At 36.7% G+C, this 72,089-nt stretch overlaps 2 protein-coding genes across 2 annotated transcripts in view; one reads left to right on the top strand and one right to left on the bottom strand.

Annotated features, from left to right (window-relative positions):
* Positions 1-7,378, bottom strand: part of LOC103030492 (oxysterol-binding protein-related protein 2) — an 86,327-nt gene extending 78,949 nt beyond the window's left edge. The window contains exons 1-8 of the mRNA XM_049482783.1: positions 7,220-7,378; positions 5,455-5,529; positions 5,257-5,368; positions 5,080-5,165; positions 3,679-3,823; positions 2,011-2,078; positions 1,274-1,318; positions 348-421 (exon numbers count right to left, since the gene is read on the bottom strand). Coding sequence (XP_049338740.1) covers positions 348-421; positions 1,274-1,318; positions 2,011-2,078; positions 3,679-3,823; positions 5,080-5,165; positions 5,257-5,368; positions 5,455-5,529; positions 7,220-7,366 — 752 coding nt within the window. The 5' untranslated portion in view covers positions 7,367-7,378. The remainder of the gene's footprint in view (positions 1-347; positions 422-1,273; positions 1,319-2,010; positions 2,079-3,678; positions 3,824-5,079; positions 5,166-5,256; positions 5,369-5,454; positions 5,530-7,219) is intronic.
* A 20,481-nt stretch (positions 7,379-27,859) lies between these two features.
* On the top strand, positions 27,860-67,023 carry LOC103025815 (histamine H3 receptor). Its single transcript, XM_007254607.4, has 3 exons — positions 27,860-28,240; positions 38,747-38,913; positions 65,730-67,023. The coding sequence occupies exons 1-3, from the start codon at positions 27,994-27,996 to the stop codon at positions 66,513-66,515; spliced, it is 1,200 nt and encodes a 399-aa protein (XP_007254669.3). The 5' UTR covers positions 27,860-27,993; the 3' UTR covers positions 66,516-67,023.
* Positions 67,024-72,089: the final 5,066 nt, after the last annotated feature.

Here is a 72,089-nt window from a genome sequence, read left to right as displayed (position 1 = left end):
GTAACGGACCCTGAGTTGCTGTTTAAAGCCCTGGTCAAATCACGCATAAATGTGGAGTTCTCATATTATAAACTGATCAACGATGTGCTAAAGTTTCAGACTGTATGGTGTGTTAGGGATGTGGTGTGTACAGTGGTTGATGGTGAATTGATTATTAGTGTATGAACTGTAATATTTTTGTGTTTTTATTTTCTAGAATTGGGTTGGGTTTTTATGATATAATACTTTTCTGATGTATTAAAGTTCATGTAAAAGTAAAAAAAGTCATATGGAAAAACGTAGTAAACAGTAACAACAAGAAAGGAAGCTGAGATGTGTTTAAACAGCACTGGAGTCTGAGGACTTACTGTTTTGAGTACCAGCTTAAGTTCCCGTCCTCCAGAACCACCCAAACCGAAGCCCAGGCCAAGAAATTGGACTTCTGAAAATGATTAAAGAAACAGACAACTTGTTCAGAAAAGACTCTTTAAAATTGCTTGGTTCTTTTTTTTTTTTTTTTTTATAGTTTCTATAGCATTGCTCAATGTATTATTAGAAGCACCTTTGGCAAAAATGTATTACAATTTTAGTAAAACAAAAACTCTCTGGTGAACCCAACTCAAGGCTTATTGTTTATGTGAAATTTAAAAAATGTTTTAAAAAAAAAAAAACACTTGGACACCATCTGGTGGTTGCAACTGGGAGGTTCCTGGAAAGCCAGCAATGTTCAGTGTGTTGAGATTGCATCAGTTAAACAGAATTTATCATTGCTTTCTAATAAAAAAAATAAAAATAAAAAAGGTAAACTGTGGAAATAAATTAGGATGAATTGACCTAAATTTACTTACAATAAAAAAAAAATATTTAAAAAAGTACATTTTTGGAGATACATGTTTTTCAGTGGGTGGTGATGTTCTGTGTAATTTATGTCTGTTTATTTTAAACAGCAGGTATCTAATATTATGTTTATTTGTGTAAGCATAACATTGTGTCAGTATACTGTATATTAAAAATACATTTTATATTGACATAGACATTTACATACAGTGCCAGACATTTTTTTTTCTTTTTTCTTTCTTTTTTTTTACATTGCAAATTTAATATCGAAGACTATATTAAAGCTCTACGGGAACACATGCTGAATTAATCTGTAAATAAAAAGTATGAAAAAAAAACATAATTTGTTTTATACTTTAGATTCTTCAAAGTATCACATTTATCTTTAAGGATATAAACTTTTTACTGATACTGTATATCAGAAATGGAGGGATTGTAAAACATGATCTGCCCTTACCTTCCACAACACTCCTTCATATCTTCTGGCTGTGCTGGCTGCTCTCTTATGAGGAGAAAAAGAGATCAAGTATATAAGCCTGGTATTTTAATTTTAATAAGTTATCTGTGTATTATACTGTGTATAAATCATATTATACACTGCCTGGCCAAAATAAAAAAGTCTTCACCTGGATGTAATGTAATGTAAGTAAATGATGTGGGGTTGGTTGATGCTGCAGTTGGTCTGCAGGTTTAGGTTCAGCAACAGTATGTGCTGAAAGAATGAGGTCAGCTGACTACCTGAATATACTGAAAATAGACCAGGTTATTCCATCAATGGATTTTTTCTTCCCTGATGAACACGAGCATGTTCCAAGATGACAATGTCAGGATTGATGGGTCTGGAATTGTGAAAGAGTTCAGAGTTCAGGGAGCATGAGATCATCATTTTCACACATGGATTGAGAGAGAGTTCACCACAGAGTCCAGACCTTAACCCCATTGAGAATCTTTGGGATGTGCTGGATGGAGAAGAGCTGCTTTGTGCAGTGGTCAGACTCTACCATCATCAATGCTGCTGCAAGATCTTGGTGAAAAATTAATCCAGCAACACTGGATTGAAATAAATCTTGTGACATTGCAGAAGCTTATTGAAACGATGTCACAGTGAATGTGTGCTGCAATCAAAGCTAAAGGTGCCCAGGCAGTGTATAAAAAGCAGAAAATATGACATTTGGGCTAAACACCACATTCTACCTTTTCTTGACTTCTTTCCAGAAGATTCCTAATTTCATCATCTTCAGTAAGGTCTAGTGCAGACTGGCCTGTAATGAAGCATATAAGATTATTACTGAAGTTACCATGAGGGTGTCTGCAGACGTCCTTATATAAATTAAAATACCCTCAAATACTTTTTTTAAAACACTTTAAACACTTTAAACGCCACCAGATATGCAGTGATGATGTAGCACTTTAAAAAAACATCTTATCTGCCAGAGTCTTTCTTGAGGGATTTTATATGAATCCTTAGAAGGTTTGTGTGCTTTTTAATGCTTTTAACAACCCCTGTCTATGCCTTTCTATAATTGTTTTTCTTTTTTTTTTTAAATAACAATAATTTGTACTTGTTGTATGTGATTTTACTTATTTTGTTCTAGAATATACTGTAACACACTGTGTCTCCACACGCATGGCACTGAAAGCGCTCCTGTCTCTCCCACACTCAGCTCTACCTGCAATCTCCAGTCCATCTCTGGACTACGATACCCAGAATGCAACATACTCACATCACTCCCTCACATGATCACATGTCTCTGCACGCACCTCAAGGAAATCAATCACCTAAATGTTGTCTTTTTACACCCATATATATATATACATCTTCCTTCCACACACACTTCGCTGAGTACTGTCGGTTTACCTCATACAAAGCTTTTTCTTCATTGCCTGTGTTTTCCTCTCATGTATGATCTTGTTTTGTTTTTCCGACCTTGTTTTTGCCTACTCTCCGATATACCCTGCTCGTGTATGACCTTTGGACTGAATCTCATTTACGGTATTTTTACTCTTCTTTACAGTATACTTGTACTGACCCTGAACGTTTTGACTATCCCCTGTATTGCTACTTTTATTAATAAAATACTAAAAAAAATACTTTTATTAAAAATCGTATTTGTCCTGTCCTGTCCAGCATGACAATCTAGTATAAATTCCATAATATTGTTCCAAATTTGTGACAAATTCAGGCCCATAAATGAATAATTCCTATTTACGTTTTGTTTTCCAATACCTCTACATTGCTCCTGTAGGTTTGTGCTAAACGGAGCTGTTCATTCAGTTATTTTACTTTCTGAGCCTAAATTTGCCACATCTGTCTATTGTCCACTTATATGTTTAAATGTTTAGAATCAATTCTTTTTGCAACTTTACATTGCGGCATAAACAGATTTTAAGGGCAAAGAAATTGATAATATACGGTAAATAATTTAGTCAGTGGCTGATTCACAGCAGCTGTGTAATATCCAGGACACAAAATGTATTTAATACAAATGTACTGTATACTGCAAATTATTTCAGATTTGATTTTACATGTAATGAAAAGACCTTGCATGTACATATCTGCACAGATTACACAGATATAAAATATGTTTCAGACCAAATTTCTTTATTAATATAATGTGTCAGACACATGTGTGGTATTCCCTTCAACAATTAACTTCCCCAGGTAAAAATATTTATAGGTAGATCATTTACAAGAAGACTGTAAGTACTGTAAACTTTCACCATGCAATAAGCAAGACGAAAAGCCTCGGGCTTACAGTGAACTAAACAAACCAACCAGTTGTATTTCATTCCATAAAACCAGTTGTGTATGATTACTGCTCAGGTATGATGAAGTCACTCCAGAGGTGTGTTATACTGTACCACGCTTGTTCTTGGCAGCAGGACTGGCTCCATTCCTCAGCAGCTCATCCACACAGCGACTGTGCCCCCTGCAGGACGCTATGTGCAGTGCCGTGTTTCCGTCTGGGTCCTTGCAGTGGATATCTGGAGGCCTCAACTTACAGAACTGAAAGGAGGATTGAGAAAAAAACAAGCATAATCTGATCATAAATTTTCTAACTATGGTATAAAGTATATAGATATCTTCTAATTCATAATTTAGTGAATGCTACTTTAAGGTGTACCCATAGAAAAAAAACACTCTAATCATTGCTCTAATAATCTAAACTCAAAATCTGACTTTCCTAATGTTTTCATGGCTAACTGCAATCAAATTCTCACACAAATGTAAATGCAATTTTGTGTAAAGTAGGGATGAACTGAATATCAGTCAAGAATTGCACTGCTGGTTAGAAATACACTCCATGATTAGATTGGAAAACTGCTAATGTTAATCATTCATGATGAAAATTACACTTTTTCTAGGTAAATTTGATATGCACTGCTGAGGTAAATGTATGCCTAAAATGGTACTACTGAGGTAAATCCACGATTGGAATTGTAATGCTGTGGTAATTGTATGACTAAAAATTGTGCTACTGAGGTAAATCCATGATTACCATTGCAATGCTGTGGTAAATGCATGCCTAAAATTGTACTACTGAGGTAAATCCATGATTAGAATTGCAATCCTGAGGTAAATCTATAGATAAAATTGTACTACAGAGGTAAATCCATGAATAGAATTGCACTGCTGTGGTAAATGTATGCCTAAAACTGCCTTCCTGAGATAAATCCATGATTAGAATTGCACTGCTGTGGTAATTGTGTGACTAAAAATTGTACTACTGAGGTAAATCCATGATTAAAACTGCACTGCTGTGGTAATTGTATGACTAACAATTGTACTACTGAGGTAAATCCATGATTAGAATTGCATTGCTGTGGTAAACATATGCCTAAAATGGTACTACAGAGGTAAATCTATGATTAGAATTGCACTGCTGTGGTAAATGTATGCCTAAAACTGCATTCTTGAGGTAAATCTATTTCTAAAATTGGCCTCCTGAAATAAATTCATTATTAGAAGAGTGGAATATTACAACTTGTACTTACAAATTGTAGCTTTGTAATTGCCTTTTGTTTGAAAATCAACACAAATATATATATTTAGGTCAGATGTTTAATTCTGTTTGGTTTTGGCCAAAATATTTAACTTCCTCTCTAGTGGAAAGTCTTCCCAAAAGTGTAAAAGCTATAATTATATAGGTGCAAATTGGCCAATTCTATTATAACCTTGATTTCATAAGAAATGCTGGACAAGCATCTGGACAAGGGTCTGTACATACAGTCTCATCACACTGTCAGAAAACTGAAACTGACCAGCTGAGCCACGGTGGTGGAGTCTCCCTCTTGCGCTGCTCCCAGAAGTTTTTCCTCCATCTTCCTGCTCTCTCTCCTCTCTGAAGCTGGATGAGAGATGAAAAAGAAGGTAAAACCAATGCACAGAATGCAATCTAGGCCACGCATACCCTCTCCCCCCCTCCCCAAAGTGCCCACCTTCCAGCATAGTAATGATTTCATCATCTTCTGTGACAGCCCTAGGGGTCTGAGCAGCTCCGTTGATTACGGTGGCACAGGCTCCATACCGCAAGAGCAGCAGAACAACCTCCTGAAATTCAAAAAAAGAAGAAAAAAGGATTTAAATAGAATAGAGAGATTCAGAGAGAGAGGCTGAAAAGAGATATAAAGCCTTACCTTTCTCCCTGACAGGGCCGCAAGGTGGAGAGGCGTGTCCCCCAGATCATTCTGGATGTTCACCTCAACTTCTTTCTTCAAATCACAAGAGAAACAATACATCACAACAGTCACAATAAATAACTTAAGATACTAAATATACATAATAAAAAAATAAGATACCACTTCAGTTTCTGAATCATTTTCTCCGATTTTACTATTTATAGGTTTATGTTTGGGTAAATTGAACATTGTTGTTTTATTCTACAAACTACGGACATCATTTCTCCCAAATTCCAAATAAAAATATGGTCATTTAGAGCATTTATTTGCAGAAAATGAGTTTTCATGCATCTTGGCATGTTCTCCTCCACCAGTCTTACACACTGCTTTTGGATAACTTTATGCCTTTACTCCTGGTGCAAAAATTTCAAGCAGTTCAGCTTGTTTTGATGGCTTGTGATCATCCATCTTCCCCTTTATTATATTCCAGAGGTTTTCAATTTGGTAAAAACAAAGAAACTCGTAATTTTGAAGTGGTCTCTTATTTTTTTCCAGAGCTGTATGTGTGTATGGTCTCCTGCACTGACTGTGGATGCAATTATTTTTGCTGTAGGTTTTTTGCTCCACATGTGACTCCACACTGCTGCAGATTGATCACTGTTACACGCCCACAGACCACCTACTGCTACCACCCTCTGACACGTTGCCCACCCTATTTCTGCATGGCTATTTTGAAACAACATATATGTGCAATAGATGAATCACAGGACATGCAATATCACACAAACCAGATTCAACCATGCATTTTATTTTTCACTTATTTGTTGTTTTTAATAGAAATCTTGTGAAAATTAAAAGAAATGTTGTGTAAGGTTATAAGGTGAAGGTGTATTTTTTATATGACCTATATTAAATTAATTTTAATTACTGAATAAATTTTTTTTAAATCTCAGTAGATATACATTTGCTTCTGTTAAAAGCCTGTAAAGAACTATTTTATGTGGCAGTGATTTACATATTTGACACTTTTCCTTAACTTAAATACATTAAATTTTCATATGAACATTATGTTTGTACCGTGTTATATAAATATATATAAAATATATACAAATATATATAAAAGCTGCTGTAAGGTTAAAGGGGGCTGCTTAATATTCATTAAAAAGTAAATAATATAAATTAAATGTAAAGGAAATGTAAATGTAAACAATGTAAGAAATAAAAATTGTAATCGTAATAGAGAAACACTCATATGATTAGATAATATATATATATATATATATATATATATATATATATATATATATATATATCCCATCAGTAGTGATGTCACAACACATAGTGCTTTAGACTGCTGGACCACTCAGATCCCTTTTTGTTTGCGCAACAAAATGTCTGCAAATGTTTTCTAGCTGATTCAACTTAACATATTTGTTTTATACATGTTGTTTCTTAGACATTTTCTTAATCAAAGATGAAAATATGTGATAAAAATAGTAATTTAAAGTTGGATTATTTGCAGTGCATTTAGTACACTAAATGCATTATTGCAGTTTTACCAGCAGCTCACCTAATTTCCTTTAATAAAGGACTGATTAGATAAACTTAATTCTGTTTATTTGATTTGATTAAATAAATAAGTAAATAAACAAATAAATAAGAGCATGCTGATCCAGATACAAGTACAACAGTAACAGTAAGCTACTACAGCACTAGATCTACAGCAGTATGTTCACTGGAATGTCCTGTTACTGTTTTGTTGTGATCTCTGTGACTCTCTTACCTTCAGCAGTTCCTCAACAACTTCTTTCTGCCCAAAGTAACTGGCCAGGTGGAGGGCCGTCCAGCCCCCGCTGGGGTGGCTTTTATTACCTATCATGGACAGAGAGCCAAAGACCTGTAAACAGTGCCATACACTCCTCCTGCTCATATCAGCACACTTCCTGCACTGAGGCTCGAGACTACTGTCCCACCTCCTGCGCTGTGATTGGCTATAGTGCCTCATCTCCTGTACTAGGATTGGCTGGTACTGTGTTGTATGTATTGGAGTTGTAATATTGTCATTTTTTTTAGAAGCTACTACTATTGACTACCACCCAATACTGGTTTAAGAGGCGGAGTTTGTCTGAATACAGGTGTGTTTTAAATGTTTTATTTAAGTTTTGTCCCAAAATATCCTCCCACACTTTATCCAGTTTAGGACCTTGACCCTTACCCTTCTTCCCATTGCTTAATATCATGTGAGCAGACCTTCCTCTGGTCCAATAAACGTTTCTCCTCCCATAATTCATTGTGAACTGGCATAAATGTGTTTTTTTTTTTTAAGTATTCAGACTATAGAAAGTGCAGTGGTCAATGAGTTAATCAGATGTTCAGTGTGCAAAGCTTTATAAGAGACACTGGTATGTCCTGAAGAAAGTTTCTAAATATAGAAGGGTATCTGACACCAGCAGTGCAACAGTGCAACAGTGCAATGCAACACTACAGGCAGTAGGCTACACTACAGCTAAAGATACAAGTAAAAGTAAAATAAAATAAAATAATGAATACTAAAATACAAACAAATAATGATTTGACCTTTCACATACATTTACTGCTGAATGAAATGTTTGTTAGATGTTTGTGTGAGATATTTGTTAAATTCCCTCAAGGAAATCATGAAAAAAAAACTTTCATCCCTATAATACACATCACTGTGTATTATAGGGATAAAATACCCTGGATTTTTTGTTGTTAATTTAGATTCCAAAAATTAAAAACAAATTCTTTAAAACATGTGCATCTGCAATGGGTATGTTTTTAATCTAAAGTCCAGATCTTTGCTGGTAAAAAAAAAAAAAAAACTCAACTCAACACCAACTGGTTTTGCTAGTAGCTGGTTTCAGATACATCTAAAAAAAATTGAATATCTTTAAAAAGTTACTTGATTTCAGTAATTCAGTTCAAAATGTGAAACACATATATTTTATAGATGTATCACACACAGAGTGATCTATTTTAAGCATTTTCTTCTTTTATTGTTGATGATTATGGCTTACAGCCAATGAAAATGCAAACGTCAGTCTCTCAGAAAATTACAATATTATATAAGACCAATTGGTACTTTTGGCAGTGTGGGCAGTGTGCCAAATCCTGCTGTAAAATGAAATCTGCATCTTCATAAAAGTTGTCAGCAGAGGGAAGCATGAAGTGCTGTAAGATTTTGGGGGGAAACAAAACTGCACTGACTTTAGACTTGATAATAAAACACAGTGGATCAACACCAGCAGATGACATGTCTCTCCAAACCATCACTGATCATCAGTAAATTTTGCATTCTATTTGGAAATCAGTGGAGCAGAGTCTGGAGGAAGAGTGGAGAGACTCACAGTCCAAACTGCTCGAGGTCTGGTGTGAAGTTTCCACCAATCAGTGATGGTTTAGAGAGTCATGTCATCTGCTGGTGTTGGTCCACTGTGTTACATCAAGTCCAAAGTCAGTACAGTGTTGGCAAGCTGCATGACTAGGATTCAAACCAGCGATTTCCCAATCATAGTAACAGCATTTTAGACCGCTGGACCACACGGCGCCCAATTTTTGCTGTTTTTCGCTGTTTGACATAATGTGAATCTGATGGTTGGTCCTTACAATGTCTTAAAATTTAGGATAAATGGACCAATTAACACAAACTATTAATGTAGTTTCATAGTAGGATAAAAAAAAAACTGACCAGTCCCCCTTTTAACCTGTATTAACCTGGGATGTGTGTGTGAGAAATGCTGATATTCATATAATCTAATCTGCCCTGATTCAGGATAATGATATGTAGATACCCAGATCTGCATAAAGTCAGACGCTTTAATTAATTTAAACCCCCAGAGTCACAAAAGTGTCCTTACACCAGATTCTGTTGAACATATTTAAGAACATTGCATATTCATGGTTCGGCTCATTCCCAGGCAAATGAGATGAGAGAAGTTTCAGGATGTCAAGAGGTGAATGAAGGCTGGCTTGGGACGGCAGATGAAAGACACACTTTGACCCCTGAGGGCCACGTTTAAATCAGACAGACTGAATCCCATTTGGATTGTGTGGATCTGTGTGTTCTCTGGATGTGAGTCACATGATTGGCTGAATCAGGTGTGTGAGAATAAAGAAGCATGAAAGTGTCGTGTAGCTGATTATTTAAGGCAGGAGGTGCTTTGAACATTGAAAGTCCTTTTCAGAAAAGTATGAACCATTCATCCATCAGTGGATTTGAAGAACTCCTCAAAGCATCGACCAGAACAAAGATCAAATCCATAGCTCCAGGCACCTGAAATATTTTTAAAGGTTAAATGTAAATTATTAAACTTACTGGACAAAGGGTTTCCTTTTACTACTATTAATACTATTTTATCATTATTAATATAAGTAGACACTGTGAATAAACAGGTTTGGATACATGATACATGATATGGTGAAATTTGAAAATAATACTGAACAAAAATCAAATAGAATTGGGACAGTGTACAAAATGTAGTACAAGTAAACAATAGTTTGGACACAACTCTTCTCATTTAGTGTGTTTTTTTTCCTTTTTATGATTTTTTTTTACCTTAAATATAATATTGAAGCTATAGAGCTATACAGGAACGCATGCAAAACTAATTTCTGAACAAAAAGGGTTGAAAAAAAGCCCTTAACACTTTTCTCAGTTTTTTTCATGAGGGAGAGTCACCTGGAACAGTTTTCTCAGCATCTTGAAGGAAGGAGTTCCTGGAGGTGCTAGACAATAGTTGCTCCAGCTCATCCCAATTAAATTACCTTAAATCACCATCTCAGTTCATTAGTTTTAGATCAGGGGATTAATGTGGGGAACAGAAACTTTTTACTGGCTACTATGTAATTCCATATGTGTCCCTTAGTTGTTTTCATGTGTTTAATATTAATCTACAATGTAGAAAATAAATCAAATAAAGAAATAAATAAAGAAAAACATTGAATGAGAAGGTGTGTTCAAACTTTTGACTGTGGATGAAGAAAATGCAGGTATGCCCAAAACAAACCCAAGATTAAGATAATTAAGATAATTAGTACATGCCTCTTGTGTGCGTTTTGAGCAGCACAAGGCATACTTTTTGCACCCTCTTGATACCAAAGACACAATGACACACCAATCCAGCTGCGATTGACTTTTGCACTATAGATTACTAAAATACTTGCACTATGCACTAGGTTTCATACATAGTCAAATAAAATGTTGAAAAAAGTTGAGCAGACAAAGCATGAAATATCTTGGGTTTACAATTCTGTCTGCAATTAAATAAAAATCAATGTAATTATAAGGAACACTGCATTTTGTCATTTGCATATTCCATGGTGTTTCATTTTTTTGGATTTGGTTGTATATTGTACATGAAAAACAAATGCTGACATTGTAATATTAAAAGTCTTAATATTACAAATAACGTACTGACCCAACAACCTTTTATTTCACTGTGTTGAAGTTCTGGATATTTCTGATACAGATACAGATCACAAATCTGAGTCTCTTCATTCCTTTAATATGGTTCACATAGAAAACCCTTGTGATGATGGACTGTAGCCTGTATCTCCTCAGCGACAGTTCAGTCCTTCAGGTCCCCTCCCTCACCTCCATATCATCATCGCTGTGAAATCCTGTCTCCTGGATTCGTTCCGCCGCGTGTTTGGTGCTATCCCATCATATCCCTGATGCCCTTCATCTCAATGCTCAAAGCTTGTTTGTTGTGTGGAAACCCTTCTCCCCCGGTCCCTTCATCACTGCTGTCAGGCTGCTCCTCAGCTGAAGATCCAGCGTGGGTGAACGGGATCATTTCCCTCCCCACCTCCCGCTCGCTTCATCAGGGAACCACACTGTGGCTCAGTTTCAGCAGATTTTGATTGGCAGATTGTGCTTTAAATACAATAAAGTGGTCTTTCTTCGCTAATGGCTGCAGCTTTTGTAGTTGAGTGTAGAGTTTTTGAGTCAGATTTAATAGATTTGCTGTCCGATTTGCTGATTGATATATTGTGTATAGGAAATGTATAATAAAGTAAAATAGAGTTTGCAGTGGCAAAGTCATTCAGAGTGGTTTAGTGTGACATTTGGTAATAAACCTACCAAATCTACACTGTAAACCCACAATTCACTTAAACTTGGGAGGGGCACTGGGTGATGTATGGGTTTAGGGTCAAGACAGGAAGGAGGGCTGACTGCATTTCTGGGTACACACTCTCATTATGAACAATCAAGTATAATTTTAAGACAATTCTTAAAGGTATGACATAAACAATTGCCATTTCTGCCAGGATACATGTATTTTCTTTTGCAAGCTACCGTATATGTCAATTGCTTCAGAGGAAGTACTGTTGTAATGTGTGTTAGTCAGAAACAGACAGATGGAATTTGAGGGGTTGACCATAAAAGTAAAATGCATTTCTTAGCTAAAGACACTAAAATAAAAATAAAAAGTTATTAATTGTTAATTATTTTAAAATTGTACACACAATCTGTTTCAAAATTCAAAAGAAAAAGTGCAGAAGTAAAGGCTGCTCTGGCGTTTTCTCAGGATCTTGTTGTATCTCTTTCCAAAAGAATTGCATCTTGTCACATGCCTGTAAAATTAATGTTTTAAACAAATAATATGTATATTTTTTATTTTATTGTTAGTTTTGTTAAATTTTGTTAAATTTGTTATTAAATAGATCATATGTGTATTTGACATTTACAGGATCGTATTTTTCTTTTTTCAAATAATCACATTAGATTCCAATAAGAAGTGTTTATGTATATTTGATGAACCTACACAAAAACAAGTCTTTACAGTGTACACTTTAAATACTAAAGTTTTTTTTATTGAAAAAAAGTGTTATAGGTCATTTTTTGAAATCATGTGGGACCTGATGTTTATATAAAAACTTTCTAATTTCTATTCTGTGTGTTCTTCATTCATTTGTACCAGTTTGGGGGCTTGTCAGTGTGTCTCACTCTAGAATATTCCTCATATTTACATCATTTATAGAATAAAAGCTGAAATGTCATGGCTGATTGTTGGGAGCATAGCTTTGCATAGTCCATAAGGTGGCGGACCCCCCGCTGTAATTTGGGCAGATAACAATCTTATTATCTGTGTCTCTCCTGAAAGGCTGTGGTGATGTCTGACAGGACTAATGAGGGTCATCTCTCTGTCTGCCTCAGGCTTTGAAGACCTGTCCTTAGTGTGGCTGAATGAGAGCGTTGCATGAGAACAAAAGAGTCTATTTAGGGAACGCAACCACAAAGTCATGGGACTCGGTAAGGACGGCCATGTTTTACTGTTCAGGTATTTTCTAACTTTATGTTCTATTATTTTTAGGAACAGAAACTTGCAGGAACAGAAGCCTTCAGAAGCTTACCGCAAAAATCTTACTCAGCAGGACACTGTTTGAGGTATAGTGAATTACCTGCACTTGTAATTTACTCATCATTAAAATAATTTAAATAATGACTATTGAGCATATTCTTTAAATTATTTATTAACTTGCTTATATTATTAAATACAATTGAATATTTAATAACTGCAAGGAAATATTAAGTCACCACTATGACTTATGCAGTAACTACTATTTTTTGTATTTTGTTTTTTAGAATTCTGTATATATTACTAATGCAGTTTTAAACAGGACAATTCTAAACCACATGCTGCATGCATTACTGAGGAATGGATGTAGATGACAGTGCTGACCTGTCCCCAGTAGAGAACATGTGGACAGTTTTAAGCGTTTTAAGTTGAAAGGGCTTTACCATCCCTGAAATGCATAAATCACATCAATCTTTCAATCAATCTATCAATCAATCAATCAATCAATCAATCAATCAATCAATCAATCAATCAATCAATCAATCAATCAACCTTTATTTTCTTTTGGGAAAACATTGAGGGTGATCCTCATTTACAGTATTGCTGAGAATTTACAGCATCAAAAGTGATTGAAAACATTTAATAAGAAGTTAGAAATAATAAGAAATAAAAGAGTATAAAATAAATAAATAAAATAAATACTCATTTTAAATCAACATTTAATATAATGTACAGGCCAAAAGTTTGGACACACCGTCTCTTTTTCAATGCGTTTTCTTTATTATTTTCATGACTATTTAGATTGTAGATTCTCACTGAAGGCATCAAAACTATAAATGAACACATGTGGAGTTTTATGTACTTAACAAAAAAAAGTTGAAATATCAAAAAAATATATACATATATATTGTAGTTTCTTCAAAGTAGCCACCCTTTGCTCTGATTACTGCTTTGCACACTCTTGGCATTCTCTCAATGAGCTTTAAGAGGTGCTCACCTGAAATGTTTTTTTCAACACATAGACTGTGGCCGTTTCTCAATCTGCATTCTTGTCTGTACTTGTGTTCTTGTGGACTCCGGAAACGTCATCAGTCGCAGCCCAAGCACTGTTCCAGTTCAGAAGATCACAGTTAGCCAAGTACACAACAAATACCCGGATGTGTTCTTGCTCCTCCCACTTTATCGAAGATGCATGGAAGGTGACTTGTGTGAACTTCTTACAGCCCGATATCCCAGAATGCACCTCGCAGCAGTATCAGCGTAATGCAGGATGAGAAGGTACATAACTGTAAGCACCTTTACGTTTTCAAAACAGTACTGCTGTGTGCTAAAATTATGTTTAATAAAGTTATTTTTAGGCGAGAATGTAGGGCTTTAGACTTCAGATACGTGGTTTATTTTTAAGAAAGCGGCTAGGTGAAAATGTTCTCCTACGTTTTCGGAACAACGCTTTCCGCTCCTCTAAGAGGGTGACGTCATCAAGTACACAGCTGTTCCAATTACAGAACAACCGTCCCGCTTTCTCCCGTCCTCGGGAGTCCCCACTCACGATCCGAACTTCTCAAGTCCGTACTTGCCAAGTACGGGAGTCCAGACTTGTGTACTTGTGTATTGAGAAACAGCCTGTGTATAGCTGGAGAGAGCATGGTCTCTTAAAAGTGAAGCCACCACAGGTCAGGCGCCCCCTGCTGTTCGCACAAAGCTGTGTAACTCCACCCATCCCTATAGGTTTCAATGGCAAAACAGACAACTTTCAATAACGTTTTTTTCTAATATACTGTAATTCAAACTCCTTTATTTAAATGCAACAGCTAGTGTAACCTCTGCTTATACTGTCAAATGTTTATATCCCCACAGAATTCGCTTTTTTAAAACGTTATTCAGCTCTATTCAAAAAAGGTGTTGTTATTGTAAAAGGGCTGGGTTACGCCTAGCTGGGGCGGGACCAATGACTGTAAGGGCAGAACCATAGACTGTGTATAGCTCTGTTGATGCAGCCCTCAGGGGCGGGGTTATTTAAATGAGTAGGCTGTCTCTCCACAGTCTTTCTTCCTCCTCTGGTCTCTACTGCGCAGACTGGGGTTTCAGGATCACCAACATGGCTAAAGATTTTGGCTTCATTGTCACTGAATGAATGGGAACTGCGACACAGCGTCCATCTTTTTTACAGTCTCTGTTCCAACAGTCTTGAAGGAGTTCCCAGAGGTGTTTAGCACTTGTTGCCCCTTTGCCTTCTTCACTCTGTGGTCCAGCTCACTCCAAACCATCTGGATTGGGTTCAGGTCCGGTGACTGTGGAGGTCAGCTCATTTTTTTGTTAAGTACATAAAACTCCACATGTGTGCATTCATAGTTTTGATGCCTTCAGTGAGAATCTACAATGTAAATAGTCATGAAAGTAAAGAAAACGAATTGAATGAGAAGGTGTGTACAAACTTTTGGCCTGTACTGTACATGAATAAAATATATATGTAAAATAGAAAATTCTAAAAGACCATATAAAACAAGTTGACAAATAAAATGTAAATAATTGATACAATATAAAATAACTAAAAATATATAACATAAATTATATATATATATATATATATATATATATATATATATATATATATATATATATATATACAATAATGAACTAAGAACATAATCAAAATATATAACTTTAAAATAAAAAGAAATAATAAATAGGTTATCAGATAAACCATGATATGTATTGCATTCATACTGTCTGCAATCAAATAAAATACAAATGGTAATTGAGAAAGAGTGTGTTTTATTTTTATTTGCAATTTTTTCATTGGTTTGTGTTTGTAAATATGATATTGAGTGATCGTAATTTCCAGCTAAAAATAGGAAAGAAACACAATGATCTCCAGTGATCTCTTGTGACTCGACAGTATTTTTAAATCTGCACATATCTGATAATTACCCTCCCTCTTCTAATTGGTAAAAGTGGTTAGGCACACTAATGCATATTGAGCTGAGCCTCCTCATTATGTAACACATGGGAGGGACAGGGCTGCTACACTGCTGATAATAAATCTCTGGATGCTGAGAGGACACAACACCAGCACTGTGAGGGTTTTGGTAAAAACGCAGAAACCCAGACTGTTTTCAACTAAATCTAAATTTAATTTCAGATCACAAGATCTCGCCCACAAGATACTGGTAGATTTACGATTAAGCACCTTTGGGTGGCACTAATTGTGTATATTCTTATAAACCAAGGAATGGTTACCTGGACAGAGGTTAAGCCTGATCTTAGACTAGATTTTTCCTTCTATGGAAAATCACAATTCAAAATGCTGAATTGCTGAAGTGTAGTCCAAGACTACACTTAATCCCTGAGTTCTCTGGAATGATGGATAGTTGTGCTCCATCCAGTACTTTTGGGATGAGTTGGGAAGGTGGTCGCCTGATGATCATCCAACATCCAGTAATAATCTTGGCTCTGAATGCAGTCAAATCCTCACAGCAAAGCTAGATCCAAACTCTAGTAGAAATCCTTCCCTGGACGGTAAAGACAGTTGCTTTCACAAAAGCATGATAAACTTCTTTTTATCTTTGTTTAATCTTTAATATTTTAACCTTTTTTTGGAATAAACTGTACAAACAATCAGAAATTAAATATAAAGTGGTGTGAAAAAGTATTTCCCCCCTGACAGATTTATTTTGTTTTTGCATTTTTGTCATACTTATATTTTTCAGATTATCAAACAAACTTTAATATCAGACAGATATAACCTGAGTAAAAATATAAAAAACAATTGTTTAATTATAATTGTATTTATAAAGGGACAAAAATAACCTATCCAAACCTATATAGCCCTTTGTGAAAAAGGGTTTGCCCCCCCATAAATTAAATTTGATTAATCACACTTTTTGTACAGCGGAGTTAAATTTCACTACTAACCACAACCAGGCCTAATTACTGCCAAACATGTAGAATCAATACATTTCTTAAATAGAACCAGATAAAAGCAGGTAAAGCAGATAAAAGATTTTAAAAAGCAACATATTATGCCCTGATTTGAAGAAATTCAAAAACAGATGAAAACAAAGTCATTGATCATCTATCAGTCTGGAAAAGGTTACACAGAACCACAGTGAGAGCTATTATTCACAAATGGAGAAAACATGGAACACTGGTAAACCTTCCCAGGAGTGGCCGGCTGAACTAAATTATCCCAAAAGGGAATGAATAACTCATCCAGGAGGTCACAAAAGAACCCAGAACTGCAGGCCTTACTTGCCTCAGTTAAGCTCAGTGTTAATAATAGCATCAATTCATTTCATTAAACTGTAATTAACAGTACTGTTCATTCATGTACCCTTATTGTAAAGTATTTTCAAATAATTAATTTCCCAACCCTGAAACAAAATTCACAGAATGCTCTCTGCTTGATTTCTATAGTGCTGAAAAAAAACTCTGATTCCAGGTTATGTTCAGTCAGAGACAGAGAGTGCGCTGAATCAGTAACTTCACTTCTTCGTTTCTTTGGTTTTACTGTGAGTGAATGAGCTACTAAGGCCTGAATTTCCCCTTCTGAAGTCTCCAATGCTCCACCAGCTGCTCTCGCCCGAAACCTTTTTTAGAGGCTGTACACGTGATATAAGTATGTAAAGATGTGTGACGTGGCCAGAAGAACTCCAGCAAAAAGTGACCCGACACCCCAGATTTTAGAATGAACATATGAGAATTAGCAGGGATGGTTGTTTCATCACACTGATACCATTAAACACAATATTTTATCCATATTCTTCTCCACTCAGAAATGCTTCTGCTTTTAGTTTAGAAACAAAATAATATGGACTGCCCCTTTAACTTTAACCCTGCAGAGTTCTGCTCTAACCCCAATCTACCATGCCTGTTCCAGTTAATCAGAAGCTGCAGTAGGGCCTAAAATATGAGCTCTGTGTGTGATAACTGTTGGAGGTGAGCTCTGTAGGGAGGTACATCTTAAGAAGCAGGGTAAATTGAGTAGCTCTGCAATAGACTATTCTCTCAGCAACATTCAGCACGCTGGATTCGTCACTTTTAACAATTAAAAACATCATGATTCACTAAATAATAGTGTATTTCCTTTTACAGGCGGCTTGATAAGAGGTCTAAATTACTATATATTCTATAATGGTCTTTACTGCGCATTAGTGATTAAGCCACATTCAGGAAATCAAGCTCATTCAGAGACCAGCGCTCCGGTGCCCTGAGTGTGCTTCATGCTAATTAGGTTAGCAATTATTATAAGCCGTTACAGTTCTTTACAGCCGGACTCTAATGTTTAATCCTTTTCAAATGACAAGATAATGGAGGCGAACATGAATCTCAAAGGATACTTAGAGAAAGAAACCTCAACAGGGATCTTTTACAGAGACAGACAGAGCGCGAGGGGCTAGCGAGGAGCAGACAGCATATTAGCCTTTGTCAAAGTCTCTATAAGAGATTTCAGCCCTTTCACAGCCCACTCAGCGCCCTCTAAAGTTACAGTGAATGGGCAGTAAAAGGGCAGCTTCTGTTATTATTAAAGAAGCTGCACCTGAATACCGCCTCTGTGAAAATAGAGGGCTTGTTCGTGATGTCGCTGAATGGTTCTTCCGCAGATCTTCCGTGTTTACATGGTTTATGGAGCTTCGTAGTGTGAAAAATTCAATGTGTGAGCAAAATATCTAAAAAGGGAGAAGATAAAGAAAGGAGAAAACATGGTCTATAGACTGTAAGCCATGTCAGTACAAAATTAACTAACGGTGATGGTGAAGGATCTCCCTACTGGAGTAAATATTTGATGAAACAGGGGCTTGTTTGTGATATTAATCAATCTTTCTTATTACTACAATCAATATATCTCAATTAGAATGTGCTACAATATTTAAATGTGCATGTAAAATCAATATAACATGCCTTTTGTGTTCAAAATTTAATCTGAATGAACAGATTATTACACATATAGAGGAATTGCATTAAACTTCACTGTAAAAAAAATGTTTTGTACATTTTATACAGTCCAGAGTAAGGCCAATTAAACTGAATGATTGTTATAAGTGGTTCAATAACACATTTTCTCAGGTGGGAGCAGGAAGGAGACAAGGAGAACAGATGCACTTGCGAGTATTTATTGAAAATCGACAAAAACAAACAAACAAGGAATGAAAAACTAAAAAAAACAACAACAAGGAAAAACAAAGTACATAGGGACTAGAGGAACACATAACCTGACTGATGTAGGAAGATACAACCAGGAGGGCTCTTTATATACACACAGGGGATAGGAAATAGGAAACACCTGGGACCGAGTAACGAGGGGGCGGAGCTACAAACGAACAGATGAGCAACAGGGGCGGAGACATGGGATAAACACAGGATATGTGCAAATGAACGGAAATAAACACATGGACAGACCAGAGAGACGCACAACCGGACGAGAACATGACACATTGTAATTTTCTTTTTTCTTTTATGTTTTTCTTTTATGATGTTTTATAATATTTTAGGCATTTTAATAAATAATTTAGATACTTCCGTAAACATATCAAGCTATTTAGAAGGTCTGATAATTCCCTGTCCACCCTGTCATTGTCAGTCCTGACGGTGTCAGTCTGCCTGCTCAGGTCTCTAAAATGTTCTCTAAAGACTCCACTTTCCAGCATGCACCCACACCAGACTTCACAAACTCCACTGATCACATGGCGCTACGGTGTTCCCGCTCTCCGAGTTGTTAATTGCTAATCCACCTGTCCTCCCTAGTGTATATACCCCTCAGTTTGCTCAGGTCTTTGCTAAGTATTGAATCTAGTTTTCCTTGCTCTTCTACAACATGTCGATTGTTTTTGCCTTGTTGTTACTGACCCTTTTTTTGTATCTGTTTATCGTCTTTTACCTTGCCCATTCTATTGATTACTTGTTGTAGACTGTTTTTTTTTTTACTCCTCTTTTGCCTTCTCACTTGTTTTATTGAATTTATTGTGTATATGACCCTGCTTTGCCTGACTACTCTCAGGTATGTTGTTTACATTTGCTGCCATTTGGATACTGACCCTGCCTGTCCCTCACAACTTTTGTAAGCCTTGTCCCTTTTCTAAAAAACTTAACATAAACAAGAGTTTTCCTGGTAGAGGTACTGAATTCGGCTCCATAGTGGTGTCTAAATCTGCATCCCTGCGATTAAAAGCACCACCTCTCAGCGAAGAGAGTTGCTTTAGCTAACTTTACTTAGAAACGCGCACCTGAGAGGGGGTGCTTTTCATGGCAGGGGTGCAGATTTCGACACACTTTCAAAATAAGTTAAAAAGTTTATTTTACAACAATTTCTACCTTTTCTGTGGTATTATTCTTCTTATTATTATTCTGTGGTATTAATCTTATTATTATTATAATAAGAACATAGAAACTCCACCCATATAGAGACTTGAAACAAGGACCCCAGTGCTGGGAGGCGAACCAATATGTAACATAACAAGACCAGTGATAAATGGGATCAAATGGACACTATCCTTTTAAATTAGATCCCCAGTGATGCCACAACTATCCATGTCTGTGAGATTAAGAAAGCATAATTGGTCTCAATGGTGGAGTTAAACTGTATTGCTAATATTTATTTGTACTCTATAATATGTATATTATTTAGTGTATGCAATTTATTTTCTCCAAGTGTAAGAGTTTGATATATTTTTTTAGTATTGCTTTAGGACAGTGTAGCACATTTGAAATTTAATTTAAATTTAAAGAGTGAATTACCAGTTTCCCTTCCTCTATGCTGATATATTATATATTAGTTTATAAAGGTCAGGTAAAGAGAGAGAAGAGGGTGTGCCTCAAGACCAATGCCAGTCAGTTTAAAAGAAGGAACACAGTTCCACCTAAATATCTTTTAAAGTAAAAAAATAATAATAATAAATTATTTTGTCCACTTCGCCTAGTCATTTTTTTACTTTTGGGGGATCCTCCAACAACATCCTCTCAAATAAAGTCTGTAGACGGCAGATAAAGAAAGAGGGCGTGGTCCACTGAGGTTTTACGCCAAAAGCTACTCAGAGAAAGAGAAGAGATGATCAGTATATGGCGAGATACTGCAGTTCTGAGGTTCTAAGTATTAGTATATTTTATATGCCCTGAAAATGTCACACTTCTCCAACTGTCTATCAAAGTCTACAAAAAGTTGAGTCATTTCAACTGTTATATGGTTCTAACGAAAGAAATAAAAGAAAGCTATACTTCTATAGCACCTTTCTAATAACCAATTTACACTCCGAAATCAACCAACACACAACAGCAAGAAGCAGAAGGCAATCATACACAGCATTTTCTCAACCTGAAATGACCTAGAGGACAGCCTTGAGCGGTTTGTATCAGGGTGGAGTGCCAATCTGTGTGTCTGGGCATACAGACATACACACATTTATGCACATATAAAAGTACTGTATGTTTTGAAAAAAGGAGGATGTAAAGTGTCTCCCCCAAAACCTCCTTCAAAACAAGCTAATTTCACTTTTCATGACATTTGCACCAACAAAAGTAGGTTCCAGAACCAGGAAACTTTGTTCACAGCGGGAACCGAAAAAAAAAAGGTTCTTCAGTGCAAACCATGACCACTTACTGTATGTTCACCACCACTGTGCAGCGCCCATATATATATCAACATTCCAACAATTAACTTATTGGTGCATCATTCCATTATGATCTCCATGTTTTTGTGCTGTGGAAGGAAGTCAGATTCCCTGGAGGAAACTCATGCCGATACAAGGAGAACATGGAAACTCCACCTAGATAGGACCTTGAACCCAAGACCCCATTACTGAGAAACAAACAAGCTTTCCACCAATCCAAACTTGATTATGAAGTCGCATTTACAGGGGTTGGACAATGAAACTAAAACACCTGTTTTTAGACCACAATAATTTATTGTGGTGACGACAGTTCTGGTGGAAACAGGAGAGTTGAGGTGCACATTGAATTCTGCCGTGATTTGATCAGCCGTGGTTTTATGTCGTTTGGATACAATCCGGGTTAGCACCCGAACATCCCTTTCAGACAGCTTCCTCTTACAGCGTCCACAGTTAATCCTGTTGGATGTGGTTGGTCCTTCTTGGTGGTATGCTGACATTACCCTGGATACCGTGGCTATTGATACATCACAAAAACTTACTGTCTTGGTCACAGATGCGCCAGCAAGACGTGCACCAACAATTTGTCCTCTTTTGAACTCTGGTATGTCTCCCATAATGTTGTGTGCATTGCAATATTTTGATCAGAACTGTGCTCTTACCCTGCTAATTGAACCTTCACACTCTGCTCTTACTGGTGCAATGTGCAATTAATGAAGATTGACCACCAGGCTGCTCCAATTTAGCCATGAAACCTCTTGGCATGTTCTCCTCCACCAGTCTTACACACTGCTTTTGGATAACTTTATGTCACTCCTGGTGCAAACATTCAAGCAGTTCAGTTTGGTTTGATGGCTTGTGATAATCCATCTTCCTCTTGATTATATTCCAGAGGTTTTCAATTTAGTAAAATGAAAGAAACTCTTTATTTTTTAAGTGGTCTCTTATTTTATACGTTTATACGTTTATAGTTTTAAACGTTAAAACCTAGTAGCTGGTACAAAATTGCAATAATTGCATGCTATAATATGATAATGTGGCTTTATATTGTGAAATATAAATATATTGTGTAGATTAGGTCTGACCCTAATAAAAGTCCTTAACGCAAATATGGCCCATAAAGGGCCAGATAAAGAGGGGAGGGTGTGGTCCAAAAGCAGCAGGAGACAGTGACATTTACCTTACAGAAACAAGCCGAAAACATTGTCATGCCCTTAAATCTAATTACGATCCACTCCAGTAAAAGCACCAGGGAACTGGTGAAATGTCAGCACCTAGGCCCGCGCTGGGTGGTCCAGGGGGGCTGATGAGGGTGCCATGAAGCCACATCCTAGCATAGACATCTCATTAGCTCATCAAACTGTGCTGACTGGGTAGACGGGGACTCTGGAGGATAGTATCATGTGCTGACATGATGAATTATTGACACTCACAGTGATAGCCCTATGTTACGGCAAATGACCCCACTTACTGTATTAATTAGATCAAATTCATTTATGATTGTGCTTACTTATCAAACATTACATTCAGATCTATAGAGAAGAGTTTTCAAGCATTTCCATTATGAGCCTAAAATGCAGAAACACATCCCATATACATACAGTGGTTTTTCGCTATTTAAAACGTTTTGCATTGCAGATTAATACTAAAGTCATCAAATAAAACTGAAATGATCAGAAAACAAAAAAGTGTTAATCAAACCAGAACATGTTTCATATTTAAGATTCTTCAAAGTAGCACCTCTTGCTTAGATGACAGTTTTGCACATCTTGACTGGATTTTCTCAGTCAGCTTGATGATGTAGAGTCACCTGGAATTCAGGCTTTCAGTTAACAGCTGTGCTGAACTCGTCAAGAGTTAATTACTTCAATTTTAACTTTAAGAGCAAAAACTTGATGTAATGATGAAACTGGCTCTCATCAGGACCGCCCCAAGAAAGGAAAACCAAGGGCCCTATCATACACCCTGTGCAACCTTACACCCGGTCAAAAGTCTACCTTCACTGCTGAGACACACAAAGTGCTGCACTGTTAAGATACGAATGCACCAAGTCAGAGTGCAGCTGCCTCTTTAAGGGAATGGCAAGTGATCCTCTGATTGGTTTATTTCACATTAGTTCATGCCTTTTGATCATTTTAAGCTGTGCAAGGCGTATTTTTTGCTCCCCCTTACAATACCAAAGACACACCAACACGCCCTAAAACACGCTGTAGTTTGCTAAAATGAGGCCTCAAGAATTACTTCTGTTTCTCTGTTGTTTGACTGGTATTGTTTTACAATCTAAAAATAAACGTAATTGTATTTTGTAATATATTTAATTTTGTTGTCTGTAACTTTTACACATATTGGAAAGACTAATTAAACTCAACTTCAAAAAAAAAAGTCGTTGCACCCAGAAGAAATCAATGAAACTTGCTGTGTATTCGCGCCAGACTGTCATGGAGTGACTCACAACGGCAGCGGGTCATCTTTAATGACAAGTGTCACTTTTGTCTTGGGTAGAAATGATCAATAAATCCAGATAAGACCAGAAGATCAGTGCTTTGTTGTCACACGTCTGTTTGATGGAGTTTTATGATGTAGGATGTAGTAATATATCATAAATAAAAATAAAAAAATCAGTATCCTCCCCACCCCAAAACGTTTTCTGGTCTGTCTCTTTATAGCTTTAGCTTTTTTTGATGCTTGAGATGCTGTGGTCTCTAAACAGTTCCACTTTTTAATAACACCAGTCAGGGTTGAGCGTTTGCTGAATATTCTATTTATATTGTTGTGTCGTGTGAGTGTTTACATTGTAAATATTGTATATGTTGTGATGCTGCTCTGGAGATAATGAGGGGTCCCGTGGGTGGAAATATCCCACAGGGCATTAATGTTACTTAGACAGAAAGGTTATGAATGAATGTCAGAGTGATTCACCTCCTCATGTGTCTCAACTCTCGACTTGAACTCTTGAACCTCAACTTTGTAGCGCTCCATTCCATTACACTTCATTTTCCAAAACATCATTTTTGGCTTGGAAAATATCTGGCCCTCAGCCAAACTTAATTGCCGACCCCTGGTCTAGTGTTTATCTCAAGACAATTGGTCAAAATGTATTTAAAAGTTATTCTGACTGTGTCTGTTGCAATACTGCCTCCTCCACCCAGAGCTAATTATGTAATTTTAACAAGTCCTAGTCAGGATGCTTTAAGCCTGTGCCCTTTTTAGGCGGCACCAAATCACTTCTTCACAAGCGTTAGCCTCATTTCCCTGCTGATTACATCCGAGGCAATCACAGAAATGTTGTGATTGAAAGGCTAATGTCTTGAAATCCATCTCTATTGTTCAGACAAAAGCTGTGAAAGCTTCTTCAACACGCAAAACATTTTAATTAAGCTAAACTCGATTGTAAAATGAGAAAATTGATTCAGGCTGCGCTTCATTTAATTATGCTGCACATTTTCATTCAATCAATCCGAGTTAGCATTTAGAGACTGCAGACATATACAGAGCTCAGCATATAATGCATCTGAAATTAATTTTTATTTGAGTGCATGGAAAGCTTTTTTTTTTACGTCAGCTGTGTTTATTCTGTAATGGCAATGTATGTATGTATGTATGTGTGTGTGTGTGTGTGTGTTGAGAATCCCGAACCTCACATCTGCTGTTAGGAACTGTACACCTGCTCGGAAGTCCTTTCTGTGATGTGCGCTGGCCAGATGTTCACGGGTGCAGAGGTGTTCAGGAAATAGACGTGATAATGACTGGGTATGAGATCCTCACCTCGGCCCATTCATCTACACAGTTTCATCTTTTTCTAGCTTTTCCTTTCATTTTTTTCTGCAGAGCTGTCAGACACATCATACTATATAAATCTTGAGCAATATACAGAGCAAAGTATATCAATCAGCCATAACATTAACACCATTACATAAAGACAAGGACCAAACTACAATGGCTACATCATGACTTGGTCAGAACATCTTGAAAAGGCATCTAATTAGAAGGGTCTTATGAAGTACTGTGCCTACCAGGAAAGGATGAAAGCTCATGCACACCTAGGGGTCATTGGTGTGATCCATGGTGCTCCCATCTCTCAAATAACAGCACTCAGAGGTTTCAAGTAACAAAGTACAAATACTTTGTTGACTTACTTAAATAGAAATGTTGATTATCTGTACTTTACTGAAGTATCTTACGTTCTGGCCCTGTTCCGTATCTTTCCTGTTCTGTCTACATGTTTTTACTGCCCTCCTGTTTGTTTCTTTATTTATCTTCCCCTGCACGTGGCCTGTGTGCCTCCGTGTCTCTGCCCCAGTCCTAAGTTTCTCACATGATACGTTTGTAGCTCCGCCCCCTCGTTACCTTTCCCAAGGTGTTCTTAGTTTCCTCAATATTTATAGCCTTGTGTTTCCTGTTTCCTTTGTTGGTTCTTGTAAGTTTCTACCTCTGTTTGGTTGTTGGTATTCCTAAGGTCCTAGTCTCTACGTATTCAATGTTTCTAGGTTTTGTTTACCTCGTTTTATTTCTCTTTTGTTATTGATTTTCTGTTTTATAATAAATTACTTGCATTTGCTTCCGCTCTCCACGTCCTCTACTTGCTCCCTGTTCCAACCTGACAGATTAGTTATTTTTAAAAAGACTTTTTACTTCTACTTCACCAACATAATTCTTGTCAACAACATGGCGTCTATCTATCTATCTATCTATCTATCTATCTATCTATCTATCTATCTATCTATCTATCTATCTATCTATCTATCTATCTATCATACATACATACATACATACATACTCAATAACTTTCTGTTATTTTCCTTTACTTTCCTATTCTACTGATACCCCAGTTCTCCTGATTGCAGCCCATGATCTAGGATCTTGATTGCATTTGAATCAGTTGAAAGATGGAACAGCCACATCCCACCGATATTTTAGGAAGTCACCAGTGGTACCCAGTACAAGGGTCAAGTAGGGAGAACTTTCCATTTGGACAGAAACAACTTCCTGCTATGCCATCTGTGTTTGTTTGAGTTTGATCCAAGAGCCACCTAAATTTATACAAAAATGCATGGAGGAATTGTTTGAGCTCTCTGCCAATCTGTGAATGATATAATTAGGGCTTTATATGAGCATTAAAAGTGGCCTAGAATGGAAATCTGTGTTTATCTTAATATAGTTGAATAATGAGAGCAAACTGTGAAGCACAAACACTCTTCACAGTTTTCTCTTCAATCAGAAAAGAAGTAAGTAAGTAAGCTGTATTAATAAAACACTTGTTTTATAAAGCCTGCACTGACCAAAGTGCTGTATATAAAAGGTTTAATGGCTACACATGAATACATACAACCAAACACATTGGTTTTTGTAATGTAAGGAGTAGTAGGAATATGTGAAATTGTGTGAATATGTAAGGAGTATAAGTTAAAAGGTGTCTAAAAAATTATTAGTCCAGTAAAGTATAGATAACCAACATTTCTACTTAAAAAAGTTAAAGTATTTATACTTTCTTACTTGACACTTCTGACAAGAAATGAATGTTTTGTTTACCATAACACTAGTTTTATTCTTTATTATTATTTGGGGTTAGCTCAGATCTGCAAGAATTCATTAATATATTATTGTTAATGATATTTTAGAACTGTTAAAAAATAGATTTATAAAAGATAACTATTCTTATTCTTAGCAAAGTATTAGTGCATCTAAAAAAAAATAATGTCATTGAAAAGTTACTTTATTTCATAAATTCAGTTGAAAATGTGAAACTCATATATTATATAGATGTATTACACACATAGTGATCTATTTTAAGCGTTTATTTCTTTTATTATTGATGTTTGTGGCTAACAGCCAATGAAAACCCAAAAGTCAGTGTCTCAGAATATTATATCTTCTGAGATGATATCTTAGAATATTATACAAAACCAGTTGGTACTTTTGGCAGTGTGGGCAATGTGCCAAGTCTTGCTGGAAAATTAAATCTGCATCTCCATAAAAGTTGTCAGCAGAGGGAAGCATGAAGTGCTGTAAGATTTTCCATGAAAATTCTGCACTGACTTTGAACTTGATATAACAAAGTGGATCAACACCAGCAGATGACATGTTTCTCCAAACCATCACTGATCACCAGTAAATTTTACATTTCATTTGTAAATTAAGGGATCAGAGTCTGGAGGAAGAGTGGAGAGACACACAGTCCAAACTGCTTGACGTTTAATGTGGTTTAGATCACTTTGTATAATACATCCATATAATATATAGGTTTCACATTTTGAACTGAATTACTGATATTAAGTAACTTTTTAATGATATTTATTTTTATTGTTTAGATGCACTATTATGTGCAGGTGTGAACTTCTACAACCTTATAATTCCCACCTGTTTTCCTCCCAGCTCCACGAGGAGTGAGTCTCTGTTCTAACCAATGGTTGAGCAGGTGGGCGTGTCCTGTGTGAGTAAAAGTGGGTGGGGGGTGTAAAGATATGAGGCTACAGTTTGTTCTGTGGCTGTAGATCAGATCAGACAGACAGTAGATGAGTGAGGAGGAGCTGCTCAGTGTGCTGGAGATGATCCTCAGACATGTCTGAAGCTCTACAGGTGAGGCTGGGGGTGCAGCAGTGCTGTGAACACAGGTGAAGCCTCGGTTAGATGAGCAAATGGGGAACAGTGTTCTGGAGGTGAACATCAGCCGGGACTATGTGTATAACAGCTCGGCAATGATCCGGCGGGACTTCGCCTTCACTGCGCCGGTGCTCGCGCTGCTGATCGCGGTCATGGTGGTGCTGATCGGGGTCATCGTTCTGGGGAACGCGCTGGTCATCTTCGCCTTCAAGATGGACAGGAGTCTGAGGAGACAGAGCAACTACTTTCTCCTAAACCTGGCCATCTCTGACTTTCTGGTTGGTAAGTGGAAGTTTTGACCATAGAAACAAGCTGGCTGACCAGTTAAGCTCTTGACCATTATTGGGTTTGATGGTAGGGATGGGCGGTATAACCCTAAAATAATATTACAGTATTTTGTGGCATTTTTTATTTTCTTGGTGATATAAAAAATGAAAATGAAAAATTTCATCAATATTAATATTACAGTTTTCTTTAGTAGTTTTATATACCACAAAGCTAAAATGCATAATAAATAGTGCATGCATATAAACTGTAAGCATAAACAATTAAAAGGAAACAGACAGTGCTTTCAATGCTCTTAATCATTATATGGAGTTTTTATGGTGTTTTTTAGAGTTTTGTGGTTTAGCTGGTCTACAAACATGATCAACCTCACCAAGCTAGACAACCAGTATGACCATGTTTGTTCATGCTTGTTGGCCATGATCACCATAACCAAGCTGGCTGACCAGTTAAGCTCTTGACCATTATTGGGTTTGATGGTAGGGATGGGCGATATAACTTTAAAATAATATTACAATATTTTGTGGTATTTTTTAATTTCTCTATGATATAAAAAATTAAAATGAAATATATGCAATTTCATCAATATTAATATTACAGTTTTATTTAGTAGTTTTATCTACCACAAAGTAAAAATGCATAGTGCATGCATAAAAACTGCAAGCATAAACAACTAAAAGAAAACAGACAGCGCTTTCAATGCTATAAACATGATATGGAGTTTTTTACACACTAAGAAAAGTAAGTACATATTTGTACCTAAAAGAGTACAAAGCTTGTCGCTGGGGCTGTACCTTATACTGAGGTACAAAAAAGTACCTTTCAGTGAAAGTCCATGTTTGTACTCATATTTTTGTGCCAGTAAAGATTATAAAGGTTATAAACATTATCATCAACTGAATATGTGTCAAAAACTTGATGATCCAAAATTGTCTGGCTTTCAAATGAAAAATGTGCAATTAAAATATATATATAGTGTTTATTAGTACAGTGGTACAGAATACTGAATGTACCTTTTGTCTGGTTAAATGGTACAAATATGTACTTATTCCTGCTAGGAAAGACTTTGTACTTCAAAGGGAACAAATCTGACCCTGTAAAGACCAATACTGTACCATTGAGGGTACAATTATAAAGAATGTACTTCTGAGTACAAAAAAGTACTCATATCGTACCTCTGTTTTTTTTAGAGTGTATGGTGTCAAAAATGTTTCTGATATCAATGTGTACAAAGCTGTATAAAAGACCTATTTAATGATGTTGTTTGTCTGCAAACATAATCAGTATCAGTAAGCAAGACCATGTTTGTCAATGCTAATCATCGATCAGAATAAGCAGCAAGACCAAGCTAGTTGATCAGTTTAGCTCTTGACCAGAATTAATTTTTTTGTGTGTTTTTTGAGTTTAATGGTTTAGCTGGTCTACAAACATGATCAACCTCACCAAGCTAGACAACCAGTATGACCATGTTTGTCCATGCTTGTTAAAAACAATGAGCGCCTTAACCAAGCTGGTTTACTGGTTAAACTTTTAACTATTATTGGGTTTGATGGTAGGGATGGACAATATTACCCTAAAATAATATCACAATATTTTGGGGTATTTTGTATTAAAATATTCTTGGCAATATGAAAAAAAAACAGATTTTTTAAATATAATATATAATAAGAAAATCATGAATTGTTAATGCACATAAACTGCAAGCATAAACAATTAAAAGAAAATACAGTAAAGAGCTAAACATATAAAAAACATACAGTGCTTTTAATGCTGTTATCATGATATGCATTTTTTATGGTGTCAAAATGTTTCTAATGTGGTATTAATGTGCACAAAGCTAAATGGAACACCTATTTGATGTTGTTGTTGGTCAGCAAACAAGATAAGTATCACCAAGCTAGAACGCCAGTATGCTCCAGTGTGGACCATGTTTGTCCAAGCTTGATGACCACATGGACTACCATAATCAAGCTGGTTTATCAGCTTTAACTATAGGGTTTGATTTTGTTTGATGGTTTAAATGGTCTACAAACATAATCAACTTCACCAAGCTAGACCAGTATGGTCCAGTATGACCATATAGGATCATGTTTGTCCATGCTTGTTGACCACAATGACCGCCATAACCAAACTAGTTTACCAATCTTGACCAGCATAGAGAATATTTTTTGTTGGAGATAAGATATTTTGGTTGGTCATAAACTTGACAAACCTGGCCATGCTAGACAACCAGCCAGACCATACGGATCTACGCTAATTGACCAGCTAGACCACGTTGGTTGATTATTTTTAAATCAATACACTGCAGATATTTATTGTATTTACTTGCAACATCAGCTAAAACCAAGCTTGATTGGCCAAGATTGACCAAGCCAGTTAACCAGTTTAACCAACCATAACTAAAATCAAATACAACAAACATAATGCAGGAAAGGAGCTGATTATAACTAGCTATTGTAGTTTACTAGTGTACAATATGCTTTCATAGGATTGTCAACTTTTGAACTACTCTGGCCATCAAAACCCAGCTCAGTTAATCTAAAACCGGCTACCAATAAAAACTTGTGTTGAGCTGGATTTTTCAGCAGGATATTCACCCCTTTATCCTCTCCCTGTCTCGCCGGGTTTGTCAGGGTCAGCTATATTTCCTGTCTGCTCTTCTGGGAACTGGGAATAACACCAGTTTCAGGCGGAATAATTTTGCATGTATTGCCCAAAACATGATCATGGTCTTGGTAAGAACTCTCTAAAAAGTTACACAACAAGATTGTTGGGCTTATTTCTTTCAGTCCACAGAATCTGAGCTTATTATTAACAAGCTTCTGTGAACCTCTGGGAGATGGTTTTTATATATTAACCATGAAACTGTGAGAATTGTGTCTTGATGTTTTTTGCTGTGTTTTTTTTTAGAGATGGGAGCTTTCAGATGGCAACTGTAACAAAACTAATATTAAAATGTAAAGTATTTATACATTTAAAAAAGCAGCAACTGTTTCTGTAATTTTACACAATATCCCTGTTGTTATGGTATGATAGGGTTGCCAGAAAATGTCTGTAAAACATTCATAACTGTGTTGTTGTAGCTAAACTCTGTTGGTTAAACATTACAAAGAAATGCAACATTTACGTATATCATGATGATTTTATGAAGAACCCTTTAAAAATGGCAACTTTGCAGAATAAGGAAAAAAGCTTCTTAAACTTAATTTAAATTTATAGTAATTTCATTTTGGAGCATTTGCTATTGGCCAAATTCATCACAATGTGAAAAACAACTTCCAGACTCACATTATGTCCAAAAGAAAATTTTGAGATTTATGCAATACAAAAAAAATGCTTCAGCGCAATGATATAAAATTAAATATTGCCGTTTTTAGTAGTTCTAAAAGCAGTTAAATCATTTTTTTGCAACACAAATTCTGCTTTTCAATAAATCAGTTTTAAATCCAAACAAATGCCTATGCCAACATGATTCTTGTATCACCCTATTAGCATTAGTAAAAATGGAGATATATCCAATTTTTGCTTCAGTACACTGATGTAGAATTAAATATTAGCATTTTTAAGAGTTTTAAAATCAATAAAATCAACAAACTGATATGTTTCTTTGCAACATCGCCTAAAAATGTTGCTTTTCAATACCTTTTAAATCAAATATCAGCTCTAAATCTAAACATGTGCCCATGCCAACATGATTCTTATATCACCATGCCCTGTTAGCATTTCTATTGGTGGATTCATCACAATGTGAAAACCAACTTGCAGATTCACATTATGTCCAAAAGAAAAAAATAAGATATATACAATACAAAAAATTGCTTCAACGCAATGATATAAAATTAAATATTAGCGTTTTTAGTAGTTCTAAAAGCAGTTAATTCACTGTTTTTTTGCAACAAAAATTCTGCTCTTCAATAAATCAGCTCTAAATCTAAACATATGCCCATGCAGACATGATTCTTGTATCATCATACCCTACAAGCATTAGTAAAAATGGAGATATATCCAATTTTTGCTTCAGTACACTGATGTAGAATTAAATATTAGCATTTTTAAGAGTTTTAAAATCAATAAAATCAACAAACTGATATGTTTTTTTTCAACATCGCCTAAAAATTCTGCTTTTCTATACCTTTTTAATCAAATATCAGCTCTAAATCTAAACATGTGCCGATACCGACATGATTCTTGTATCACCATACCCTATTAGCATTTCTATTGGTGAATTCATCACAATGTGAAGAACAGCATTGCAGATTCACTTTATGTCCAATAGTAATTTTTGCTTCAGTACACTGATGTAGAATTAAATATTAGCATTTTTACGAGTTTTAAAATCAATAAAATCAACAAACTGATGTTTTTTTTTTGTTTGCAACAAAAATTCTGCACTTTAATACATTTAAAGCTCTAAATCTAAACATGTGCCGATACCGACATGATTCTTGTATCACCATACCCCTCAAATTACCATGTATATTATATTGATGTGTGGATCCTTCCTACTGGAAGCAGAATGAAGTAAATCTAGTTGTATATAATATCCTATATGTGTGTAAATGTATGCCTGAGTGCGTGCTGAGTCTGTGCTGTGTAATTAAAAGCTGCTGCAGTGTTTAAAGGTTAGGTTTTTGATTTTTTGGGCTGTAGTTCTGTCTGTCAGGGCGGCGTCCCGCTGTCACTCGCCCGCGGGCTCTGTGTGTTTCGTGATTGAGCCGACACTCAGCGAGCAATTCACTCCAGCACCCTCATCCTCAACCTCATCCAGGCTTTAGAGCAGGAGGGGGTGAAGGGACCTGCCAAAGCCTGTCCAGCGTGAAGACACACACACCTCCCAGTTTAGTGATCTGTCACTCATTTCTCTTCCATTATAACAAGTGTACGAGAGTCAGATGGAAATATGCAGCCTGGTATTATTTGTTAGAAAGTGTCAGCCTCTCTCTATTCACACTGAGGTGATTTCATTCTTCACTAATACTCTAGGATGGGGGTCAGTTAATGAACAGCCCACTTTCCATTCCACTCGGGAGATCTCCTCTGAGGAATCGCAGAACCGAGACTGAATAAAACAGACTTCCATGAAATTCCAGTGGAGCCAAGACGTTTATAGGCAGTTTGACAGTCACAGCGGTGTCCAGTTTCTGCTTTATGTTCTACTTTTCCACCTTTAACCGCCAAGTTCTGCTTTTAAACTCAGCAGTTAAACTCAGCTCATCATTCCACGAGTTTCTCAAGAGCACAAACACTTAACGATGTGTCAAGCTGGATTTATCACAGTGTGTATTGTATGATGAATAACAGAACGGTTTGTGGATACATGTGAATACAAATATGATGGCCTGTTCTTAAAAAAAAAAAAGGTGCTGCAAAAATAGTTCTTTAAGCAGTGCAATGGAGGAAGCGTTTTTGGTAAAGAATCTTTACTTAAACTACTTACATGTGTAAAGTCCCTGCTGAAAAAACATCATAGCCATCATGGCTAGTTAAGCTGGTTGACCAGTTTATCTTATAATCAGTATACCATTAGATTTTTGTTTGAGTTTGATGATTTAGCTGGTCAACAAACATCATGGACTTGACCAAGCTGGTTGAACAGCATGACTAGCATCACCACTATGCCTTAAACTGTTACTCTCCCACACAGCCTCTCCTTGTGTAAAGTCCGCTGAATAGTAAATAGTGAACGATGCACAGTGACTTAATCTTCAGCAAGATGATGATGTAGGTCTTTGGAGCTCTGGAGGTCTGTGGGTTGACTATGACTGTTCTCACCATCCTTTTCCTCTGCTTATCTGAGATTTTTCTTGTCCTGCCACTTCAGGTCTCATGCACTGTGGACAGACACTCACGGATAAAAACGACAGCGTTTATAACAGAAGGGACTAGGCTTACAAGAGTTGTGAGGGACAGGCAAGGTCAGTTACAAAATGGCAGCAAATGTAAACAACGTACCAAAAGAGTGGTCAGGCAATGCACGGTCATACATGGTAAATTCAACAACACAAGGGAGAAGGCAATAGAGAGGTACAAAAAATATAAAAACGGTCAACGGGTAATGAATAGAATGGGCAAGGCATTAATACAAAATGAGTTTGTAACGATGAAAACAAAACAAAGAAACGCATCATAGAAGAGCTAGGAAAACTATATTTAATATTTAGCACTGAACTAAGCAAACAGAAGGATATATACTAGGAAGAACCAGGTGAAGCCAATTAGTACCCTGGAGTGCAGGAACGCCGTAGCATCATGTGATCAGTGGAGTCAGAGAAGAACCGTGTGGGTGCATGCTGGGAAGTTGAGTCTTTTATAGAACAGTTCAGAGTAGGGCTGTGCCATATCGTATTGTACGCGATAATATCGCCAACATTTTTTAATATTGTAAACAATATTTTACCCTGAAATATCGTAACATATCACCCACCCCTAATTATCACATCAGGGTACTACTTTTTTTACTGTTTCAACAAAAGAAAAAAACACACTGTTCTCATTGCCCATTATATGTCTACTAGAGACAGATTATATATGCCCAGTATTATTTATTTTACTTTAATTCTGGATATATGGAGATATTGGAGTGCATTATTATTAGTATCATGACATTCTGGATTATTGACTTCAGTTACAAATCAGATACAATTATTTTATTTTTTAATATCTCAGTTAGGGGTATACCATATTATATCATTTTGTTGCAGTAGTGTATTCTTGAATTGTTTTTTTTTTATTCAGTCTTTTGTCATATCTGTATCGTTATCGCCAAAATACAATGAAATATTATGATATTATTTTAGGGCCATATCGCCCACCCCTTATTCAGAGTCTTGAGCAGGCAGACTAATCATATAGCTGGTCTACAGACAAAATGTATTAGGTTATACGATTTATATAGTGGGGAAAAGTGGAAAAATTTGGTCTCGTGTTCATCTTTTAATGTCAAACACAAATGTGTTCGGCCTACATCCTACAATAAATGGATTGGTTTCAGTATTTCAGTACTTGTGGAGGGAGGTGTAGGTGTACAGCTGCAGGCTAATACATGTGGTAGTGGTATGGTAGAGTGTGTGTGTGTGGGTGTATGTGTGTGTGTGTGTGTGAGTGTGTGTGGGTGCTGATAAAAGTATATCAAGCAACGTTGGGTCGAGCGTGATCCACCAACCAGAAATATCCAGTCAGGAGTGGCTGTGTGGTCGGAAACTGACCGCTGATAAAAGGATACAGGAAGGACAGTAATGTGGAGCTACAGTACCTGGTAGAGCTCTCTGATACAGGCTGCTTATATGTGGTTATGTATGTTGATTTTAACTAGATCAAGTGTGACATTGAATGTATAGTATTGTATTCCACATAACATACAGTGTGTTCTCAGGCAGGTATACACACATATACACACATACACTCACAGCTATTAAGCTGCACCTGCTGCATTTAAAATGTCTCAATAACTAATAGAACAAAAAGCTGTAAACAAAAATATAGATGTTTCAGATCTGTCAGGGAAATGAACATTCAATATAAATAATTCATCATATATTTCAGCATAAATAATTAACTGTTTTCAAATATCAGTGCAGAAAAACTAGACAAATATAAATAGATAATTACAGATGAATATTTACCATGTTGATCATGTCCTCTCCACGTAATTAGTTGCAGTAATTGCAATGCAATTAAACAGTAGTATGAATATTTAAACCCACATTGTAATGTTTTTATCACATGTAAATGACAGAAAATCCTAATACGAAATTAGGATCTCAGACTTTTGAGCAGTAGAGTGTGCTTTATTAGTATTTATTATCTCTGTCCCCTGAGATAATTGGATTCTAACATGTTTTGATCATTAAGGTGTGCTTCAGTACACACCTCTTCTTATCATTCAATGTGTTTTCTTTCTTTTTATGATGTTATTTATATTATAAATGTGATATTAAAGACTATATTAAAGCTATACAGGAACACATGCTGAATTACTCTGTAAAAAAGAAGTGTTTAAGAAAGCAGAACATGTTCTTCTAAGTAGCACATGTATCTTTGAGGACAGATCTGCACACTCTTGGTAAAATTTGAGATTTTAATCTCAGTGTCTTCATGAGGGAGAGTCACCTGGAATAGTTTTCTCAGCGTCTTGAAGGACGTTGAAGGAGTTCCTGGAGGTGCTGAACAATAGCTGCTGCTGAAGCTCCAGCTTATCCCAGTTAAATCATCACAAATCACCATCTCAGTTCATCAGGTTTAGATCAGGGGATTCATGTGAAGGACAAAGTCTTGTAGGAAATATATTAAATAAAGAAGTAAAGAAAAATACTGAATGAAAGGGTGTGTTTTTACTTTGAAGACCTTTGCATGAAATTGATCAATTGATTAGATAAAAAAAAAATCTCTAAGATTTTTCTGTTAAATTAAAACAGTTGTATTCCTGAGTGAAGAGGGGATAAAATAGTCAAATAAACTTCATTCATCATTGTACTGGCAGGTGCATCTGTGCAACATATATATTCAACATATATTCATTCTTAAAATAGTGTCCTTTGGTAGGTTTATTGAGTGTAATTACACTCTACATTTAGACAGTATTACATGAATATTCAAAATTAACAATAGTATACTATAATAAAAAAAAAACTGAATTATTTTACATTAACCTGCATTAAAAGTACTCTTCCACATGCTCTTTGCAATTATACATTCTCACCACAGAGGTCACTAAATCACCAAATCCACAGAACTTACAGTCCATTGCGTTAAACACAATGTTACACATTACTGTTGGATGGAATGTGTGAGGTAACATGACACCCACACAAGCTTCTTATGACAACTTACTCAAATACAGGTGCATCTCCAAACCATCACTGATTGGTGGAAACTTCACACTAGACCTCGAGCAGTTTGGACTGTGTGTCTCTCCACTCTTCCTCCAGACTCTGCTCCCTTGATTTACAAATGAAAAGTCAAATTTACTGATGATCAGTGATGGTTTGGAGAGACATGTCATCTGCTGGTGTTGATCCACTGTGTTTTATTATCAAGTCTAAAGTCAGTGCAGTTTTGTTTTCCCACAAAATCTTACAGCACTTCATGCTTCCCTCTGCTGCTGACAACTTTTATGGAGATGCGGATTTCATTTTCCAGCAGGACTTGGCACACTGCCCAAATTTCCTAAAGTACCAGTTGGTCTTACATAATATTCTGAGACACTGATTTTTGGGTTTTCATTGACTGTGTGAGACATAATCATCAACAATATATTTCAATAATTCTTGATTTTTAGTTTACTACATAATTGGAACAGACAAAGTGTCCCTTACACTGTGTGAAAATTTCTTGATGAACGGACCAATAGTAACTCTTCAAAATGACCTGAAATGAACTCTTTTTACACTGACTTCCATTGAACGTTTACTAGGTTTTTCCTCTCTTATCTTCAAATACAGTTGCTGTTTTGAAGATAAGTGTTTTTCATTGGACAGTTTTACATTTTGAGCTCAATGACTAAAATAAAGTAATTTTTCAATGATATTCAAATTTTTTTTAATGCATTTTTCTGTTGAAGGGCATTTGTAAGGGTACATGACACCTACACAGTTGTCTTATGACAACTGACATAAAGGTTTATTTAAAAAAGTGTCAGTGGTTTAATAGTATACCTGTTTTAATATAGGGTTAATGAAGTAGGCTTATGAATGGCTCCTTTCAGTAACATTTAGTTTCCAACTAAAGTGTACTGTATTTTTCTTTCTGTTTCCCATCCATAAATCATGGCACGATTATAATTTTACAGCAGAGCATTTGATCTCATACTGAAATCTGGCTGTGAGACTCTTGAGACCTCATTTATGGGAAATGACTGTTCTTACTTTCTCTAAATCTGAACAAAATGTAGACTGGATCAAATGTAGTCTGAACTTATAACAGAAACTTCGTGAAAAGATCTCATACTCCTCATCTCCTGATTTCTTTAGGCAGCTGTAGAAACAGAGAGTGTGTAGAGTACACTCTAAGAAATATAAGTACAGATTTGTACTTAAAAGAGTACAAAGCTTGTCGCTGGGGCTGTACCTTATATTGAGGTACAAAAAAGTACCTTTCCATGAAAGTCCTTTTTTGTACCCATGGTTTTTGTGCCAGTAAAGATTATAAAGATTATAAACATTATCATCAACTAAATATGGCTCAAAAACTTGATGATACAAAATTGACTGGCTTTCAAATAAAAAATGTGCAATTAAAATATATATTGTTAATTAGTACAGTGATACAGAATACTGAATGTACCTTTTGTTTGGTTAAATGGTACAAATTTGTACTTATTGCTGTTAAAAATTACTTTGTACTTCAGAGGGAACAAATCTGACCCTGTAAAGACCAATATTGTACCTTGGAGGGTACAATTATGAAGAGTGTACCTTTGAGTACAAAAAAGTACTCATATCGTACCTCTGTTTTTTAGAGTGTATGTTGTTGAATTAATTTGGTTGTTATTATTTTTTCCCACAGGGGCGTTCTGTATTCCAGTGTATTTGCCCTACATTCTGACAGGCAAATGGATGCTGGGGCGAGGGCTGTGTAAACTGTGGCTGGTAATGGACTACCTGCTCTGCACTGCTTCCGTCTTCAACATCGTCCTGATCAGCTACGATCGCTTCCTCTCCGTCACGCGGGCGGTAAGTCACTGTACGACTTTCCTATGCTGTCATTTATGGGTCTGAATAATAAGTCTGGCTAACACTTTGTTTTACAGTGCTGTTGTTACACCGTAATAAACAATGTAATTAATCACAGCTGACTAATTGATAAATATATATTTATTAATAAAGAGCAGATACATGGTTTGGGCTAGGTTATGCACCAATCCATCTTTTTTTTTAGTTATGATACCAATACTGATTAGAGTTGGTTCTTGGGAATAACTTTCTATAACAATACAATACAGTAGAATTCAATATGTTGCAATATATTGTAATACTGTATTTAAGGTATTATTATCGGATCAACACTGTCTTTTTGTGGGTGTGGTTTAAAAGCAACACAAAATTAACCTTTGTTAGTAAACTTATAATGGAAAAAAATATATACATCTATTTGAAAATCTACACAGTAGTTAGTTGCGCAATACAATGCAATATTAGTATTTTCTAACACCCCTTAGACTAATACATAAACTTTGCATATAAGTAGATCGATACACGATCCAATTTTGATCACTTTACACTTTACTTTGTAACACATACCATTACAAATGAACACATAAATATACATCTCTGGAAAAAAAATAAGAGACCACTTAAAAATGATGAGTTTCTTTGATTTTCCCAAATTGAAAATTTCTGGTATATATAATCAAGAGGAAGATGTACAGTATGATCACAAGCCATCAAACCCTCAAGCTGAACTGCTTGAATTTTTGCACCAGGACTAAAAGCAGAAAGTTATCCAAAAGCAGTGTGTAAGACTGGTGGAGGAGAACATGCCAAGATGCATGAACACTGTGATTAAAAAACAGGGTTAATCCACCAAATATTGATTTCTGAACTCTTAAAACTAAAGCATTATTTGAGGTCTGAAAGATCTTTTACTTTTTTTCTCATTTCTGCTCTAAATAAATGCTCTCAATGACAATATGTTTGTTTGGAATTTTTGTAGAAATGTCTGTAGTTTATACAATAAAACAACAATGTTCTTTTTACTCAAACATCTACCTTTAAATAGCAAAATTAGAGAAACTGATTCAGAAACTGAATTCAGTGGTCTCTTATTTTTTTTCCAGAGCTATATATCGTTACTCTGAACCCTGGTTATTAAATCTAATATAGCAGATTTTTAGCTGCCTATCAGGTTCTGAGGGCATCAGGTTCAGTGAATGGACCAATCCCATTTATCAACCTGATGATCTTATAGCCGATATAGCTAATTTTGTTAAAACATGAATTTCTAGTTTGGAACATAGCAATAAAACTTGTTACATAATATAATGTCCTATACAAAAGAAAAGAAAACATAAGAATTATAGTCTCCCTTTTTTAATTGCTTTAGTATGACATTTGTAGGGCTGAACAGACCAGTCCAAGAGAATAATTTCCACTTGTTGCCATTAGAGAACTGAGAATGTTTTGTTTTGTTGGCCTTGTGTCATATTAGGTTAGTGATAAACACTGTTAGTGTGCTGTTAGTGACATTTCATGAGCCAGATTCCTAATAAGGGAATTACAGTACTTTAAGGTGCTCCTGTTGTTAATATGTGCACTCATCTTGTATAATCTCCATAGAAAAAACACTGTTAATAGAATGGAAAGCTCTGGTCACCATGCCCAGTGCCAAATGTGAGCAAGGAGGGTATAAAGCCCATCGGCATTGAGCTTTAGAGCAGTGGAACTGTTAGAGCTCCATCCAGTACCTTCGTAATCCTGAACTAATAGTCCAGTATTAATAGATGACCTCATAAATGCTGGATGAACATCATGAACATGCACATTAGCAGTGTTTTGGGTGCTGTTATTATCTTGTTCACACTCAGCACCTGGAGCAGATAGCTTCAACACCTGAGTTAGACCACAGCTAGAGTTCACTTGAAACAAATCCCAGACCACCAATTTCAGCAGGACCAGAGATTGGTACTCTGGACAACCCCCCGGGCTCGAAAATTGCTTTTTCTATTGATTAAATGAAGCAAATTGAGCAAATGATTTAGAGAATCTGGAGAAATCCCTGTGCACAATGGACAAGAACAATAGCTAGCATTGGATGCTAGTGATATTTTGGAACTGAGGCTGCACTGCATTAAAAACAGGTGTGATTCTGTACTGAAAATCACTGCATGGGCTCAGAAACACTTCTAGAATTCAATATATGTGAACCATTGCATGTTTACCATGCAATCCACAAACGCAGGTTAAAGATTGCAAAAAAGAAAAGCCATGTCGACACAAACTTACAAGCCATCTTCTCTGAAAATGAACCAGTCATGCAACCTTACACATGGCACCTGGAACAAATAGCTTATACACACCTGTAGTGGACCAGTGGCCACAGTCTGCATGAAATAAACCACAGACCATCATTTCAGAAGGAAGTCCAGAAGAAATGATTCAAAGGAAAAGTTTCACAGAAAATAAAAAAAATCCCTGTGCTTAAGGGATAAGGGAAGTGGTCAATATGGGTTGCTGGTGATCTTTGGGCCCTCAGGTGGCACTGCATTGAAAACAGGCATAGTTTTGTACTGTAAATCACTGCATGGTCTCAGGCTAGTGTGAAAATGCCCACAGAAATAAGACATGTTTCATCCTAATGGTGCTTGTGTGTATCCACACTGCATCTAAAATGATGGTACAGTATTTACCCTAATAGCACGTAGCATTTATCCTCCATGCAACGGTGGGCACTGAACCCTAGCCCCCATATAATGATTATTCTGTACTAGTATCATAAAATTTCACCCCTGATACATGCAGAAATACCATCATCATGACTAAAACATGATTAAACGACTGTGCCGCTCTGCTGTGTTGGTATGCAGCAGGTCCAGCTCTGAGAGCCGGCAGCTCCATGGCCACCACACGCTTCTTCTCCTCCACTCAGAGTGATCAACCGAGGCACTTAACACATTAATCATGCAATCTGCGTGCAGAGAAGAGCTGAGGGGCCTCGTGAATTCACCCCTATTCAACAAGTGACAGGGACAGCTGTAATCAGTGGCATCCAGTCAACAGCCTCATATTTACCATACAGCTCGGACAATGAGGGCTGATACGGCATCAGCGGTTTTGTGTTCGGTGCATTAGAATAAGAATAGTGGGCACTTTGTAATATCAGCACTCTTACTCTCTCGCTGTGGGGTAGATAATACATACATTTACTGGCTCAGAAGCTTTTAGATACTTTCAGTCTCATCACATGCAGACACTTAGGCACTCAGGGCGGGGCGATGTAATGGCTGTACTGATATATCACGATATTATAATGCTGGCATATTGTAAAACTGATTTTTTTAGATTTAGCCATATTTTTAGTAACTTATTTAATAGATAATGAGCATTACATCAATGATATACATCAATTTATCAATCAGTAATATTGTGTAATATTAGTAATATTATATTATGAACAATGCCCTTTTAGTTTTTGACCAAAATTTGATTTTTTTTTTCTTTATTCATTTTGTTTCTGGAAAAAAATATATAATGCACTGACCAATAGAAATGCTGCACCGTTGATATAACTTTATGATCTTATATGTATGGTTTGTATTAAACGTTACTCGTATTAAATATGAGTATCATGCCTCTATTTTATTCTATATGTACCCTGTACTGTGGCCTTGAAGTTTAGAATTAAATATTTAAATAATAATAATAATAATAAATATAATAATAATAATAATACATATTTAGATGATCATATGTGGGAAACACCTTTCATCTAAAAACAGTAGAAGTGTAGAAGAGCTCAGCCCAACCATTCAACCTTTAAATAAATGTTGATTCAATGTCAGAATTTTAACATTAACCAATGACAATTTAAATAGAGTTTAAATAGAGGTTGTTTTAAGGTTGTTTTTAAAAATCAACTTAAAAAAATATAATGCAACCAATACAATTAACATTTATTCAATGTTATTTTGCCATCATGGGCTATTAAGACATAATAATTTTTTTTTATCAAATGCACTAAATGCATTAAATAGCACCTATATAATTGTCCCCCTTTTTTATATCTGATATATTTATATATTAAAAGCTACAGAAACAAAATGGAAACATATAGCCCTATTGTGTCCAGTTTAAAGTTGTATAAAATAATAATGTAATGTTTACCAATGAAGAGATTTTACTGTACAAAAAATGGCAGCAAGACTTTGATTTTAGATATTTTGGTGAACAAATATTTGAGGTGCAAAATACAGCTTTGAAAAAAATGAAGAGACCACTTCAATTTCTGAATCTTTTTTTTTCTGGTTTTGCTATTTATATGTCTATGTTTGAGTAAAATGAACATTGTTTTATTCTATAAACTACTGACAACCTTTATCCCAAATTCAAATTATTTGCAGAAAATGAGAAATGACTTAGATAACAAAAAAAAATCCAGAGCTTTTAGACCTCAAATAATGTAAAGAAAACAAGTTCATATTCATAAAGTTTTAAGAGTTCAGAAATCAATATTTGGTGGAAAAACCCTGGTTTTTAATCAGAGTTTTTATGCATCTTGGCATTTTCTCCTCCACCAATCTTATACACTGCTTTTGGATAACTTTATGCCTTTACTCCTGGTGCAAAAATTCAAGCAGTTCAGCTTGGTTTGATGGCTTGTGATCATCCATCTTCCTCTTGATTATATTCCAGAGGTTTTCAATTTGGTAAAATCAAAGTAACTCTTCATTTTTAAGTGGTATCTTATTTTTTCCAGAGCTGTATACAGTATACGTAGAAATAAATCAGATTAGTTCATTTTTCATGTAGAAAAGTAAAATGTCTTGTTATCAGATCATGTACAAGTTGAATAATTGCAATTTGCAGTTCTGCAGTTTATTTGGTGCATGAAATTTACCTACAGAGATGGATCACACATAGGCATCTTTACTGTTTTGTAGCAGAAGAAAGTTTTAGAATGTTTTAGAATGTTTTAGAAAAGCCAAGAGGACCATATGGACACACAGATGGAGTGTGGCCTCCAACTTTAACCTCTAACCACAAGTATACACACTAGTGACCACACACACAGTGACATATAATGAGTACACAAGCCAGAGGCTGCATGGTGCTGCTGTGCCCACAGTGCAGTGTGGGTTAAAGGCTTCGCTCAAGGGCCCAGCAGTGGCAGCTTGTGGAATCTGTGCATCGAACCCACAACCCTGCCATCCATAGCCTGGTGCTCTAACCCCTTTTCCAGTGAGATTAATGAGCTACATTAAATGAATAATGAGAAAATATTGTGTTAAATTATATTATGTTCATTTTAGGAGCACTGATATAATAAACAGATACAGGGGTTGGACAATGAAGCTTTCATGGCTAAATTGGAGCAGCCTGGTGGCCAATCTTCATTAATTGCACTAATTAATTGCATTAATTGTCTTTGTGATGTATCAAGAGCCACGGTATCCAGGGTAATGTCAGCATACCACCAAGAAGGACCAACCACATCCAACAGGATTAACTGTGGACACTGTAAGAGGAAGCTGTCTGAATGGGGTGTTCCGGTGCTAACTCGGATTGTATCCAAAAAACATAAAACCACGGCTGATCAAATCACGGCAGAATTCAATGTGCACCTCAACTCTCCTGTTTCCCCCAGAACTGTCCGTCACCACAATAAATTATTGTGGTCTAAAACCAGGTGTTTCAGTTTCATTGTCCAACGCCTGTAGATGTTATTATTTAAAATCACATTTACTCTTCATATTATCCTCATTTCACCCTGTTCTTCAATACTCAGGCCTGATCATTGAAGAACGGGGTGAGACGAGGATAATAATAAAGTATGGAGAGAAACAGATGCAGGACTACAGTGTCCTATATGATCAGTGGAGCTGAAAAATGGATAATAGGTGTAGGAACAGGAGGTTAATTTAGGTGAGAGACTGATTGCGAGGCCTCGTGTTTGTACAGTAATTATGTTTTTACAGCACTGATGCTGTAAAGTCTCAGGTCAGTCAGTTCAGAAGCACAACAGCAGTATTTATAAAAACAGAGTCCTTATTTCTCATGTATTCTCTTCAGTTCTGGGAAATGAAGATGATATAAGCAGAGGTTTCTGTTTGGTATGAAATCTCTTTCAACATGTCACCTGCCCTGAACCCCATACCAGGAAGAATACCAGGAATAAAACTGGACAGAAACAAGGCTGCCCCTAAGGCAGACAGACAAACATACAGGTAGGCAGACATGCAGATAGACAGACAGGAAGGCAGAGAGATACACAGGCAGGCAGACATCGAGAGACATCAAGAAAGATTCACTGTAAGGGAGACAGACAGACAGGCAGCTTGACAAATAGGCAAAAAGAGACAGGCAGACCAGTTTACAGACAGGTAGACAGACTGTGAGGCCAACATATAGGCAAACAGAGATGGTAGGTAGGTAGGTAGATAGATAGATAGATAGACAGATAGACAGACAGACAGACAGACAGACAGACAGACAGATAGAATAATCTGTACAACTGTTATACATCTTTACCAATGTGTTCTTCACTATTAGTCACACAGCTATCACAAGGGTTGTTAATATGTAATTATACAGTTATTAGAGACACTTGGGACAAGCAACATAATTACACACATTCATATATTTAAATACAAACACACACCGCAGAGACATAATATATGGAGTGCAAAATATCATCAGAAATATCTGCAGAATTATCAAAAAACAAATAATTTCTATTGCTGAATATATTAGGTGCATCCCTGTGATGTATTTTGGGTTATTTTTTAAAGTAAATGTAAATTCTAGTAAATATATACTAGTATGTACAAGTACACACAAGTGCAATCTTCAGCAGCCAATTCTTAATTAACTACTGAAAACATTGTTAATATAGAGCAGGGGTATTTAATTAGAATTCAGTATGGTCCAGTTAGAGAAAAATTCGACAGGCCAAGGTCCGGACCGATTTTTAACTTGTTATGATTTAGTGCGATATATCCTGTAAGGTTGTTTGAACTATTATGAAAATCAGCCCCCTGGCCAGATTTTGTTAACATTCCTCACCTGTCTCTCTCTTGCGCTCGGCATGACTTTAGTTTCCATCCGTTCTCGTTTTTCCGCACGTTCTTGGGCTCCTTATAAAGGCGTTTTTTCACGGCCGCGTCCCAATTCAACAGCCGGAGCAGTGGGATCGCGACCCTGAAACACTGGTTTGATCCCGCCTGAGGAGGGGTGCGTTTCTTTTTTCCTTACCGCATCTGCACAGATCTGATTGGCAGAGGAGAGCGTTTGGTGATCTTCCACCACACGTGATTGGTCTGTGATTTTACTGTGCCGCAAAGCGTGTATACAATTAAATACGTCTCAGTAGGTTTGGGTCCGCATTGGACAACGTTTGGGTCCGGACCTTGACCGCGGTCCGCCTATTATTGACCTCTGATATAGAGTATCGGTGTATCCAAAGTGAAATAGTGCTCTTTAATTAACAGGCAGATTTCTTATATATAATTCACCCTCTGTTTCCTTTCACTTTCTTATCATGTGACGTGTGTAATGTTTACTCTCAGCCACTCAGGGTCGTGTCAGGACACAGTATAAGAAAGGTGTGGAGGATTATTGGCTGTTGTTGAGTATTTCAGTGCACACCTCACTTCACTTCTCTCCTCTTTTATAAAACATTAATTTCCAAAAGTTCTCTCAGTTCTGACTTCTTTAGAGTCTTTACTGCTGTTAATAATTATGCAGTAATTCTCAGTTCTCATCAGGAATGTTCCAGGGAAGCGCGGTGAGGGTAGGGGACGGTACAGGGAAGCGTTTAGATTTCAGTTTACTAAACACTGAATCTCTGTGTAGGGGAGGAACAGGAAGACTCCGGGGGGAAGAGTGCAGACGTGAGTTTGATTGTGAGCTGCGGGAGATAAAGTGATTGTTATGCATGAATGGAAATCATTTTGATAACTGGAGGATAGGGTACAGACGAGTGGAGGGGGATATAAGTAAAGTTACTGCCTGGGTTGTTCTAGTTGTAATGGAATAATATATTCTTGGGGAATGTGGAAGTGGAGGAGGTGGGTGAAGTGGGCTTTCCATTCTTTAGAAGAGTTTTGACCTTATTACAGGAGATTATCATTATATTATGCACTGATTTCTGCCAGAAATGTTTCACACTACACACAGTTTTACAGTTTTAGTAGACGTCAATGTACAGCTCTGGAAAAAATTAAGAGATCACTTCAGTTTCTGAATCAGTTTCTCTGATTTCGCTATTTATAGGTATATGTTTGAGTAAAATGAACATTCTTGTTTTATTCTATAAACTACAGACAATATTCCTCAACATTTCTCAACAATCCCAAATAAAAATTGTCATTTAGAGCATTTATTAGCAGAAAATGAGAAACGTCTGCAGAGCTTTCAGACCTCAAATAATTCAAAGAAAACAAATTCATATTCATGAAGTTTTAAGGGTTAAGAAATCAGTATTTGGTGGAATAACCCCAGTTTTCATGCATCTTGGCATGTTCTCCTCCACCAGTCTTACACACTGCTTTTGGATAACTTTATGCCTTTACTCCTGGTGCAAAAATTCCTCAAAATCCATCTTGATTATATTCCAGAGGTTTTTAATTTGAAAAATTAAAGAAACTCAGCATTTTTAGGTGGTCTCATTTATTTTTCCAGAGCTGTATATATTGGAAACTATTTTATAGAAGAAAAGGTTTCTTTTACAGACAAATGTTGTAGATACTATGAAATTAAAGGAGCAGCATGGCAAATTTATTTTACAGTCTCAAACAACATAATTCAGTGGCAGTTTACTGAGTCTGCCAAATACTACCAGGAGTACAACTGTGTTGTGTCTATTATTCAAACAAAATTAACCGCATGTGTGGAAAGCTGTGCACCTCAGTCCAGCACAGTTTTGCAGCGCAGATTTTTTAAGTTACAGCTGAATTCACGTTTTAATCCCAGAAAAACACTTTTACTTACCATTTAAAAATCAAACAACATGCCTGATTAAAGCAAAGGGCCGATTCCTGTTGTTCCAATATAGTGCAGCCCTACTTTCATCTCCAAATATTGTTTAAATGAATGTTAAATGTGCATATGCTTAAATATGTTTAAAAAAGACAATGGTTTTCTTACACTGTATAATATTGTCTTTAGTAGATGTAGTTTACATTCAACGTGTTATTTAAGGACATAAAAATGCTAAATACATAAACATAGTCCATAAGAAATATTGGAAATAGAGAAATTGTTCGGTCCACAGGATGTGAAATAAGGCTGCAGCTATTGATTATTTTAGTAATCGAGTACTCTACTGAAAAATTGGTTTGATTAATCAAGTATTTGGATAAAACATATTTGCTTGCTTAAAAAGCAATTAAAAAGTACACAAGAGAAAACAAGAAATTTCACTTAATAATGAATGACCAATTGGTTTAATTTTTTAATTCACAACATACATTTCCACATTGCAAACCCAAATAGAAATAAATAAAACACAAAATAGACATAAATACCACAAGTAATAATTTAATAATTAATAATTTAATAAATTATGTAAAAAAAATAAAAATAAACTAAATTATTTCAACATTTCTTTTAAGTATTAAATATAGGGATAGTAAAAATAATAGAGGCATAAACATGGATTGGATAAGCTCGCTGCATTCTTTTCCCACAAAGTCAGTGGATTCTCCTTCTTGGACAGGGGGTGTTTTCAGAAATACTTCAAGACCTGTGAAATAACTGTGACAAAGTATTAAAAATGTTTTTTTTTGTTTATTTATATTTTACACTACTCAGATCTAATTAATTTTATATTACCCGGACTGTGTATCGTTTCTGTTTCGGATCACCTCTGATACTGCCTGCCTCGTGTATGACCTCTGGACTGCCTCACTATCCTGTAAAGGTTTTTACCTCCAAGTATCTGTTTACTGGTGTTATTTACTGCTATTATCTCTGTTTATACCCTGTGGGTTTTTAATAAAATCCTTAACTGGTTCTGCGAGTGTCTGTATTCTGTACACAGGAAATTTGGCGGTGTTAAATCAACACTGTTAGTGTTAAATCAACACTGTTCGTGTTAAATTAACACTGAGAGTGTAAAGTTTAACACTAATATGTGTTGATTTAACACTAACAGTGTTGATTTAACACTGCCAAATTTCCTGTGTACCCCACCATGACAGAATGTGCGGCACAGGTATGTGTGTGAGCTGTCCTTTTATACTGCAGGTAATAATCAGTATTCGGGACTTCCTGGCCGGGGCAGGTGAGGTGTCATGTGATCGGCAGTGTTTGTGATGTCAGCAGGTGGTGCATTCTGGGTATTGTAGTTGTCTAACTGCGAACCTCCGTTGAAGCAAAGTGTGGAAGGAGAGGGAGTGCCTACAACACCAGACGTGACAGCCAGAGTAACTTTAGCTCAGCCTTACTTTAACATGTATTTGTTTATCTCCACAGCGCTGTGTTTACTGATTACATAAAGCCTGTATTAAGTCTAGAACTGGTCTCCGTTGTAATAAACTAACCACACACATTAGACAGTATTAATAATACTCCACAGCGCTGTCATTCTGTAATTAAGATACACTGATGGTAATCTTATTGATTTGTTATAAGTAAATTTGACCTGCTCTCTCCACTCCAAAAACCTCCGTCTTCTCCACCTGCGTCCTGTGCGTGGGTGACGTAACGCTAAGCGCTTTTCACATCAAAAGTCCGCGCTAAATTACGTGCTTTGAGTTTTAAAATTAGTTAAACGATTTCTCGATCAATTTTTTTAATCAAGTAACTCGATTTTTACTCAAGTAATCGTTTCACTCCTAATGTGAACTAAGACTAGTGTTAAACTAAACTGCAGAGTAAATGAAGAATCTTATCTGGAAGTGTTGTGTTAACCTGGGTCTAAGAAACCATTGTGTCAAGAACCATCAAAACTATTTTGGAAACAGTGACACTTATAAAATTTAAATAGTTCAGTAATAAAATTGAAAGTGACGCAGCACAGAAACTATAAGTGTATAAGTCAAGATACAAACCAGCGTGATTGATGAGTTTTTGGGCATCATTTGCAGAAGCCTGTATGTGTCTGAATGGATAAATGAAAGTTCTGCATGTTTAATGTTTGGTGATGGACACAATGGTTCAGAACACTGTCTAGTTGTGTTTATTGCACTGTCAACCAGCACAGCTATCATATAATGCTTTAAAGGTGCAGATAGTGAAGGACAGCTCAGATTAATGACCTGTCCAGCCCAGTCTCCGGGCCCCGGTTCCTCAGAGTCGGAATGATGGAGTGAAATAGACAGAAGAGAGTAGATAAGGGGTAAATGCCCTACATCTCCAGGCATTTACAGAGAGCTGCAGAAGCATGTCAAGTGATTTCCTTCTCAAACTTCTTAATTAGGTGTTTTATGAAGATGTCTGGCTGTCTGATGGAGGTAGCTTTTTTTTTTTGAAGAATATTTTTCAGTTTTCACAAAAAAAATCCTTTAGGTTTATTTTGTATTTTTGGTCACTTTAAAAAAGTGTTTGTTGAAAAAAGTATTTGAAGGGTCCACTTCTTACTACAAAAGAAAGTAATTTGAGTTTTTGAATGATTTTTAATTACTACTTGAAACAAAGATTAATTACTTTTTGTGAAGAAAGCTATTTTTCTCAGATCTCAGTGAACTGGAAGCCATTCAGAACAGAGTAGTGATCGAGGGCGCTAGAGCCGAATCCAAGAAAAGCCCAAGACACCTCAAGTTCTTTTAATATTCGAGCCAAAGCCACGACTGAAACCAGATCAGGATGCAAAGAATATAATGCTTTATAATGTGTAAAGTTTGTCCTGAATACACTACCAGTGTATTGTTCATAAATAGTAGTTATTTTGACAGGCTTAGCTACACTGTTCTGTATCTCTCAGCTTGTCCAGAAATGCATGTGTAAAGTGTGTCCTAAATAACTAGTTGGGGTTAGATTTTGCAAATCCTAAATGCACTCTACTTTACATTTTAGCTTATAAAGGAGGGAGGAAGCCTTGACGAGCTTAGCTACAGTGTTCTGTGTCTCTCAGCTTGTCCAGAAATGCATGTGGAGAAAATCTGATTCATGGGTAGAAGCAGCACAGGTGCAAGGTCCCCAAATGTACATATTGATACCAATTAGAGTTGAATAATACAAACGTCCTCCTAGATACACTCTACTTTAGTCTGTAGCTTTAAATGCTGGAAAGGAGGCAGATAATATGATGCATGGCTACAAGTGCCAAAAGTTTTAAGGTCTAAAAGTTGATAATCATGACATGTTGGCCAGACAACCTCTCCGAGTCGATTATTTTTTGGCACGAACTGTCTTAAATCAGGTAATATTACTCTACTACCCCAGTCCAGATATTAGATACACAGTTATTTACCTCTCAGCTTGTCCAGAAATGCATGTGTAAAGGGTGTCCTGTAGTGGTAGAATTACAGGCTGAATTGCACACAGCCTACTGACTACTGACCACTCCCAGATAAACTCCACTTTAAATTTTAGCTAATTAAGGGGGGAGGGGGCTTAGTGTAAACTAAAAATGAAAATGGTGAAACAGAAATAGTTTAGTTCGTATCTCGTTGTAAAAGCATCTTTGTTAGTTATGGGAGCATCAGGGTAAGAAAAGAGGCGGCTTAAGTGATGCACCCATCATGCCTACTGCCTACAGTACAAGCCTGTGGGGGCGGGGCTATGACCTGGGGTTGCTGCAGTAGGTCAGGTCTAGGTTCAGTAACTTTATGTGCCCAAAGAATGAGGTCAGCTGACTACCTGAATGGGGTGGCACAGTGGTTTAGTGGTTAGCATGTTTGCCTCCCAGCGCTTGGGTCCTGGGTTCAAGTCCCTAGCTGGGTGCAGTTTCTTCCATAGTCCAAAAACCGCGAATATTATAAACTACCCTACATTTATGCTTTTATACTGCTGCAGTAGACTACTGTTGCTGTGTAGGTTGATTGCACTACAACCCACAGATAGTTTACATGTATTTTTTCCCTTAAACGATCAGATTGGTCTGTGTAGTAAATCAAAATACAGATATAACTTAATGAATATTAAATACACCACATTAAGAAGTACTATTAACACAGAGAAGTATGAATTATCCAATCAAAACATGCTAATGCTATGCAGTGAAGTAGGCACACTCCACCATCATCCCACCACAACAGTGAGCGGCTTCATGTGAATGTGTTATCCAAGTGGTCCGCCCACTGATCTAATGGACTGTCCCTGTTGATGCAGAAATATAAATGAAGCATGTTCTTGATGGAGTGTTCCACAGCTTCAAAGCTCTCGTAGAAGATCTGTCTATCTGAGCAGACGGCCTGGGCACCCCGACAACGCCTGCTTTTGTTTTGTCCTTCATCCAATACACACTCATACACACACACTCATAGACACACACACAAACACACAAACACTTAACATCAGAGCATGCGAATCCAAACCACACAGGCATAATCTCAGCCTTTAATCTGGCACTATGTGCTATTTGATCTTACAAACTCTGCCTTTGTCCGTTCCACTCTACTTTAGATTGTAGCTTCAAAGGGGGGGAAAAGAGGCCGAGTGCAAACGGAAAACAGCAGAACGCGCCACACAGCAAGCTTCTGGGTGCTAGTTTTAATGTTATTGTGAGGTGGAATATCTGTTAAATGAGTGCAAATGAGGGAGGGAGCAAAGCAAACTGTGGGAAAATCTGTAAAAATTGGGTTGGAGCACCAAAAGGTCCAAAATTTGATTAGTAAAGAGTGGAGTTGGACTGTGATATTACTCTACTGCCCCAGTCCACATATTTACTACATTGTTCTGCATCTCTCAGCTTGTCCAGAAATGCATGTGTAAAGTGTGTCCTGAATACACTACCAGTGTATTTTCCTTAAATAATGTATTATAAATTATCTTGACAGGCTTAGCTACACTCTTCTGTGTCTCTCAGCTTGTCCACAAATGCATGTGTAAAGTGTGTCCTTTAGTGCTGGAATTTTAGTCTGAATTGTATATCCAGACTGCAGTGGGAGCCAATAAGCAAGAAATACCAATTCCACACAATTCTGTTTTGTACCTATTGATACCAATTGAGGTTAAATATTTCAAAAGTCCCAGATACACTCTACTTTATTTTGTAGCTTTAAATGCTGAAAAGAAGGCGAACAATATGATTCATGGCTACAAATGGCAAACGTTGAAGGTCTTAAAGTTGACTACTAAGAAGTTTTTCATGACATGTTGACCAGAAACCTCTTTGGGTTGACGATTTTTATGATATAATATTACTTTTTAGCCTCAGTTCACATATTCGCTTCACAGTTCTGAATCTCTCAGCTTGTCCAGAAATGCATGTGTAAAATGTGTCCTGAATACACTAACAGTGTATTGTCCATAAATAATATATTATAAATTATCTTGACGGGCTCAGCTACACTGTTCTGTATCTCTCAGCTTGCCCAAAAAGGCATGTGTAAAGTGTATCCTTTAGTGCCTGAACTTAAGTCTGGTTTGTACAGACTGTAGTGGGAGCCAATTATATAATATTACATTACAGCCTTAGTTTACATATTCGCTACACTGTTCTTTATCGCGAAGCTTGTCCAGAAAGGCATGTGAAAAGGGTGTCCTGTAGTGGTAGAATCACAGCCTGAATTCCCTACTGACTACTGTATTTTAGATTTTAGCTTATAAAATGGCATAGAGCAATTTTTATGTGTTAGTTTTAAGGTTTTTATGAGGTGGATTTCCTGTTTAATGAGTGCAAATGAGGGAGGAGTACGAAACATTGTAGGGAAAATCTGATTCATGGGTACGAGCAGCAAAGCTCCAAGGTCCCCAAGTTGACCATTAAAGAGTCTTGCATGACATTTAGGACCTAAATCTCTTGCTGGTTGACACTTTTTGCCATGAACTTGGCTTTTCTGAGAAAGTTACTGAAGTAGATCATCCTCCCCTCAAGTTATAAATGAAAACTGAGCCTCGGGAATGGAGGGTATCAGCTTCTAAGGTTATAAAACTTAAGAAATAAATGTTTCAGTGTATTTCTGAAAAAGTTATGGTTCCAGGAGAGCAGCGCATTTCTTGAGAGATTAATTACGACTCACAAACAGTCTTTTCTTATTCTCCCTATTTCCTCCAGATCCCTGTGCAGTATCAGTCATTTATTCCATTCCGATAACATGAACACTTCCAGTGCTCTGCACATTCAGAAACTTCAGAAAATGCCAGAAACTTCCAGAAAACTTGAGAAACGCCAATAATAGCTGGTGTGAGATCAGCCTTTAAGAACAAACTAAATCAACAAGTCATGATGGCAGTAAACTCAGCATTAGAATGCTTCAAATGTAAGATATCATTGCTTTAAGCTACTCATTAATCCAATCCCTCTGAGAATAGATCTGTGGATATTAAGTGTCCCTGAGCTGCCATTATAAACAGCTAGAGGAGGATGTCTGCACGGCCAAGTTTCTCGCTAAAAGACACGTTTAACTCGGAGAAAGTGCTGAAACATATTTACCGCTGGTGAAACAACTGAAATATGACGTTATTTGCCGAGAACCTTCAGTTGACTCAGTTTATGAAAACACGAGATAGAGATTATCCCCAATTTGGGGGTAAATAGTTTTGATATCAAGATTTAAGGTCGTTCTATTTTTAAACCTGAATTGTTCAAGCCAAAGAAAATCGAGTCACCTGACGTTCAAATCAGATACATGTAGAGTGCTGCCCAAAAGTCTCAGCCTTCAATTACAGTATTTAATTTCCCAATCAAATTGATTATTATGTACAACTGATGCAATTTTATCCGCATAAAAGGCAAAAACATATATTTAGCAGAATGCGAATATGAATATAATAAATATAATATCAGATGTTTAAGTGCCACCCTTTATGTTATTAAAGCTCTATTACAGCATGTTATTCATTTTAAGAAACTCTTTTTCAGTAACTGCAGAAAATTCTGATTTTGTCAGTAATCTAATCAGTGTGTTTACACAAACTTGGGGAATCAGATAAAAAAAAAAATCCAGATTTACATGAGATAATAATTAGATTTTTACTTTGCATAAAGCCAATAATTTTACAGAAGCTCTTGACAAATCTGTACAATATTCTGTACAATAAGGACTTTCTTTACTGGCTTTAAGTGTATGCAGTGCTGTCCTTGGAAAATTGGGACGAATATGTTACCTCTAGTTCTGAAAACCACTATTTATTTTTACTAATTTTACTTTTTTTTTTTTTTTTTTTTTTTACTTAATCTTGTTTTATTTACTTTGCATGTAATCTAAATGTAATCTTATCAAAAAATTAAATCCTGTGCGTAATGTCCATTTTGACTGAATATTCACCATTATATACATTATAGTATGTGCAGGTCGATCTACAGTATAGCGCACCGGTCAATTGTGGATCGTGCAGCTTGATTTAGAGATGTGTCCTGTGTTTTTGGTATGGTGAGAGTGCATAGAATACGCTTTGTGTAGCTCGAAACACACAAAAGGCATGTACTAATTCTCTTAATTAAGCAAGGGTGTGTTTTGGGCGTGACATGAAACAAACCAATCAGTGTGACACTTGCCATTCCCTTAAAGAGTCAGGTGCCTCTGACTTTGGTGTGTTCGTATCTTAACAGCGCGGTGCTTTTGTGCGTCTCAGCAGAGGATACTGACCTGCACGTTCATGCTGTGAAGATACACCAGCAACTAATTTGAGGGCAATGTTATTTTATTCCTTATTCTGTTTATTGTTGAGGTAAAAGTCGGATTGACATGCTCCTGCATGCCTAACATAGAATTGGATGATTGTTGACTGTTGTCATGGTTTTAATCAGTCAGTGGCGCACATGTATTTTCCGCCTCCATGATAGAAACATGCCAGAACTTTAATTCAACACACCTCACTTCCAGACCACCACACCCATTAGTGTAGATTTATTCCTAAAGACAGACGCTATTTTAATGGCGAGGGCTCAAGGCATCAAAATAGATTTTTGACGGAGTGTAGGATAGCAAAGAGCATTGTAAAGCACCTTTCTCAGAGTGTATGATAAGGACCCTATGTGCTAAACAACACACAGTACATTTCAGCTGAGTGTTGTTTATTCATTTAATTATCAACCAGAAGATTGATCCAGGACATTATCTTGCTCTGTAGCAGCTCCAACATTCATGCTTTAAAATCAGTTGTGAATCCATTAAAAATACCCAATTTCAGGAAATAATACAATTTACAAGCCAAAATCTAATAATATTGCTTTAGAAAAAACAGCCCCAGGGGTTGACACAGCTGATGCAGTTATGTTAGACTTTTAAGATTAACATTGATAACTAATAGATCTGCTTTATTCTTCCATATTTCAGTTTTACTGTGGAATATGCTTTTCAATGTGCTGTGAAATCAGAGCCAAGTGTGTCATGACCCTGAATAATTATGCTGCAGGCACTGGTTCAGAATGTGGCAGGTTCCTAACACTTCAGTATATTACACACTGTTTTACCAGCTTAGATCTGGATACACAGCGCTGTAAACCTACAATTAGACTGAATTCAAATAAATTAAGTCTGTTTTATATCAAATTAGATATTTCCAAACATTATTTAACCACACTACATTTCCACTACATTCATTGAACTCTGGTTCCAATCACTTCCATGGCAAAAGGTGTATAAAAGCAGCAGCCGAAGTTACAAGAAAAAGTATGTAAACCCTTTGGGATTAATTGGATTTCTGCATAAATTGGTCATTAAATGTGTTAAATTAAATTAAATCTGATCTTCATCTAAGTCACAACAATAGACAAACACAGTCTGCTTAAACTAATACCACACAAAAAGATATGTTTGCATGGTTTTATTGAACACAACATTCACAGTGCAGGGTGGGAAAAAGTATGTAAACCTTTGTATTTAATAACTGGTTGACCTTTCTTTGGCAGCAAAAAACAGATCATACCTGTACAACAGTCAGGAGGAGTTTTTAACCATTCCTCTTCACAAAACTGTTTCAGATCAGCTATAATGTTCTTGGGATATCTGGTGTAAATATCTCTCTTGAGGTCATGATGCCACAGCATCTCAATTGGGTCCAGGAGGTCAGGACTCTCCAGAAGGCCCAGTATTTTCTTCTGTTGAATATATTCGGTTGTTGATATACTTCTATGTTTTGGGTCATTGTCCTGTTGCCTCATCCATCCTCTGTTGAGCTTCAGTTGGCGGACAGATGGTCTTAAGTTTTTCTGCAAAATGTATTGGTAAACTTGGGAATTCATTTTTCCATTGATGACGTCAATTCACCCAGGCCCTGAGGCAGCAAAGCAGCCCCAAACCATGATGCCCCCTCCACCATGTTTCACAGTTGGGATGAGGTTTTGATGATGGAATCCCAAAGGGTTCACATCCTTTTTCTTGCAACTGTAAGAATGCAGACTGCTTCTACAAGCATCAGTGAAAGAATGGGTCTCAGGCTCTCAGGAGCTCAGTGAACTCCAGCACTGTGGTACCCTGATAGGATGCAGCACCTGTACAACAGGTCCATTGGTAAAATTTCACTACTCACTACTAAATATTCCACAGCCAACTGTCAGTGATATTATAACACCGTGGAAGAGACTGAGAACGACAGCGACTCTGTGCTCTGTCAGTGTAAAATAACAGAGTGGAGTCAGTGGATCCCGAGGAGTATAGTGCACCACCATAGAGGAACCAACTTTCTGTAGAGAGACTGTGTGTAGAGAGACTCATGGAATGGAGAGTTTCCATGGCCGAGCAGCCAAAATCAATCCAAACCTCACAAATCAACCTATAATAATTGAGTTTCTATCTGTTACCACTGGCAGCTTCTTTTCCATTGGCTTCTGGCACCAGCTATTTGCATACACTCATCGTCAGTGTTCCAGACTACCCAGTTTTTACAGCTTTTTAGACCAAAAAAGTAAAAAAGTGAAGCAAGATCCTGTAAAATGCAATAATGTGAAAGTGTGTGACCCCTTTAAACAGGTAGTAACTGGTAATTAGATAGGATGGGTGAAGGGTAAGCACAATCCCAGCCACCTGGCAATTTATCTGATCAGACCAGGAAAGTGTGCCCAGGATATATTTAGGTGAAACGGCAATAAATGAGCAGATAATACAGTGACAAAATGTACTTTTTTTCTATTTTTAATTGCTTTACTGACCCGTAAATCAAATATAAGAACCACATTATTTTATTATTTTATATATGAATAAATAAAATAAAATGTAAGAGGAAATTATTAGTAAGGTCAGCTGCACTGTCCAAAGCCATCTGTCCTCCCTCTCAAGCTGACCTTATTTTTTTTACATCAAGAACATGCCATCCTCAAGCCATAGAAAGTGTGACTGGGGACATGGACTTTCATTCCAAAATAATTCCTTATCTGGTTAAAAGAAAATCAAAAACCAAGGTACCAGTCACTTGGGAATTACTGGATAGTGGGTTTGGCTGGGACTTCAAACATTGTCATAAACATCAGATAAGGTAAAAAAAAAAAACAAACAAAAAAAAACTTTTGGTATCACTTTGTTTAGATGGTGTTATAGTTGCAGTCACATCTAAAAGGGTACCCTGATAGCAAATAGACATTCAATCGATTTTAAATTCATATTGTGTTTTCAATGTTAAAAAAATATCTTAATTTAAACCTTTAATAACCTTGATTTATAGTTGATTTTTGGTACCAACAAAACCAAAAAAAAAAAAAATCAGCATTCCTTTGCTTTATGAGTATAGTTAAAGTTAGGGTTTGGGTTAGGGTTATGTGTAGGATTATACTGTTCCCCATTTGAACTTGGATGTTGGAATTTACTATTTTCAAGTATGAAATTTGAACTGGAACCGTCATACAAGTCAGAATTCCTGCTCAGAAAGTCAAAAGAGCCATACCAACCTTGAGTTCAGAAAACAAAATGGCTGCCCTGCAGATAAATAGAAGTAAAAGCAGTGGTCTTATACAGTTTGTTATCACTTCTATCTATCTGTGTGTCATTAAATCAGCTGTACACATGATACTGTCCAACTTCTATCATGGGACATGTTTCTTTTGTGTATGGATCCTCAAAATACCAAATAATACCGAATTTCTAACAATGCTAATTTTGGACAATGCTAAAAATAATAACCTGGATCAGAAAGTTGGGACATATTTTGTCTGGATTTATAAAAAAAAAACTCATTAATGATTGACAAACCAGTTTTGGTAACTTTATACTGTACAATTATCTACAAGTTTAACTGGAACATCATCAAGTCTGGTGTTACATCATTTCCAGCTTCAGTGCTGGACTTCTGAGGTGAATTTAATGCAGCATTACATTCAATAGAGAATCAGTTCCATTCATCCTTATTTCATTTTAGTTGCAGTAAATGGACATCAACTGTAGTCTCTCTCCCCTCCATCACGGACATTTACACCACCCGCAGCATCCGCAAAGCAACCAGCATTGTGAATGACCCCACTCATCCCTCACACGAACTGTTCTCCCTCCTGCCTTCGGGAAGAAGGTACCGCAGCATCCGGTCCAGCACGACCAGATTCTGCAACAGCTTCTACCCCCAAGCCATCAGACTCCTCAACTGCAGAGACTGAACTGATGTTTTTTCTGTACATGCACACACACTCTTACCCCACTTACCCCAGAAAATGGAAAGCACTAAAAACCCTACTACCTCACTGGACTCTATTGCACACTGTGTAATAGAGTAATTACTACCTCACCTGGTCTTTTTTTGCACACTGCAAAATTTGCACACTGTCTTGTTATTTATTATTCTTTGTCTGTATGGTGTTGTATTGTCTGTCTGCACTTTTGTACTGTTGCACTATTGTTCTGTCTACACTGTGTTTATGTGCACCATGGTCCTTGGAGGAACGTTGTTTCGTTTCACTGTGTACTCTGTATATAGCTGAAATGACAATAAAAACCACTTTGACTTTGACTTTGACTTGACTAGTTGAATGTCAATTGAGCATAGATGATACATGAGGCATCGAAATTGGATAATGCAAATAAAAAGTGTTACCAAGCACTGTGCAACCCCAAAGAAGAAGTTTATAGAGTTTTCTTTTCTTTTCTTACTGAGACTTTCAGACTTTGAATGTATGAATCAAATTCTGAGCTGGACGTGACAATGGCCCGAATGCAAATGCATGGCCTAAAATATGGCCCAGTTAAGACTCTACCAGGTCAGTTATCATGGCAATGGCTGTTGTATTGTGGGCCAGCACTGACCCAGCTGTAGCAGTTATATTTAGGGTTTGTCATGGCATTTGAGCTCAGGGCCACATGTGGCCCACATACAGGGCACTCTGTGAAATCTTTGAACTGCCAAACCTCGTTCAACTGTAGCCAACCGTGGCTGCGTTCCACTATCCAGATCTGCATGACATCAGTGCTATCATTCCAGAGTGGTATGTGGGCTGGAATAAAGTGGAACTGTTGCAGAAACTGGGACATGACTCTTTTGCTGTTAGGACATGGGTATACTGGAAATGTTGGATGATTGATTTAAAAGGATGTTTGTTTTGAAGCAGATTGTGGCCTGGTTCTGGACGTCACAGACAATGGCTTCTGATTGGTTGTTTTTTATTTGCTCAAGGATTCAAGGAGGTTTCATTGTCATTCACATCACATGTGGTGCATGAGGTGGAACGAAATTGTATTCCCACAGTCCAGTTTAGGGTCCACCCAAAGAGCTAGTACACTAATTTCACTTACTAGGCTATATTGGTCCAGGTCAGGGGTCACTAATAGGCTGACCGTGGTCCAGGTCCGGACCCAGGCGTTGTTCAATGTGGACCCATACCGATAAACAACTGAGAAGGATTTAATTCTGACAGTGTTCATTTAAAGCAGCAGAAATTTTCTTGTCTTTATGTTAAACGTGCTTTGCAGCGCAGTAAACTCAGACCAATCACGTGTGCTGTAAGATCGCCAAGCGCTCTCCTCCGCCAATCAGATCTGTGCAGAGCGGGAGAGCAGAGCACACACAGGCGAAGTATGCAGTGAGAAGTTGCAGTCAGGGAATAAAGCGAGAAAGGCTAATTCAGATGGTGAGCACCAGAAAACAGTACTAACAGTAAAAATATTAAATATTAATATATTTTAAATATACTTCAGTAAACATTTCTCCATATATTGTAGGATTTGTCATTCATCTAACTATCATGACAGGCAGGCCTAAATCTAATATAAATAAAATCTAATAGAATAAATATAGCATTTTGTTTCACATTAATAAACTCGATAAGTTAAATTATTGAGGGTGTTTCCATTTATTATATGATAAGTCAATAATGTAATTATTGTGACAGGCCTATTTAAAACAATAAATATTGTTTAAATATACTAAATAGTATTTGTAATTAGTTTTGTCTTTCAGTTGTTGATGACATAAAACACAGACATAACTACTAGGCTTCTTCAGTATACAGGATACAGCACTGAATCATAACACAAGTTAAAAATGATGATGTCTGGACCTTGACCTGACAAAATTAGACCGTACTGAATTCTAATTAAATACCCCTGCTCTAGGATGTATTGCAGGGTTCTGGGTTTTTTTTTCAGCAGCACCCAAAACTTACCTCTTCACAAGAAGGCTGTTTTTCAGCTGAAAGGTACGAGCTGTACAGGACTAGGATAGCTTTATAGCTTTCATTCGAAGTTCATTCGAAGTCAGATGGTTGGGCACATGCTTGTAAACGCACATGTCGAAAGCTGTGCACCTCAGTCCTGCACAGTTTTGTGTAGATATTTTCAGTTACAGCTGAATTCACACTTTTAATTGCTGTTGTTTTGCTGTTTTCCTTGGTATTTGAGTGCTCGGTGCTGACTCAGCTCTTGATTGGTCTGGACGTGAGACAGCTCGCGAGTGGGGGTGGAGCTGAACAGTTGCCATGTAAAATGTTTCCAATATCATGCAGCCCTACACTGTGTTATATCAAGTCCAGTGCAGTGTTTTCCCAGAAAATCTTACAGCACTTCATGATTCCCTCTGCTGATAACTTTTATGGAGATGTGGATTTCATTTTCCAGCACGACTTGGCATTCTAATTTTTGGTTTTCATTGGCTGTAAGCCATAATCATCAACAATAAAACAAATAAACTCTTAAATAGATCGCTCTGTATGTAATACATCTATATAATTTATGAGTTTCAGATTTTGAACTGAATTACTGAAATAAAGTAACTTTTCAATGATATTCTATTTTTTTGAGATGCACTAGTAAGTCTATGTCTTACGTTTAATGTTAAATATGGTCTCAAGAGGCATAAAGTCCCCCAGCATTGAATTGTAGAGCAGTAGAACTGTGCTCTCTAGAATAATGAATAGTGCTTCATTCCATACTTTTGGGGATTTGTTGAAGAGTTGGGCTTGTTGATAGTGTACATTATATGCAATCAAATCCTCACAGTACTGCTCCAATATCTATTATAAAGCCTTCTTTGGACAGTGGAGACAGTTACTCAACCACAACAACAAGAATAGGATAAACTCTATTTAATACAGCATTGGTGTCCCAATACTAATGTTTCCATATAGAGTGCATTGATCAGATACACTGTAATAATGACTTGGGTAGATCTTTGGGTACAAATTTTAATTGGTTTACTCATAAAATAGAGTTCATTACCGCTGGTTTATAAGACTTGGACACACTGTGTGTAGAGTATGTTGTAGTAGGTTGTATCGTGGACGCAACACATTAAAAACCAAATGCCATCCCACCTCCCCCGGCTCTGTAGGGGTGAGGTAGGCAGCATGAATAAGAATTTGAAATGGCCGACAGATCTGCGGGGATCATCAGGTAACGCACTAATTCAGCGCCCAGCAGCTGCCGCTCTTTAATATGTTCATTAGGAGGGGGCTCCTTTCAGCGAGTGCTTCAGCTCAAGAGCTCTTCAATCAACAGGCCTGGATTTTTACTCTCTCTCTCTCTCTTTCTCTGCGTCCCTCGTCTCTCAGCTCGCTTTTCACCAGCCTCTGCACTCGCCGTCAAAACGCAAATCATTTCTATTATTGTGTTAGAGATTGGACGTTTTGTTTGGCCTGTTTTTTGTTCTGGACTGCCACTGCTTATTGAGCTTTTTCACCCTTTTAAGGCGAGGCAGTGGAGTAAAGAGAATAGCACTTAGTCCTGCTGTTTCAATAGTAATCAGAGCTGTTTTCCTGGCTTTGCTCTAGTAGACGTGGTCTTTTGATCACATCTTTTAAACATTGATGACGGTAAGGCCAGTATTAAGGTCAGGGTGGGGGTTTGGATTAATTCTAGGTATAAATTTGGGGTCAGATGACGTCACAGATGTAGTATTAATTCTTAAGCTTAACCTTATTCCTAAGCTTATTCAGAAATATCCAGTGGTTTTCCAGTCGTGACCAAGCCCAGTTCTAATCATGCATGATCCAGCGCTGTTTTAACACTGTTTTAACAACTCAGATCCTTGTGCCATTTTAATGACTGCATTACAAGTTCACTTTTTCTGTGTTCAGACTGCCAGACCAAAATGATATATTGGCATTTCTACGTTACATTACATTTGGCAGACGCTTTTGTCCAAAGCGACTTACAATAGTCAAGTACAAAAGTAATAGAAGTTAAGATAAAACATTTTTAGATAGGGCTTAAAGGAGGTGAAGGGAAATAATGGGATAGAGAAGTGAAGGAGGGGAAGAAGGAAATGAGGTTAGAAGTAGTTAGTGTGTTAGAGGTGTTAGGAGAGTAAGTACTCTTTGAAGAGCTCTGTCTTCAGGAGTTTATTAAAGATAGTGAGAGATTCTCTGATCTGGTAGTGGAAGGTAGTTAGCTAGAGGTGTTAGGAGAGTAAGTGCTCTTTAAAGAGCTCTGTCTTCAGGAGTTTATTAAAGATAGCGAGAGATTCTCCTGATCTGGTAGTGGAAGGTAGTTTTTTCCACCATTGGGGAACTCTGTATGAGAACAGTCTGGATTGCTTTGTGTGAATGTTTGTTTGGCAAAGCGAGGCGACGTTCATTGGAGGGGCGCAGCGGCCGGGAGGTAGCGTAAGCCTTCAGGAGTGATCAGTGCAGGTTGGAAGGAGCTGTTCTGTCATCACCTTGTAGGAGATTGTAAGAGTTTTTTTGGCTAACTGGTAGCCAATGGAGCTCAATGAGCAGTGGGGTGACGTGCGCCCGTTTTGGCTGGTTGAAGACCAGACGGGCTGCTGCATTCTGGATCATTTGGAGAGATTTACATACTTTAGACAAGTACCAGTTTTCCAGTGTTCAGTAATGACTACAGAGCCAATACAATTTCTAGACTGTATCCAGATACTGTTTAAACCTGTTACTGTTTATTAGAATTCTAATCTTAATACTTCATGTAATAATGTTATCTTCATTACTTTTCACATCACTTGAGCTCTTTATCAATGTCTTCCAGTATCTTGTTGACACTTCCAATTATAATGTGCAGTAATTCTGCCACTGTGTTCTCATTTAGCTATGCACTCTTGGCTTGACTTTGGTATTCTTTTTTGATAGTCTTGACAAAAAAAACCCCACATAAAATCACATTTTGGCAAACCTAGATTGTATTCAGATTGCTTTTGATATCCTGGACAGAAAAAAAGCACATGAAATTCAATTTTTGGCACATCAAAATTGTGTCCGGATTGTCTTTTGATAGTCTTGACATTACAGGTCATCTGATTTCTTGGCATATCTAGAATGAATCCATATTATTATTATTATTATTATTATTATTATTATTATTATTATTATTATTATTATTATTATTATTATTATTAAGCCTGTACAGCAAACAAACACATAAAATCTAATTTTAGCGTATCTATAAAGAAAAAAATGGTAAAACATGTAAAACTTGTATAAAATTAGTACCATACTTTTATCATACTGTCTTTCTGATTTAATTTGTCATACAGGGCCAGGCAGGGGATGACTCGCTGTGAAAATGAAAATATTTCCATGCACAGTTTTGATACCTTATTGCTGTTCTAGTAGAGGAAAAGTATTAAAAAAACTGTAAAAATTGATAAAATTATTAACAAAAAAAAAATTAAAAATTGATAAAATTAACACTTATAAAATGAATTAGTAAATTTATAAACTTAATCTGTGAGAAAGATACATAAAATGCTATTTTTGGTTTGTCTAGATTGTATTCAGATTGCTTTTGGTAGTCTGAACAGCAAAAATAACTAACAAAAAAAAGTTAAAATCCGTTTTTTACAGCTCCTTTAAATTAACAAAACAAGAAAAAACTAATAAAAAAATCACACTTTCATCATACTATTTTTTTTTCTGATTAATTGTTACGCTGGGCCAGGCATGTGAAAATGAAAAAAAAGTGTTTAAAAAAACAGTAAAAAAGGGTTATGATAGTCTGGGCAGCAAAGAACCCAGTCCAATTTTGGGTATATTTAGATATCTAGATTAGAAAAACTGTAAAAATTGATAAAACAAGTAAAACCTGTATAATTTTTTCCTGATTTCTGATTGCATGTCATGTCAGACGGGCATGTGAAAATAAAAATATTCCCATGCAAAGTTTAGCTTTGATACTCCTCTACTCTTAAACTTATAATCATAAGTCTGTACAGAAACAAAAAACACATAAAATCCTATTTTTTGGTGTATTGAGATTGTATTCAGATTGCTTTTGATAGTCTGGGCAGCATAAAAAAAAACATATAAAATCTTATTTTTTGGCATATACAGATAAAAAAAAAATTGACGATTAATAAAACTTGAATTTAATTAATTTAAAATCATACTTTTTATATCACACTGTCTCTCTTTCTGATTTGAGGTCTCATACCGGGCCAGACAGGGGATGACGCGCTGTGCGCTGGCGAAGATGGCAACCGTGTGGATTCTGGCCTTCCTCCTGTACGGCCCTGCCATCCTGCTGTGGGAGCAGGTGACCGGGGAGAGCCATGTTCCAGACGACGAGTGCTTTGCCGAGTTCTTCTACACCTGGTACTTCCTGCTCTGCGCTTCCACCCTGGAGTTCTTCTTCCCCCTGCTGTCCGTGGCCTTCTTCAACCTCAGCATCTACCGCAGCATCCGAGACCGCAGGTTACGGCACCGCCAGGAGATGGGTTCCCCCAAATTCCAGGCTCCTGCTGCATCTACGAAGCGCGAGAGGCTCCGGCTGGCCTCCTACATCTGCCATAACTCTTTCCTGCTGAAAAAGAAGAAGCCTAGCGAGGAGGCAGATAAGAGCTCGGAGCTCTGCTCCACCGCGCCGGTGGTGGGGCGTAACGACAGCGTGGCGGTGAGGAGCAGTCAGTGTACTCGACTGATACAGGACAAGAAAATCGCCAAGTCCCTGGCCGTGATCGTCTGCGTGTTCGCCGTGTGCTGGGCGCCGTACACGCTGCTGATGATCATACGCGCCGCCTGCAGGGGGCAGTGCGTTTCGCACCACTGGTACGAGGTGACCTTCTGGCTGCTGTGGCTGAACTCTGCTATTAACCCCTTCCTCTACCCTCTGTGCCACAGCAGCTTCCGCAGAGCCTTCGCCAAGATCCTGTGCCCCAAGCAGAGGTCCACCCAGGCTCCTTCAGACCACCAGTCGAACACTCCCAGATAGTGGATCATAGGACTCTGAGAGGACATGATTATTTCCTTTAATTGAGGACAACAATTGGATATACAGCTACACACACACACATACAGTACAAACCAAAAGTTTGTGCACACCTTCTCATTTTCAATGCGTTTTCTTTATTTTCATGACTATTTACATTGTAGATTCTCACTGAAAGTATCAAAACTATGAATGAACACATGTGGAGTTTTATGTACTTAATAAAAAATTGGAGCTGTCCTCCACAGTCACCGGACCTGAACCGGACCTGGTTTGGGGTGAGCTGGACCACAGAGTGAAGAAGGCAAAGGGGCAACAAGTGCTAATAAACACCTCTGGGAACTCCTTCCTTCAAGACTGTTGGAAAACCATTTCAGGTGACCACCTCTTGAAGCTCATTGAGAGAATGATGCCAAGAGTGTGCAAAGCAGTAATCAGAGCAAAGGGTGGCTATTTTGCAGAAACTAGAATATATATATATATATATATATATATATATATATATATATATATATATATATATATATTTTTTTTTTTTTTTTTTTAAGTTATTCCACATGTGATCATTTTGATGCCTTCAGTGAGACTCTACCATGTAAATAGTCATGAAAATAAAGAAAACGCATTGAAAAAGAGAAGGTATGTCCAAACTTTTGGCCTGTACTGTACACATATATGGCCTACTCATCTCAGTACATAGGCTGTAATACTTACAGGATTTCAAATGGAATTCCACTGATTTTCTCAATTTTCTGCAGAATTCCGTATCTGAGGTGTAAACAGACTCATTCAGAGTGGGTTTGGTGTGAAACGCTTAATTGATAGAAACCAGGGGTCATGATTTCTGCAAGGCAGCCAAAAGAACATAAAAAAATGTTTAGCAACAGTTTTGAAAAGATTCCAGGAAGGTTAGCCTGTAACATTTCAGAAATAATATTTCAGAAACATTTTGAAAATGTGCAGCATAATTAGCTTTACAACATTATTGGAACATTTTTCCAATAAGTTTTGTCCCCAACTAGACGGAAACTAACATGAAAACATATGTATGAAAAACATACATTTTTATCAAAACATTAAAAAATTGACATTCCCAAAACTACAAATGACGCTGCAGCGACGTTAGCAGAATGTTAAAACATTTGAAGAACATAAAACTTGAAAACATAATGTTCAAAAAACATTCCACTAATCCAAAATGGTTAGCATGGATTTTATTTACCACCAATAAAGTATTAAATGAGTTAGTTAATTAATTAAATAACTACTGTTAATTTAATGCTGTAAGTGCTGAATTTGAGCACTCAATGGGCCCTATCTTACACCCTGCATAAAGAACATGGCGATGCTCATTGCTATCTTACACCCTGCCACCCTGTCTCCTTTCATGCATTACGCCTGCACTGTTTAAATAGCAACGAATATAGAGTTTAAGAACATTTCTGCACTGATGGGTGTGGTGGTCTGGAAGTGAGGTGAGAGGTGCCATATTGGCAACAGAAAATACCAGTACACCACTGACTGAAAGTTACCTAGACAACAGACAGACGTTCATTGCTACCATGGCAACACATCCCCACTTGTTAAACACACACACACAGATGTGGAGCAGTGCACAAACCCAACTTTTACATCAAGAATAAACAGAAAAGGAAATATCATTGTTTGTGTACCTTCACAGCATGGACACACAGGTCAATTTCCTCTGCTAAAAAAGCGCAGAAGTGCTGCACCATTAAAATAGCAATCCGCCACTTTTCCCCTCGTTATGATAGCAATACTCTAAATCAAGCTGCCTAAAGGTGGCTAAAATAGGGCCCAGACTGTTCAATTATTTGCTCTAAATCTAATGGTAGAATAATGGTAGTTTGTGGTCTATTTTGCACACATGTATTTTAAAAGTACCATTTTTAGATCAAATCTTCATTGCAAATCCATTGTAAAACTGTTTCTCAGCAATTAACCTCTGACACTTAAAGTCTTCAAATATCCGGTTTCTCTCACCATCACAAGTTTTTCACATCAAACCACTCATAATTACTCTGTTTACATTTTAGGAAATTAAGAAAATCAAATCAAATTTCTCTTCTCTCTTCAGATAGCAAAAATCCAATTTATTCAATCTCCCCCTTCCTCCAAATGTAGTCAGTTGGTTTGCTTCTTTAGCTTTAAGGCTTATGTAGCTAAAACGTCATGGGGCATATTCTAGCCACCAGTGATGAAAAACTACAGAAATCCTGTATTTGAGTAATTCCACTTGATTTACATTAAAATGTACTTACTTAAATGTATGAAACATAAATGTTTAGTGATTTAGTCTATTAATTTACAGAACTTGTAAATTATTTTAGATATTAACTTTACTATATATGGAAGTCTGTCGTTATCATTATGTCAGGATATGTAAAAAACCACACATCATCATAAGCCTTCATAAGCTTTAAATTTAGCCTCACAGCTACAAGTTAAAATACTAAAGAAGCAAACCTCCGATATCAGACATGTCCTGACTGAGTGATTACATTTGGAATAAGGACAACTTGTAAGCATTTTGTTTTTATTGTTATAAAATATGGTCATTCTTGTTTTGTAACATCTCTCCCAGCCAAATTAATAGAAACATATGTATATATGTATGTATGTAAGACATCTAATGTTACCTACTACATACCACATGTACTCTTTATGATCAGGGTTAACACATGCTTGTTAGCTTTGTCCTGGTTTTAAAGTTGGATTAGAGTTTAAGATCTATTCTGTAAAATATATTGTATTGTTTGCACTTTATGCTACATCTGACTGTTTCCATTGTTGGCCACTAGTTTTTTTTTTTTAAATACTAACATTTGACTGACTCTATAGAAGGAGCCTTGTGGCTTACTTCTGTCTGCAGATGCACTTTATTTATGTATATTTGAGCCAGTGGTGATTTTTACAGCTGTGGTTGGAAGTTTGCAGACACTTATCACAGGGTAAACGTGAATGTAATGGTCATATTGGGCTTCTAGTGATTTCTTCTTTACTAAAAAAAAAAGAATTTGGTGCACGTTTTCATATTTGTGAGCATTGGTTAGTGTGTAGATGGGTTATTAAGGCAACTAGTATTTGAGATAGCTATATAAAGTGATCTAAACTATGCTGGGTAATGTCATCATGCTAAAACATGCTCACATGAACTTAAATCAATCAGAAATGATGTGCAGACTGGCTACAGCTGTTTACTACCTCAGCAGCAGATCAGCTTGTAGGTTGCCATGCACTGTCCACTGTGGGTGGTAATGCCTTCCTCTACACTGTATTCCTGGTACATTTGTGACACTGTGGATCAAGGAACGTTAAATACCCGCTCAACTTCAGAAATGGAATGCTCCATTCATCTGCACCAACTCACTCCACTATTAAGACTTTAAAAACTCCTATAATTCACATTGGCCAGTGTTTAACCTCACTCACTAGATAACACCTCACAACTTACACAGGTATGGGTGTTCGTAAGCCATTCACTAAGATAACAACTAATCGAACATCAGTTTATATACTGCTATCCCATATTGCTGTCTATAATGTGGTTTGAAAACGTTTGGGCACTGCTGATCATTTACATGATTTTCCTTTATAAATCATTGGTTGTTCGGATCAGAAATTTCAGTGAAATATATCATATAACAGAGGAACACAGTGATATTTGAGAAGGAAAATGAAGTTTATAGGATTTACAGAAAGTGTGCAATTATTTTTTTTTTTAACAAAATTGGTCAGGTGCATAAATTTGGGCACCATTCTCATTTTATTGATTTGAATACATTTAACACTAATTATTGAAGCACAAAATTTGGTCCTTTGACCTACATACACAGGTGAATCCTGAGAATTATGAGAAAAGGTTAAGGAGCCAAGTGCAAGCTTTTCTCCTCTTTGCATCTTCTCTGAAGCGTGGCAACATTGGGAGCCTCAAAACAAAACTCTCGAATTGCCTAAATTTCCTTGGGGATAAATCTATCTATCTATCTATCTATCTATCTATCTATCTATCTATCTATCTATCTATCTATCTATCTATCTATCTATCTATCTATCTATCTATCTATCTATATGAGCTGAGAACAAAGATTGTTTTACATCATGGTTTAGAGGAAGGATAGAAAAAGCTAAAATCTCAGAAATTTCAGCTGTCAGTTTCCACTGTGAGGAACATAGTGAGAAAATGGAAGGCAAGATCCTTTTTTTTGAGCAGACGCCACAAACAGAGCCACTTGAGGAATGCTACAGCTAAAGCACATTCGAACAAGCCGGCTTCATTTTGTAATAAGATTCTGTGGACTGATGAAACTAAAATGTAGTTATGTGGAGGATGGTTATTTATGCATGGAGGAAAAAATACACAGCATTACAAGACAAACACTTTACTGCTCCCCACAGTAAAATGTGGTGGTGGTTCTATCATCATGCTGTGGGGCTGTGTGATCAGTGCAGCTACTGGGTATCTTGTTGAAGTTGAGGGTCTCATGGATTCCAGTCAATATCAGCAGATTCTTGAGAACAATGTTTAAAAATCAGTGAGAAAGTTGAAGTTGAAGGGCTGGGGGTGGATACAAGACAACGACCCTAAACACTAAACTCTGCTCAAAATCTACTAAAGCATTCATTCATGCAGAGGAACAAATACAGCTTTCAAGAATGATCATCTCAGATCATCTCAGTCTCCAGACCTGAATATTATTATAAATCTGTGGTGTGATTTGAAGCGGGCTGTTCATGCTTACAAACCATCAAACCTGACTGAACTGGAGATGTTTTGTAAAGAGGATTGATCCAAAATACCTTCAACCAGAAGCCAGACTCTCATTGGAAGCTATAGGAAGAGTTTAGAGGCTGTTATTTCTGCAAAAGAAGGGTTTACTAAATATTGATGTATTTTTTCTGTTGGGACGCCCACATTTATGCACCTGCCTAATTTAGTTTAAATAACTATTGCACACTTTCTGTAAATCCTACAAATTTAATTTCACTTCTCAAATATCACTGTATTCTTCTGCTATATGATATATTCAACTGAATATGCTGATCTGAACAACCAATGATTTATAAAGGAAAATCATGAAAACTATCATGGGCCCAAACATTTTTTATACCACTGTATTTCAAAGAAATCACCGAAAGCCTAAACTGTCCACCACATTCATGTAATCATAGAGTGTGTGTATATAAACTTCTGATCTCAGCTGTATGTATTTTGGATTACCTTTAAATCTGAATCCTTATTGGCTCTTAGTTCAATGTTTTGCCTGTGGAGAGTGTTCTATATCAGGAACATAAAGATAGAATGAATGAATGATTAGATCAGTCAGACTGTCCCTAAATGAATAGAACTGTCTGTATGTTAATGTTTGTTTAAATAAGTGTGATCCATGCTCGGAAGGAATTGACCAGTCCAGTATTTTAAATGTACTCTGTGGTTGTATCGCCACCTTGTGGTGGTTTGATGTTCTCATAGTGTACTGAATTTGTGTGTTGTAGGTTAGCTTGGCTTGCTATCCTTTGTATCATTTGTATCATATGTGTGGAGTCAGTTTGTTC

Source organism: Astyanax mexicanus, chromosome 8 (genome assembly GCF_023375975.1).
Source record: "Astyanax mexicanus isolate ESR-SI-001 chromosome 8, AstMex3_surface, whole genome shotgun sequence".
Taxonomy (NCBI): Eukaryota; Metazoa; Chordata; class Actinopteri; order Characiformes; family Acestrorhamphidae; genus Astyanax; species Astyanax mexicanus.
Note: the sequence above shows the minus strand (reverse complement) of the source record. Positions and strands in the feature narration are given on the sequence as shown.

What these genes read in the sequence shown, in the direction of transcription:
- LOC103025815 (XM_007254607.4), top strand. Translation starts at nt 27,994, where the DNA reads ATGGGGAACAGTGTTCTGGAGGTGAACATCAGCCGGGACTATGTGTAT. An exon ending in CATCTCTGACTTTCTGGTTG is followed by an intron (nt 28,241 to 38,746) that starts GTAAGTGGAAGT and finishes TTTTTCCCACAG; the next exon opens with GGGCGTTCTGTATTCCAGTG. An exon ending in TCCTCTCCGTCACGCGGGCG is followed by an intron (nt 38,914 to 65,729) that starts GTAAGTCACTGT and finishes TTCTGATTTGAG; the next exon opens with GTCTCATACCGGGCCAGACA.